Source organism: Zingiber officinale, chromosome 6A (genome assembly GCF_018446385.1).
Source record: "Zingiber officinale cultivar Zhangliang chromosome 6A, Zo_v1.1, whole genome shotgun sequence".
NCBI lineage: Eukaryota > Viridiplantae > Streptophyta > Magnoliopsida > Zingiberales > Zingiberaceae > Zingiber > Zingiber officinale.
In genome coordinates this window covers 146,553,455-146,624,292 of record NC_055997.1, presented here as the reverse complement: position 1 = coordinate 146,624,292, position 70,838 = coordinate 146,553,455, and the positions used below count along the sequence as shown (strand labels likewise).

General features: G+C 39.2%; 6 protein-coding genes across 11 annotated transcripts; 2 read left to right on the top strand and 4 right to left on the bottom strand.

The window, feature by feature from the left end:
* Window positions 1-29,778: 29,778 nt before the first annotated feature.
* Window positions 29,779-31,340, top strand: LOC121998561 (UDP-glycosyltransferase 71K2-like). Its single transcript, XM_042553538.1, has one exon. The coding sequence runs from the start codon at window positions 29,802-29,804 to the stop codon at window positions 31,209-31,211; it is 1,410 nt and encodes a 469-aa protein (XP_042409472.1). The 5' UTR covers window positions 29,779-29,801; the 3' UTR covers window positions 31,212-31,340.
* LOC121998562 (autophagy-related protein 8C-like) lies at window positions 31,320-33,182 on the bottom strand. Its single transcript, XM_042553539.1, has 6 exons — window positions 32,999-33,182; window positions 32,860-32,907; window positions 32,199-32,254; window positions 32,060-32,112; window positions 31,700-31,818; window positions 31,320-31,619 (listed from the first exon to the last, which is right to left on the bottom strand). Exons 2-6 carry the CDS (start codon window positions 32,894-32,896, stop codon window positions 31,525-31,527), a joined length of 360 nt encoding a protein of 119 aa, XP_042409473.1. The 5' UTR covers window positions 32,897-32,907; window positions 32,999-33,182; the 3' UTR covers window positions 31,320-31,524.
* Window positions 33,183-33,417: 235 nt separating this feature from the next.
* On the top strand, window positions 33,418-51,714 carry LOC121998560 (protein RRP6-like 3). 5 transcript variants are annotated; one of them, XM_042553535.1, is made up of 13 exons: window positions 33,418-33,749; window positions 34,281-34,522; window positions 34,600-34,698; window positions 36,738-36,821; window positions 37,770-37,856; window positions 38,815-38,935; window positions 39,942-40,129; window positions 40,225-40,263; window positions 41,181-41,301; window positions 41,392-41,692; window positions 41,774-42,272; window positions 50,235-50,842; window positions 51,419-51,714. In XM_042553535.1, the coding sequence occupies exons 1-13, from the start codon at window positions 33,518-33,520 to the stop codon at window positions 51,495-51,497; spliced, it is 2,700 nt and encodes an 899-aa protein (XP_042409469.1). In that variant the 5' UTR covers window positions 33,418-33,517; the 3' UTR covers window positions 51,498-51,714. The 5 variants fall into 5 exon arrangements, with proteins under 5 accessions (XP_042409469.1, XP_042409470.1, XP_042409468.1 ...); XM_042553536.1 differs by having other exon boundaries at window positions 41,181-41,692; window positions 41,774-41,865; window positions 42,040-42,272; XM_042553534.1 differs by having other exon boundaries at window positions 39,951-40,129; window positions 41,181-41,692.
* Window positions 51,715-52,245: 531 nt separating this feature from the next.
* On the bottom strand, window positions 52,246-53,080 carry LOC121998559. The gene has a single exon (XM_042553532.1). The coding sequence runs from the start codon at window positions 52,945-52,947 to the stop codon at window positions 52,396-52,398; it is 552 nt and encodes a 183-aa protein (XP_042409466.1). The 5' UTR covers window positions 52,948-53,080; the 3' UTR covers window positions 52,246-52,395.
* A 3,177-nt stretch (window positions 53,081-56,257) lies between these two features.
* Window positions 56,258-60,917, bottom strand: LOC121998558. Its single transcript, XM_042553531.1, has 6 exons — window positions 60,515-60,917; window positions 58,949-59,074; window positions 56,964-58,812; window positions 56,819-56,863; window positions 56,639-56,724; window positions 56,258-56,518 (listed from the first exon to the last, which is right to left on the bottom strand). The coding sequence occupies exons 1-3, from the start codon at window positions 60,884-60,886 to the stop codon at window positions 57,307-57,309; spliced, it is 2,004 nt and encodes a 667-aa protein (XP_042409465.1). The 5' UTR covers window positions 60,887-60,917; the 3' UTR covers window positions 56,258-56,518; window positions 56,639-56,724; window positions 56,819-56,863; window positions 56,964-57,306.
* A 2,156-nt stretch (window positions 60,918-63,073) lies between these two features.
* Window positions 63,074-69,971, bottom strand: LOC121998557 (probable dolichyl-diphosphooligosaccharide--protein glycosyltransferase subunit 3). 2 transcript variants are annotated; one of them, XM_042553529.1, is made up of 3 exons: window positions 68,879-69,971; window positions 68,764-68,798; window positions 63,074-63,258 (listed from the first exon to the last, which is right to left on the bottom strand). In XM_042553529.1, exon 1 carries the CDS (start codon window positions 69,913-69,915, stop codon window positions 68,887-68,889), a length of 1,029 nt encoding a protein of 342 aa, XP_042409463.1. In that variant the 5' UTR covers window positions 69,916-69,971; the 3' UTR covers window positions 63,074-63,258; window positions 68,764-68,798; window positions 68,879-68,886. The 2 variants fall into 2 exon arrangements, with proteins under 2 accessions (XP_042409463.1, XP_042409464.1); XM_042553530.1 differs by lacking the exon at window positions 68,764-68,798.
* Between the last annotated feature and the right edge of the window lie 867 nt (window positions 69,972-70,838).

Genomic DNA, 70,838 nt, shown 5'->3' with positions numbered 1-70,838 from the left:
TTTTAATCTTAATGTTTTATCAGAAGGTTAATTAAACATTTTATTTCAATATTTTGGCTTCCAGGTCTCGGCGAGGCACTACGCCTTCTTGGTTATTGGAGCAATAACCACTTCCTTAGACAAAACCTCATAAAGAAACTCATTGTTTAATTTTCTCACTGAAAGCGCTAAATCTAACTAATGGTTCAAGTCAAACAAGACTTTGGAACCCAATATAGGTTCCAGCCTACTGGATTGATTAAAAATTTCTTAGGGGCATATCTTTTTGAAATGTTCCTAATTTGTCCCTTATGATATCTAAAATACCAATTTAAATTGTTAAATTTTCTAATATTGGTATTAGATGAGTATGCATGGTTTTTCAAGTTATTTACTTGTACTTTTAAATTATCATTTTCTAATTTAATTCTTTATTTTCTAATTTAATTCTGTCAAATTCTTCTATTGGGTATGATTTAGCTAATATTATTTTTAAATTATTAATTTCTTTTTCTAATTTATAGCAATCCTTAGTTAATAATTTAATAAACTTAAATAATTTATCGGGAGGAAGAGATCGTACCTGACTTACCTTGTCGATCTCGTTGTCCGTTTCTCCCCTTGAACTGCTGCTATCTTCTGGCGTCGCTCCCCCTTCATTGATGCTCATTTTGGAAGAGCTTGACTCGCAGTCGTCGTCTTCATGACTTGCCATTAGTGCAAGTCCGGAGAAGGCTTGGACTTCTGATTCGGACGACGTGTCGTCCCATGTCGCTTTTAATGCCTTGCATTTTTGAACAGACTTCTTACCTTTATCCTTGTCCTTGTTCTTTAGCTTGGGGCAGTTGTCCTTGACGTGCCTTTCTTCGTCGCAGTGGTAGCAGCGGATGTTCCTCTTTCTACCCTGCGGATGGTTAGTTTTTCTAGACTTACAAAGATTCTTGAATCGTCTTACCATCATTACCATTTCCTCATCGTCGAGAGAAGACTCCAACTCAGGTTCATCTCTCGATGCTTTGAGGGAGACGTTGTTCTTGGGCTCCTTCGTACCTGCACATCTTGATTCGAGTACTTCAAATATTGAGAATAATTATTCCAAAGTAATTTTTCTAAATCCTTAGAAATATAAAAGGCATCTACTAGTGATGCCCATTTCATATTTCTAGGAAAAGAGTTTAGTGCATATATGAGCGAATCTCGGTTACTTACCTTTTCTCCGAGATTCGAAAGTTCGGTGATGATTTCCTTAATTCTTGAGTGCAGATGCACAACTATTTCGTCTTCCCCAAGTCGCGACTGGTAAGCTGGTTGCGGAGTAAATCTCGTTTTGCGAGCTTGGCTTCGGACGTTCCTTCGTACAGCTCAAGGAACTTCTCCCAAAGTTCCTTCGCGGAGTCGTAGTTGCCGATCAGGTTGACTTCTTGTGGCGGAAGAACGGTTAGTAGATGGTACTCTGTTTTACCGTTTGCCACGTAGTCGGCCTGCTCCTTTTTCGTCCAGTGGTATTTCTCTTTGTCTTCCGGTGCTGTAAAATCAAATTCCATAATTAATATTAAGTTAAAATCGGTTTTAAAAAATACTTGCATTCGCTTTTTTTCAGCTAGCGAATTTCCTTTCAAACTTAGGCGGGTAGATACTCGGTCTGGCCATTATTTTATTGCTTCGTTCGGCGGTTAGTCCTCCTGAAACGTCTTGGCTCTGATACCACATGTTGGATCGCGGCGGTCGGCTAGAAAGGGAGTTGAATAACCTGAAAAATAATAAAACGAAAACCCTTCTCGACTTTTCTTAAACTAACACTTGCAAAATAGAAAAGCGATAACCTAAAACAGAAAGTAGAGGCACACAGGGATTTACTTGGTTACAACCGGGGAGGTTGTTAATCCAAGGAAGATGTTGCACTAGTATCTCCTTCAGGCGGAGAAGTCTCTTACAACGATAAAGCGCAAAAAGAAAGAAGCTAACTAAACTGAAGTGTATAAGTGTTGGAAAATGAATTGCTTGGAATGAATGAAAGCTTCTGGACCAAGACTATATTTATAGCCTTGGTCGGGGCACCCCAAAGGTTCCAAGCGCCTTAGGAGGGATAAAATTTTATCCCCTACGCATGGATCGCAGTTTGACCATGATCTGGATAAAGTCCAACTCCGTGTGCCCGGAATGGTTTCGAGCGCCTGGACGGTCCGAGCGCCCGGACGGTCCGGGCACCCGGACCACTAAGTCAACCAAGTTGACTTTCTGATCCAGGCCCTTTGCTCTGGTGCTGCTTGCCTCAGTCCGGGTCTTCTACTCCAGCTTCGCTTTCTTGGGTGATTTCAGCCATCTGGAATAGGGCTCAGCCAAACCCAACTTTTGATCTTCTCGAGCAAGCTTCCAATCTGGCCTCTCGTCCCTCGGAATCATCGTGTGCTTCCTTCTCGTCCGCTAGCGTACTCATCCGCAGTCTTCGTCCCTCGATCGCACCCCATGCTGACCTTCTCGCTAGCTGCGTCTCTTGCTCCCCGAGCAGTCTTTTGCTCCGGCTTCTCGTTCCTCGGAACCACCGCACGCTTCCTTCTCATCCGTCGGCGTACTCTTCCGCAGCTCCTCATCCCTCGGACGCATCGCGTGCTGTCCTTCTCGCTAGCTGCGTCTTCCGCTCAACTACCTGTGCTCCTAAGCTCTTGCACATTTAGACACAAGGTTAAAAACACACAGGACCTAACTTAACTTGTTGATCACACTAAAACAATCTTGGGTTCCAACAGTTAGTGCCAGTAAAGGGGGTGTGCGGCGTGGCGCCTCGGTACAAGTGCCAATCATGGGAACCATAGAAGGGATGGATGGCATCAGCGAGGGGCAAGGGGATTATGGTAACTATTGGATCGTCCTAAAATGTCGTACATAGGTTGTCTTGTCTAGAAAATGTGGATCAAAGGGCCACGTGGTGGCAAGGGAATGGAAGCCTTTATGACATGGGGAACAGGAGATGCTACAACAACCCTCACCCGGACAAGTGGGGTGGCTCTGGAATCACTATAGCTCATGACCGAGTGAGCGGTTGACATTGACACAGGGGAACTTGCTCGTAAAAATAGAGTAACCGATATTCATAATAAGTCACGTCCAGGGGGAACGATCCTCTCCTACAATGATACCTGTCTGGGTAGATAGATTGGCCAGGCATCCACCAATTGGTCAGGCACTTAGCCTATCACTTTGTTGTAAAAGAGGAAATGTCAAAAAGTCCTAGATAAGCCTAATGGATATCCAAGTTACACAGCTCACTGACAGCATATCCACTCACACAACATTCACAATAACCATAGTTCCAAAGTTCAAAAGAGGGTTTAAGACATTACATCGTTGTTTAAACAAGAGGAGATAGTTACAAGATGCTCCAAGCTACTCAAAAACAGGAAAAGCTTCTTCGGGGAGCTCATTAAGCAGGCGGGTATAATCCAAAAAGTCTTTGGGAGGGATTGATAGTAGCAGGCCCTTTTCTTGTAGCTGTACCAGAGCCTCTTCACCGCCATAGCAGAGCATCTAGTCGATGAGATGACCTACCTTAACACCAAAGTCCTTGGAAGCTAAGAAGGAAGTCTTGTGAGCTGTAAGGCGAGAGTCTTCCCTCGCCAGATACTCCTTCAGCTCTTCCTGGACCTTGTACAGATCAGATCGTGCCCAAGTTAGCTCCTAGCATGTGGTCGTTGCCTCAGTCTTTGCCGTTGAAAGCCCGCCCACAAAGACTTAATGGTGGCCTGAGCCACATCCATTTATTTCTGAAGGACAGCTTCCCGATTGGCGTCGGCAGATAGTTCATTCATTTTAGTAGCCAGGTCTACCCGTAGGGAGGCATGAGCCACTTGGAGGTACTATAGTTATGAGGAGAGGTTCACAACCTATGTGCCCTTTACCTCCAACTCGGCCAGGATTTTAACGCGCCTTAGGCCCTCAGACTTGAGTTTAGTCGTGTTTGTTTGTAAGGTGGCCTCCAGTGACTTCACCTTGTCAGACTTGACACGGGCCAGGTCCTGGGTGGTTCGAGTTTGTTCTTCCGCCGTTTGTAGGTGAGACTGTAGTAAACTATCTGGGGTGGTTAGATAAAAAATTCGACCCGTAGTAGCAGGAGACGCCCATTCCTAAATATAAGCCCTCAAAGACTCATTTTCCTTGTGTAGACCGACCTCAAACTGGGAGATGCCCAGCTCCATGACACAGGTCTGCAGAAAAGACATGATTATCAACGGTCTGAGGATATAAAGAGGGAATAGCTAAGACTTACTGATACCATCTGTTGGACAAGTCCAACTGAGGGCATTCCAATATATGGGTGGTCGTGTTCTTCCACAAGTCGGCCAGGGGGCCATGCAGCTGTATCTAAACGCAGTTGGAGGAAGAACTGGAAGAAGGGGTCGGGCCCAACACTTGGAGGGGCAGTAGTAGAAAAGAAGAAGTGAATGCATACCGCCCCTTGGAGCGATCAAGAGTGTGAAGAGGGAGCAGGAGACTCTGAAGGTGGCTGTGCAGAAGACGTGGGAGGCAGAGATGGTGTAGAACTCGCGAGTTGGTCCCTCGATCGAGAGGGTGTCTGTTCCTTGGCCTGGAGGAGGGGAGGAGAGGAGGCCACAACCTCTGAGGAAGCTGGAGTGCTCACCCGGGAAGGAGTCTTTGCCTGGGCAAGCACCCGCATCAAAGGTGGTCTCTTGGGGGAAGATTAGACAGAAGGAGTAACACGTCGCCTCTTGTGCTGAAGTTGTAATGGGCACTCAGAGGTTGGAGAAAAAGTCTTCTCACTAACAACAGCAGCAGCGGGAGGTTCCACCATAGGGCGAGATTCATTTTCGAGGGTCTCAGGTTCTCCCGTCTGATGGGAGGAGGCTCCTGCCGAGGTGCTAGCTTGAGGAACCTCCTGGCCATACATAATTTCTTGCGTACGCTTCTGTAAAATGTCACTGGACATCGTGGAAGAGTCATAGACGAAAGCTCTAAACATGATGACTTCTGCAAGTAAAAGAAGATACCTCAGTTAGTGAAGATATGAGAGAAGAGTTGTTTGATCTTACCAAAAAGTGTAGCCAGGGACGTTCGGATAGGACTCAGCCCAAAGGTATATAGCACGCTCTCCCGTAGCAAGGAAGGAAGTTGGAGCTGCAGTAAAGCAATCGGGGGCATGTTGATGGTCGCTTAACTCAGAGGAGGAGGGAAGACCTGAGCGCCACTCAGTGGGCCAAGCTACACACTCGGGGAGCTATACATAGAAAAAGTGGGGCTTCCAGCATTTGTTAGAGGAGGGCATGCTCGTAAAGAATGTACACCTGGGTCAAGACTGCACAATGAAAACACTGGACTCCTATTATTTGAGGGAGAAAAAGTGATGAAAAAGATGAGAGGTTAAAGGAATGTCGTACAGGCGACATAGAACAACCATCCCGCACATAGCACAGAAGGTATTGGGAGCAAACTGAGACAAGAGGATATAAAAATATTGACCCAACTCGGAAAAGACAAGAGGGATGGGGAATCGCGGGCCACCAAAAAGTTGGTCTTTGAAGAAAGTAACATGACAAGGATGGTTGGCAGGCCTAGGAATGTGAAGGCTGAGGCATCCAAGAACTTCAAGCTAGATTGTACTAACTTAAGGTCATTCCTATTGAAATCAGAATAGAAGAAGACATTTTAGGGGACTAGAGTTTCTTGGGCCATAATAGAAAAATGCATGAGCAAGTGAAAAAGGAAAATGAACACTTACAAAGGAAGCGCACGAAGGTTAACACAAATAAGCAAAAAAAAAAAAAGGAGAAGGAAGTCTGGAGAAGGAGAAGCATCGATGAACAGCCGCTCGATGCCTTTAGGATTTTTAATCTAAAACCACCAAATGACATAGGGAAGTGAGCAGGACAATTAAAATGGCACTGTGAAAGATAGTCGTTGGATCGGAAGAAAGGGAGCACTATCGAGTCTCATACAGAAAGCATGCGTCAATCATCGTATTAAAAGGAGTCAGTTAAACACGTGTCAACTTCCTATGAAATGACATTTATGATAGAAGAGACAAGGAAATCATGAGATTGATATGTGATTATGGGCACCATACCTCGAGGACCGACAATTCCATGTGACTGCATTGGGAAAAGGAGTAGGTGGCGGCAAAAAAAGTTAGTCAGGATATGGCGCCTCATCCCAGCATCGAAACAAGAGTGAGATTCAAATTTAGCCAAAAGCTCGTTAGGCGGTGGAAATCATGCTCATCTGATTCCCTAAGGGTCACAGAGGTCGGGTCTATGGGCATGTTTTCTTTGAGCAGAACGACCTCTCGGTCGGGCTTCAGACTCTCGCCCTGGTGCGAATTATAAGTGAGCACATCTCTCACGACTAACGACCTCTCGGTCGGGCTCCAGACTCTCGCCCTAGTGCGAGTTATAAGCCAGCACGGCTCTTGCAACCAACGACCTCTTGGTTGGGCTCCAGACTCTCGCCCCAGTGCGAGTTATAAGCGAGTATAGCTCTTGCGACCAACGACTTTTCTGTCGGGCTCCATACTCTCGCCCCAGCGCGTGTTATAACCGAGCACGACTCTCGTAACTACTTGTTAATAAACTGAGTTCTTTCCCTGATGCGATACCCTCCTCAATCAACACCTCGCTCTACCCATACCTCACTCTTCAACATAGCTGGCGTTTGTTTTGCTCCCATATTCTCAAACATCGTCGGTGTCACATGGCTAATAACAGTACAGGAGCAGCGATACGAGGAGAGCTCAGCAAGCCATTTCTGTACTCAAGGAGGATTCAGCCTTTGCAAAGAGAGTCAGTCATACCCCTATCCCTTGTATGCAGGCCGAGTCATAAGCAGCCCAAGGTCTAGTCAGTCGGACTTGAGCCTCCTTCGACTAGACTTGGAGGGAAGGTTTGTGATACAGTGCGTAAATGAGGGGCTCAATAAGGCTAGAAAGTCAATAGTCGAGAGCACGTGATAGTTAATAGTCAAGAGAACGTGGTAGTTAATGGTTAAGAGGACGTGACAGTTAATAGTCAAGGGAAAACGGGAGTTAGGCCTCCTCACGTCACCATTTGTATAATTCTCGATTGGTCACAGGTAGGGCGGGTCCTCGGGTATAAGCCCTAGGACGAGGTTTGGACTAGTTCCTAGCCTGCTCCTTATGTTAGCTAGAGCCCTAGAGATAATCATTTGATGATTGTATTTTGGACTTGTTGTAGCATATTCTATATAAATAAAGGCATTTGGTTTTTTGTTATTATACTTACTTGTATTGGTGCCAAATAAACTAAGTATAATAATGTCCTTGAGTAGAAGGTTCTTACCTATATCAATCGATTGGTTGAATCGATAGTGAGATGATATAGGGAACACTACTCTTAATCATTTCTAGTCGAGTATTAACATTCAGGGACAATGTTAATGCAATAAGACTAGCATGTAGGTCAACTCGATGACTTGATCTCACAAGTCATGGATATAAAGATATCAAGTTGACACATGGGTATGCATTAGAGAATGTATACTGAATGACCCGCCATGAGAAAGTTTCATGGATCGTTATATGAGTGTCATATACTTTCTCATGTGGCTATTAGTATGACTACTAGTCCTTAGACCTGAAGTCACCAAGGTTCCCTACATAAGGAGTTATGTACTTTGGTTTCGTCAAACGTCACCCGTAACTGGGTGGACTATAAAGGCGATTACTGGGTATGTAACAAATTATGCGGAGGGATGTGAGTGATGTAGATGGGATCTATCCCTCCTATATGACCGGAGAGACATCGGTATTCTTGATAGAGTGAGACCACGAAGTGTATGGTCATGCCCAAATGAGTCAATATGAGATATTGAGCTCATTTGATTTAGTGAGTCTACTTGGAGTTCAGGATTTAGATTGATCAGAGGATGACACGGTCTATGCCTCATATTGATCAATCTAGATGTCTAGGATAGAAGGACACTTGTCATATATTGTGAGGAGTCATAATTAGTAGTCACAAGGTGATGTTGGATCTCAATATTCTTGTAACTTGGGTAGTAATGATGTGTTGCTAGATACCGCTCATTACTTATGCTCCAAAATGGGTTTAGGGGCATTGCCAACGTTACAAGAACCTATAAGGTCACACACTAAGGACAATTAGATGGAGATTAGGTTCATATGATGAACCAAGAGGATTAGATTCATTTGATGAATCAAATTGGATTAAGAGTAATCCTAATTGGGCTAATTGAGTTGGACTCAAGTTGATTCATGTGTTCAATGAGTCTAATTTAGATTATGACTCATTGAATCAATTTAATTAAATGAATTAGATTCATTATATTAAATTGGCTTGAATTAAATGGTTGGATTAGATCAATCATGAGAGAGATTAAGTCAAGTTTGACTTGACTTGAGAGGAAGATGAAGAGTCAAGTTTGACTTGACTTTATGCCACCTCATTGGTGAGTTGGTATTAAGTGGCCAATGATGAGGTGCCACATCATCATGTTTAGCATATGTGTGTGTCACCTCATGGAGGTTACAAATCTCTTAATGGCCACACTTAATGCAAAAATGGGGGTTACACTTTGGGAAAGTGGTCGACCACTTTTGTTGTGATTGAGAATTCATTTTCTCATTCAAGGCAATTCACTTCATCCTCTTCCTCAAGCTCTCCCTCTCCCTCTCCTCCTCTACCATTGCCGAGACCCTTAGGAGTGCTAGCACACTCTAAGGCTCTCTCTCCATTGAGTTGTTTGTGTGGATACGTATAGAGAGTTGTCTACGTTGACAACTTCGAGATCCGACACCATTTGGACGAGCGGGAACGCGAAGGGCTTCGCTTCAAAGGTATAACCTTTTTCACTTGTAGATCTAAGTGTAGATCTAGGTAAACTCGTACTCGTAGTTTTTCGAAAAAAAAAAATTTTCTTTGCACGGATCCGTTGGCTAGGAGCTTTCGGGGTTTCCGCGACGCGAAAAAGTGGTTTTCGCGGCCCGAAAAACCCAACACCTTACTGATCGGATCTCCCTAACCTAGGCTTTAAATATGGCCCTGGCACCTTTACCAGACAACCCCCGACTGGCTCTTCAACAGTCAAGTCATGAAGGTTGGGTCCTTGGTCACAGTCTCAGATGAGCCTTGGCTGATTTGGCATAGTTTATCCTCTTCATTAAGGCTCAGTCCTTACAGCACATCTGAGCAATCATCTCGAGTTGTCTATAGTTGAACCAGGGCAGGACGGATAACGCTAAGCGATAACAGTGTCAGAGAATCATAACCTCTTGTCAGAGAATAACTGTCATGTTCTGCCACACACTGAGAGTGGAACCTTCCTCCTACCAATGGGAGGCCGCCGGACATCCTCTCTCACCTGACACGCTTTGACACCCGACATTTTCAGGCAGCGTTCAGGCTCAAAAGGCAGGCAGAGTTGTATAAAAAGGGAGGTCCTCTTCATTGGTCAGGTATGCGCATATACACACACAACTTCAACAGTTCTTGTTTCCTTCCTTTATACACTGCTTTATTGGGGGGAAAAGACTTGACTTGAGCGTCGGAGGACCTGCGTCGGTGACATTTTCCTTGGTTTCTGGTCTCTAACGCTATGTGTGCTTCTCTGAGTGTGTGCAGGATTCAAGTACCACTGATTCCGTTACTGCAGATCTTTGGTTCCATGTGAGGGTTTAAGTTTCCGACGTACAAATATAGTGTGTGTCAAATTTATCTCTCCGTCAACATCGATGACACTTTCATTGATTTTCATCTTATTCAGATTTCAGACAGGATCATATACACAATTTGCTCTTATTATTTTCATCCTAATAAATGATGACAATCTGTTCATCATCCTAATAATTAGAAAACTGTAGGAATACAAACATAGAGAATCCAGTTCAACATATATAGAGATTCAAGATAACTACACAACTGTAGGAATACAAACAAAAAGAACGTAAAAAAACGAAGAAAAAAATAGATGAATTGGATTACAAATATAAGATATCGCAAATATATCTGTCTCAGATATTGTCGACGACAAGAACACGTACTCTTTTTCAGTCCGTCAGATCAGCCTCTAGAATAAAAGTCAACTTGTCGATCCCTTCTCATGTATGGAAGAAACTCCTTTATGAGGATCAACAAGATACGCTATATAATTCCGAATCATGATTTCTCCAAATCTGACAAATGTCCTATTTTAACTAAACGCAACACCAAGTGTCAGTCAATATAATCTTATAATATTCCATGAGTCACCTAAATCCCAATTTCTCCAAATCTGACTCGAGTACATCACCCCCTCTAGCGAATCAGATGCATGAGAGCGTGGGCATGTTACGTGCTCATACGAGCCAACAACACCCACCTTCTGACAAGACCAATCCAGATCAATCAGTCTTAACTTATTTTCAGAGTTGTAGTTATTTATTTTTGGACTCATAGTTGTTTTATTAGTTGACTTACAGTTTACTTTATTTGGTTTAAACTTTTTGACTTAGATTTGACTTATACTAGGTATTTGAATTCTCTTTTACAATTGACTTATCTCTTTGCAAATTATTTCTGCTTGATATATTTACTTAACCTTGCATTCTTAATCTTGACTATATGCCTTGACTTAAGCTTTTATGTCGTCTTTACATATTAACCTATTTTAATGTATATAAACATGGGAGAGATAAAAATAAGGGTTAAAGTCAAGAAAATTTAAATTGAAAAATTTATCTTTAACTTCCCAATTTAAACAAGTCCTATATGATTAGAGGGGAAAGTTATATGTCAAATTAATATATTCATGTAGGACCATTATATTTATTTTATACATTGAATATAAAATTCTGAACTTATCTTTTGATTATTATTTACTAATTTTAATTTAATTTTCGTACTCTTAAAAAAAAGGATAAATTATTAGTACTAGAAACATAGCATTTAATCCAATGTTTTGAACTATAACTAAGGTTAAAATTATGTTTGTTGTGATCAAACGAGTTATGTCAAGTGTGAAAGAGTAGCTTATTTGACAAATGGTAAAATCCTAGTTAGAAACCAAGCAACAATAAAGTCCTAGTGAAGCTAGGTAAGGTGAAGTCCTAGTTGGGAACCAATCAGTGACTAAATCCTAATAGAACTAGGTAATGGAAGACTGATTGGGAATCAAATATAAGCTAAGTCTTAGTTGAAATTAAGGAAGAAAATCCTAGCTAGGAATTAGATGAATCAAGTCCAAGTGAAGCCAGTTGAGAGCTGAAGGCTTGACAAATAAGTTCAACTGTAGTAAGTTGAGAGCTGAAGATTTGGTAGATAAGTCCAAGTGGAATCAATTGGGAGTTATAGCTTGACACCTAGACCAAAAGTAAGTGTGAGTAATTTTACATTTTCTATCATTCTCATTACATATAACAATTGTAGAGAAGCCAATTTCGGTAGTTCAAGGCTTCCAGAGGGAGTCTAGGTAACTGACTAGTGATAACTCTTGATGAGGGAAATCGAAGAGTCCAACCAACCATTTCTGAGTCGGGGTGACTGGAGCATACAGGTGACCAAAGCAACTTCTAAGCGACCAGGAAATAATGTTATCTAGTGATTCGAGTGAGCTGGGTCAAGATCAGATTGACCCCTCTCTAGGCGACTAGAGGGAAATCGGGTCACTAGAGAATACGGTTAACATTATCTATCGGACATATGTTGCATCCATGTCAGCTGTTGGTGCGGGAAGCATCCGACGATCGACCGTTGTTTTGATAATGGCAAAGGAATTCAAAGTTAAGTTGTTTTGTGATCTAATGCACTTGATTGAGTGTTGCAGGAAAGTGCTAGCTGTGGTTAGGAAGGTAGAAAACCCTAGGGGGTGATAACCCTAGGTCATAGGGGGTGGTAATCCTATACGGAAAGTCTTGGCGGGTCGGTAGCTTCAGGCAAAAGTCCTAGGGGGTAACCCTAGGTGGAAAGTCATGATGTCGCAAACCAGGTGAAAGACTGGACCAGCCAGGAAGCGGAAGTCCAGTAGAAAGTCCGGAAGCTTCGAACGCTGAGCAAAAGTCCAGTAGATCTGGAGGATTGCACTGGCAACAGGTAAATCTCCTGAGTGGAGTAGGTGAGGACATGTTCCCCGTAGAGGGAACAGTAGGCGTCGGGTTGACCTAAGGTTTCCGGTAGGAAATCCGAAGTCAGACCCGGACAGTCCGTTGACTGTCGATATTTTAATTTAGTATACATATTCTGTGCTAACTTTGTTTTTAGGGTTTGTGTTTGGGACTAACACAATTTGCAGGAACAAAGGAGCAACTTAGACCTCGGATGAACAGTGTCCGAGGTGCCTCCATGGAGCTTGGAGGTGCCTCGGGTACAAAGCTGAGTTGGCTACGAAGCAAGCTTGGAGGCGCCTTGAAAGAGTCCCAAGGCGCCTTGGACTGGGCTGAAGGCACCTTGGAGAGCAGTGAAGGCGCCTTGAAGCAGATAAGGTGCGACCTGGCTCGAGGTGATCCACGCGGCTGACTCGGCTCATTTAAGGCGCCTTGGATGGGCTTTAAGGCGCCTTAAGCACTGTTTAAAAGGGAGTCTCGAGCAGTAGCTTACTTCAACATTTCCAAGCCTTCTTTCTTCAACGTGCTGCTCCAAATAACGTCCGGAAGAGCTGCTACAAGATCCCGACGACCCGAAGCTCCGAAATATCGTCGGTATAATTAGTCTTATTGTTGCTTTCACTTCAATTGTACTTCAAAGCTGTAATTCTTCTTGCGATACTATAGTTGTTGCCCACCGAAAGCGGTCAATGACCACAGGCCTTCGAGTAAGAGTCGAGATAGGCTCCGAACGAAGTAACTTCTCGTGTCTTCTGTGTGTTTGTGCATTTTACTATTTCCGTTGCGTTTATTTACTCGATTGTTTTACGATTCCGAAATCGACTGTGAAAACCATGAGCGCTATTCACCCCCCCTTCTCTAGCGCTTTCGATCCAACAATTGGTATCAGAGCGAGATCACGTTGATCTGGTGCAACCACCAATCACGCAATTTTTTTTTCTTCGTGGTATTTTTCAGTTTTTCGAAGTCAATTAAAATTAGCTTAATAGCTATATTCTAATTAATTTTGTCGAATCGGTTTTTGCTCGAGACTGGTGCAACACTACTCGAGTTCGCAAATTCTTAACTTTATTTCCCGCACTACTAATCCAAGACCTAGTCTTGGGACATTTCCATTTTCTTTTGTTGTTGCATATCGCAAATGGCCCAACAAGAAGGTTTCAGCACCGTTCGCCCCCCACTTTTCTCCGAAGAAGACTTCGGATATTGGAAGGGGCGAATGGAAACCTTTCTCAAGACACAGTTCGACACGTGGATGATTATCAAGACTGGACTACAACTGCCATCCGCCGAAGACGGCAAGCCGACACCTTGTGAAAAATGGGAACCGACCCTAATCAAGAAGGTGAAAGTTGATGCCGGAGCGACCTGCACCCTCCAGTGCGGACTGACCAAGGAGGAACTCAACAGAGTTGGACCCTTCTCCAGCGTAAAAGAACTTTAGGAGAAGCTGATCGAACTCCACGAGGGCACCTCCGACACTAAGGTAAGCAAGAGAGATCTCTTGTTCAATAAATTATATAATTTGAAAATGCAAGAAGATGAGATGGTCAGCCAACTTCACGCTCATATACAAGACATCCTAAACTCCCTCCACGCTATCGGGCAAAAGGTCGAGAACAGGGACATTATAAGGTACACACTTAATGCTTTTTCGAGGAGCACATTGTGGGCATCAATGGTAGATGCCTACAAAGTCTCTAAGGATTTGTCTTCCATTAGACTAGATGAATTGTTCTCAGAATTTGAACTTCATGAGCAAACTAATACACAGCCACCTGAGAAAGGTATAACTTTGCTTGCAGGTATGAATAGAACACGCGAACCAAGATCGCGACGAAGAACCGAGCCAGAATCGGAACCAAAACCAGACTCAGACGATGAAGATGACGAATTGACCTCCGAACTTGTGAATCTTGTGAAGAAGCTATACAAGAAGAAGAAGGGTTCAACAAGAAAGACCTGAAGAAAGTCGTACAATCAAAGGAGGCTCAACCCAGCTCAAAAGTCAAGTTTGAGGTAATCTGTTATGGGTGCAACCAGAAGGGGCATATCAAGGCCAACTGCCCCAATCAGAAAGATGCAAAGAAGCAAAGAAAGAAGAAGGTACTAAAAGCAACCTTTGAAGAATCGTCAGAAGAGGATACCGACGACGAGCTCGAACAGACGAGTCTTCTTGCCCTGATGGTCCAAGACCAGATCGATGTGTCCGAGAGCAAGAGTGAGTCGGAAGCAGAATCGGAAAGAAGCCACGGATCCATATCCGTTTCCGAAGGGTACGATCCCTCTGTAAGTATCCCTCGACTAAACAATCTAATTAATTACTTGCTACGAAAATTAGCTAAGTCTAATCTTAGAATTAAGTCACTTCTTAAGGAAGTAGCTGTCCTTAAAGAAGTGATTAACTCTGAATCTTTGACTGAACCAGTTCAGATTGGAAACTCGACTCAAGTCCAAAAACTTGAGGAAGAAAATTCTAGCCTGAAAACTCAGGTCAAGGATCTGGAGAAAATATTAGAACAATTCTCTTTGGGTTCCAAGAACCTTGACCTACTTCTTGGAATACAAAGGGCAATCTACAATAGAACTGGACTAGGATTCAAATCGAAAAAGAAATATAAATCATATTTATCACTTATACAAAGAACAAATAGGAAAATGATCCAAGCATGGGTCCTCAAGTCCAACCTGATCAATCAAGTTGGACTTGGACAATATTGGGTCCATAAGGATCAAATACATTACCTCGATAAACCATATCGAGGCTATGATCTAGGGGGGCTAGAAGAAAAATAATAAAAATAAAATAAAATTCAAATTAAAATTAAATAAAATTAAAATAAAATAAAATAAAATAAAAATTAAATTCAAATAAAATTAAATTAAATTCAAACTAAATCAAAATCCAAAGGAAGGCTCAAGAATAGCTGGCACCTCCGAAATTAATCCACCCAATAAGGGTAAAGAAGAGTAGACTACCCGGTAGGGTAATTAAGGTTAGATTAAAATGGGCTAGGTTTAACTTGACCCACGGTACTGGTGAAGTATTGGATGATAGTACGGTAGGGAAACTTAGTCATCGCATGTCTAGGAAGATATGACTTCGACCTGCTGCATTTGGCTAAGTGGAACTAACCGAAGCTACCCTTTATGGATTCTAACCAGTTAGACCAACGTTTTGTACTAAGTTCAATGGGTATGACTATTTTGGAAAACCTCGAAGGCATGGTTACTTTAATGATGTCCTTGTGACTCACCATAGTCCAGAAGTTTATCCAAAGAATGTCTACTTGTTGAACCCAAAGCTAAACCTGAATCTAACACAAAGTTAAACTAAACCCTAAAATTGAACCATAATTCATCTCATAAATATTATAGGATTCTCTTATTGGAAATTTAGATCAGGTGATATAACTAAGGAATAGAAATTAATTAATTCAAATTCACAATTAAAATTTCAAATTAAATTCGTAATTAAAACTATATCTTTTCAAAATTAATTAACTTAAATTATTTTTCAAAATTTATTAACTTAAATTACTTTTCAAAATTTATTAACGTAAATTACTTTTCAAAATTTATTATTTATTAACTTAAATTATTTTTCAAAATTTATTAACTTAAATTATTTTTCAAAATTTATTAACTTAAATTATTTTTCAAAATTTATTAACTTAAATTATTTTTCAAAAGTTAACTTAAATTACTTTCAAAATTAATTAACTTAAATTATTTCTCAAAATTAATTAACTTAAAAATATTTTTCAAAATTAATTAACTTAAAATATTTTTAAAAATTAATTAACTTAAAATTATTTCTCAAAATTAAATTAACTTTAAATTATTCTTCAAAATTAAATTAACTTTAAAATATTTTTCAAAATTAAATTAACTTTAAAATCATTTTTCAAAATTAATTAACATAAAATATTTTTCAAAATTAATTAACTTAAAATCATTATTCGAAATAAATTAACGTAAAATATTTTTCAAAATTAATTAACTTAAAATTATTTCTCAAAATAAATTAAAGTAAAACATTTCTCAAAATTTGCTTAACATAAATTATTTCTCAAAATTAAATTTTTTCTAAAAACCTAATTAATAGAAATTAATAACCTCTCAAAACTTAATCATAAACTTCTTTAACAAATTAATTAAAAAAAATAGGAAACATCGCATTGTTGATCCTACACCGACTAGGGCTCCTTCTTGTTGGGATCGAATATGTAGCTAGAGGGGGGTGAATAGCTCGGTGCGCTCGTCGTGCTCTTCGTTGCTTGTTTCTTCAAGATATGCAGCGGAAAATACAAAGAAACAAAATACACAACGCTAATAAGAGGATTTACTTGGTATCCACCTCACAAGAGGTGACTAATCCAAGGATCCACACACTCACGCACCCTCCACTATGAAAAACCCTCCTTTATGGTAACTACTAAAGGCGGAGAATCCCTACAAGTTCACTCTACAAGAAGAAAGGGAAAGGGAACAAAATACAAGCAAAAGCTTACAAGTTTGCACAAGAAAATCCTAACCCTAGCTTTCTTCTTCTCGTTGTAGATCCGCCTCTTGACTTGGAAAAACCTCCAAGAACCTTCAAGATCTGGCGTAAGAACTGTGGAGAAATGACTGGAGTCGCTGTAAGGATCGAAGATGAAAGCCGTGGAAGTACTGCCGAAGGAATCGAACGCCTACAGCTAAATACGATGCCAACGATCGGATCCCGATCGATTGGATTGCTCCCAATCGATCGAGGAGGCTTTGGATCGATCAGACGATCGATCCAGAGCGCCTCGTGCTCCCAGGAATTGCTTGGATCGATCGGCTGATCGATCCAAGGCTTATCTTGCGAAGATCGCACTTCCCAATCGATCCACTGATCGATTGGGGACTCTGGATCGATCGTCTGATCGATCCAGCGCTGTTCTGTGTGATCACGCACTCGTCCCAATCGATCCACTGATCGATTGGAAAGAGGCTTGTCGCGAAGACTTGCCCAATCGATCGGTCGATCGATTGGGCAAGAGCCAATCGATTGGCTGATCGATCCAGCTCATGATTTTCTCCCAAAATCAAGTCTAAAGCCTCCTAAACCAACATCTGGTCAACTATGACCTATTGGTTCATCATGCCTAGCATCCGGTCACCCTTGACCTGCTAGAACTCGCTCACCAAGTGTCCGGTCAATCCCTTTGACCCACTTGGACTTTTCTTCATGCCAAATATCCGGTCAATCCCTTTAACCCACTTGGACTTTTCCTCCTTGTGCCAAGTATCCAGTCAATCCCTTTGACCTACTTGGTCTTTCCAACACCAGATGTCCGATCAGCCTTGATCCATCTGGATTTCCTCGTGCCTAGCTTCACTCACCAGGACTTTCCCAATTGCTTGGCTTCACTCACCAGGACTTCCTTCTGCCTAGCTTCACTCACTAGGTCTTTCACTTGGCTTCACTCACCAGGATTTCCAACTGCCTAGCTTCACTCACTAGGTCTTTCACCTGGCTTCACTCACCAGGATTTCCATCTGCCTAGCTTCACTCACTAGGTCTTTCACCTGGCTTCACTCACTAGGATTTTCAGTCAAGTATCCAGTCACCCTTGACCTACTTAACTCTCCCTCACATCTCAATTGGCCAACCTTGACCAAACGGGAAATGTATCAACACTCTTCCCAAATGAACAACTGCACCTACATTTTTCATATCATCTAAACCCAATATATTGTCAAACATCGAAACCCAAACCAAGACTCAAGCTTGGTCAACTAGGTTAACCTTGACCTAAGGGATATTGCACCAACACTTCTGCGGACCCTAGATTCCCCTCGGAACATCATAGGATAGATTTTGCTATGTTTGTTGGGGTTGCAAGGTTGCAAACATAGTCCCATATTGGAAACACATAGGAAAGATCATGGGTTTATAAGAGAAAAGATATCTCCATTGGAATGAGGCCTTGTGGGTAGAGCCCAAGAGCAAAACCATGAGGGCTTAGGCCCAAAGTGGACAATATCATGCTATTGTGGAGATATCTAAATTCTTTTGGATCCTACAATGTTTACCTTTGAGTCCATCAAACCTAGGTATGTAGGAAGGGCATTTTTTGCCCAATATTGTCTCCCCGCAGTCCAAATGATAGACTACTATCATCTAAGCAAACTGGTTGACTGCAATACCACAGTGAACCAAGACTTGTGTATCTAGTTCTATCACAATCTTGAAAAGGTTGATGATAGCACTTATTCCACCAGAGTTGGTGGAACTGACATTCAGTTCACTCCCTCCCTGCTTCGCACTAGCCTAGAGCTTAGGGAGTCTTCGTGTACATTTTTATGTTACCCAGGTAGGGATCTACCATTCGGTGATCCCTATTCCCATATTACCTTAGATGACATCTATATGTACTTTTTTGGGGAGGAGAGACCTCTTGGACTGACTGAGTTCAGGTCGACCCTTCTTAGAGTTCAGGACTATGTTATATACAGAGTTCTGACAGCTTGCATTATGCCCATCTCATCTCGAGACGTCTCGAAGATGCAACCATCCCACTCTTTCTTCTTGTACGCTCTTAGCCAGCGTCGGGATATAGACATTACACTGCATATGTTTCATAACATCAGTCATGCATCTAGTACAGTCACGTCTGGAGTGATCCATATGCCCTACTGCCACATCTTGACCCAAATTTTTTCCACTTCTAGGATACACACTACTAGAGGGGCACTAATCCCGCTTACCATATATGATGAGTTAGGTCAGTGTAGTCTTAGATTAGCTAGTGTAGAGGTCACTGCCGAGGGAATTCTGGCCTGGAAGGGTTGGCCACCACCAGTCGCTGCCCCTGTTGCTCCAGAGGCCGAGGATGTACCAGGCGATGGAGAGGAGTGGCCCGACTTCTTAGCAGAGGACTTTTTCGGAGATCCTCCACCTTCCACCTCTGCCGGGCCCTCTACATCAGCCGGACCCTCAACTTCGGCTCCACTCTCCGTCGAGGATAGGCTAGCTTGGCTCGAGCTCCAGTCCATTCAGACCATCGATCTCTTCGGTTCCTCCGGTCCGAGATAGCTGCCGGATTCGCCTCCCTCCGGGACGAGATACGTCGGCTGTGACAGTCGACACCCGAGCAGCCCCCTGCACCACCTCCAGCTGACGACCCTCCAGCTGATGATCCTGCTGTCTGGCACTATTTGGATATCACATAGACACCTCTTGTTTTTGGTCTGACTGTACTACTACTCTACTTATCAGTCGTTGGATATCATTATTCTTGGTATGTGTTGGGTAGATTAGTTTTTGTCTCTTCTAATTAAGGTTTCTACCTTTTACTCTTAAAATGCTTTTCAATATTTTCTTAATTATTTTTCAAAAATTAGGCTAAATTGTTTTCAAAATTTCAACTTTACTAGATCTTCAAAATATGGAATTAGCTTAGGCTCTACCCTATAAAACATGTTCCCCTATAATTCATCCAGAGTATCTCACAAACACCTAGGTTTACCTTGCTTGTATTTGAAAAACATACAATGACGTGAGATGCATAGGGTACAGACTGGACTCAAGAATGTTTATATATGTGCATCAATATGAGTCTGGGCGTTAAACACCTAGATAACATTAATCAAGTCAAGTCTTCCAGCACTAGTGAAATCTAACTAGAACTATTGACTTGACTTGACTAACCAAGTGAAAGTTGTTACCCTCTAGGTAATCAGCTAGTAGCTAAATGGTTAGACATGTGGTCGCAAACCTATGTGTTTGATTTTTAAACCTTTTGAGTTCAGTCAGGCATGAACATTAAGGATCTAATACCTTACTTAAAGAGAAATTAGCTAAATTACAATCAATCTAACTTAACTCATGCTTAGACATTAAAGATTGAAGCTCCTCCCTTGCCCTCAAAAGCTTTATATTCATTATTTGACTAAAAGAAAAACTCTTTCAAATTTAGCTAAGTTTTCAAAACTTTAAAACTTTCAAAAGTCTTTTTTGCTGTACTTTTTAAAGACTAAGCTTTCAAAATTCTGGTCATTCTAAAAACTAAGTATTTTAAAAATTTAACTAAGTATTTTTCAAAGTCAAACTTTTTGAAAAAAGACCTTGGTTTCACTTAGCTAAGAATATTAATTGTAAAAATCCAAGTGTTACTAATATTTTTTCTCTTTAAAAGCCTAAGGATTCAAAATTTTGACTAAGTTGTTTAAAACTAAAGTTGCTTTTGCTATGCTACAATAGAAAATTCTTTCTCTAGCAAAATCAATTGATAAAGTTTTTAGAAAAACTAACTTCGAGCTCAGACTATTTTACTTAGCGATTTGATTTACAAGAAATATCATCTATTTAAACAAAGTGTCGTAAAGTTTCTTTACTTAGTCGTTTTTTCTCTTACCTTTGTCCTGACTTTTTTATAAAAAGTAAAGATTTTCAAACTGTTAATTCTTTTTGATAAATGACAAAGGGGGAGAGTAGAGAAATTCAGATTCAGAAAGTAAAAATTTATAAAGAAAATATTTAAGAATGCCTTTATTAAGGGGGAGCTTGACAAAGTTTAAGTTTTTGCTTAACCATACGTGCATTTAAAATATATTAAGCTTGCTTACTTAAACTTTATATATCTATTGTACTTAGCTTTGAATTTCAGTTGTCGTAATCAAAAAGGGGGAGATTATAGGTGCGGGAAGCATCCGACGATCGACCGTTGTTTTGATAATGACAAAGGAATTCAAAGTTAAGTTATTTTGTGATCTAATGCACTTGATTGAGTGTTGCAGGAAAATTCTAGCTGCGGTTAGATAGGTAGAAAACCCTAGGGGGTGGTAACTCTAGGTCATAGGGGGTGGTAACCCTATGCGGAAAGTCTTGGCAGGTCGGTAGCTTCAGGTAAAAGTCCTAGGGGGGTAACCCTAGGTGGAAAGTCCTGGTGTCGTGAACCAGGTGAAAGACTGGACCAGCCGGGAAGCGGAAGTCGAGCAGAAAGTCCGGAAGCTTTGAACGCTGAGCAAAAGTCCAGTAGATCTGGAGGATCTCACTGGCAACAGGTAAATCTCCTGAGTGGAGTAGGTGAGGACGCGTTCCTCGTAGAGAGAACAGTAGGCGTTGGGCCGACCTAGGGTTTCCGGTAGGAAATCCGAAGTCAGACCCAGACAGTCCGTTGACTGTCGATATTTTGATTTAGTATACCTATTCTGTGCTAACTTTGTTTTACAGGGTTTGTGTTTGGGACTAACACAATTTGCAGGAACAAAGGAGCAACTTAGACCTTGGATGAACAATGTCCGAGGCGCCTCCATGGAGCTTGGGGGCGCCTCGAGTACAAAGCTGAGTTGGCCACGAAGCAAGCTTGGAGGCGCCTTGAAAGAGTCCCAAGGCGCCTTGGACTGGGCTGAAGGCGCCTTAGAGAGTAGTGAAGGCGCCTTGAAGCAGATAAGGTGCGACCTGGCTTGAGGTGATCCACGCGGCTGACTCGGCTCATTTAAGGCGCCTTGGATGGGCTTTAAGGCGCCTTAAGCACTGTTTAAAAGGAGGTCTCGAGCAGCAGCTTACTTCAACATTTCCAAGCCTTCTTTCTTCGACGTGCTGCTCCAAAAGACGCCCGGAAGTGTTGCTACAAGATCCCGACGAGCCGAAGCTCCGAAATACTGTTCTTATCGTCGGTATAATTAGTCTTATTGTTGCTTTCACTTCAATTGTACTTCAAAGTTGTAATTCTTCTTGCGATACTATAGTTGTTGCCCACCGAAAACGGTCAACGACCGCGGGCCTTTGAGTAGGAGTCGAGATAGGCTCCGAATGAAGTAACTTCTCGGGTCTTCTATGTGTTTGTGCATTTTACTATTTCCGCTGTGTTTAGTTACTCGATTGTTTTACGATTCCGAAATCGACTGTGAAAGCTGTTGGAACCCCAAGGTTGTTTTGGTGTGATCAACAAGTTAAGTTAGGTCCTGTTTGTTTCTAACCTTGTGTCTAAGTGTGCAGGAGCTTAGGAACACAGGTCGTCGAGAGAAGATTCTGATTCAGGTTCGTCTCTCGAAGCTTTGAGGGTGACGTTGTTCTTTGGCTCCTTCATTCCTGCACATCTTGACTCATGCACTTCAAATGTTGAAAAAAATTCTTCTAATGAAATTTTTTCTAAGTCCTTCGAAATGTAAAAAGCATCTACTAGTGATGCCCATTTTGAATTTCTAGGGAAGGAATTTAAAGCGTACCTGAGCGAATCTCGGTTACTTACCTCTTCTCCGAGATTCGAAAGTCCGATGATGAGCTCCTGTATCCTTGAGTGTAGATGTGCAATTGTTTCACCTTCTTCAAGACGGAGGTTGGTGAGCTGGTTGCGAAGTAAGCCCCGTCTCGCAAGCTTGGCTTCGGATGTTCCTTCGTGTAATTCAAGGAACTTCTCCCAAAGCTCCTTTGTCGAGTTGTAGGTGCCGACACGGTTGACTTCTTGTGGCGGAAGTACGGTTAGCAAATGGAATTCTGCTTTCTTGTTTGCCACGTACTCAGCCTGCTCTTTCTTTGTCCATTGATTTTTCGCTTTGCCCAACGGTCCTACAAGTGGTATCAGAGCCGAGACGCTTCAGGAGGACTAACCGCCGAACGAAGCAACGAGATGGCCGGATCTAACATCCACCCACCAAAATTCGAGGGGGACTTTGCAAGCTGGAAGAAGCACATGGAGGTATTTTTCGGCACCGATTTTGATTTACTACTAATAATGGAACTCGATTTTGAAGCTCCCGAGGGCAAAGCGAAAAATCAATGGACAAAGAAAGAGCAGGCCGAGTACGTGGCAAACAAGAAAGCAGAATTCCATTTGCTAACCGTACTTCCGTCACAAGAAGTCAACCGTGTCGGCACCTACAACTCGGCAAAGGAGCTTTGGGAGAAGTTCCTTGAATTACACGAAGGAACATCCGAAGCCGAGACGGAACTTACTTCGCAACCAGCTCACCAACCTCCGTCTTGAAGAAGGTGAAACAATTGCACATCTACACTCAAGGATACAGGAGCTCATCATCGGACTTTCGAATCTCGGAGAAGAGGTAAGTAACCGAGATTCGCTCAGGTACGCTTTAAATTCCTTCCCTAGAAATTCAAAATGGGCATCACTAGTAGATGTTTTTTACATTTCGAAGGACTTAGAAAAAATTTCATTAGAAGAATTTTTTTCAACATTTGAAGTGCATGAGTCAAGATGTGCAGGAATGAGGGAGCCAAAGAACAACGTCGCCCTCAAAGCTTCGAGAGACGAACCTGAATCGGAATCTTCTCTCGACGACGAAGAAATGGTAATGATGGTAAGACGATTTAAGAAGTTATACAATTCTAGAAAAACTAACCATTCACAGGGTAGAAAGAAAAGAACGATCCACTGCTACCATTGCAACGAAGAAGGGCATGTCAAGGACAACTGCCCCAAGCTGAAGAACAAAGACAAGGAAAAGGGTAAGAAGCCTATCCAAAAATGAAAGGCCCTGAAGGCGACGTGGGACGATACCTCGTCCGAATCGGAAGTCGAAGCATTCTCCGGACTCGCACTGATGGCGAGTCATCAAGACGACGACTGCGATTCAAGCTCTTCCGAAATGAGCATCGAGAGCATCGATGAAGGGGGAGACACGTCGGAAGAAAGCAGCAGCTCAGAGGGAGAAACGGACAACGAGATCGACAAGGTAAGTCAGGTACGATCTCTTCCTCCAGATAAAATGTTTAAGTTTGTTAAACTTTTAACAAAAGATTGCTGCAAATTAGAAAGTGAAAATAAAAATTTAAAAGTAATTCTAGCTAAGTCTTGTCCCTTAGAAGAATTAGATAAATTAAAACTAGCATATGAAAAATTGAAACTTGAAAATGATGATTTGAAAATTCAAGTAGATAACTTGAAAAACCATGCATGTTCATCTAAAACCAATGTTAGAAGATTTAATAATTTAAATTGGTACTTTAAATATCACCCTGGACAAATTAGGAACATTTCAAGAAAATATATTCCTAAAAACTTTTTAGTTAATCCAGTAGGTTAGAACCTATATTGGGTTCCTAAATCATGCTTAAATTAATTTTAAAATTAAAATTAGCGCTTTAAGTGAGAAAATTAAACAAAGAATTTCTTTATGAGGTTTTGTCTAAGGAAGTGGTTGTTGTTCCAATAACCAAGAAGGCCTAGTGCCTCGCCACGACCTGGAAGCCAAAATATTGAAATAAATGTTTAATTAACTTACTAATGAAGCATTAATACAAGAATTAATTAGTGCTTGAAAAAGGTTATTCAAAACATTTTATTTCAAATTAGAAATTTACTTGCTTAGAAATTTTTTTTGCCTCAGTCAATTTTAAAAAAAAATACTTAAAAATGTAAGTTAAGATTTTTTTAAAATTCAATTTTTTTTTGGATTTTTTTTATATACTTAGAAATATTCTCAAAAATTATTTTTTCCTAAGTTAAGAACTTTTTCTTGAAACTAGAAATCTCAGCTTAAATTATTTAGAAAAATTTTCTAAATCTCTTAAAAACTTAGGAATTTTTTTTAATACTTTTTCTAAGTCTTTAACCCTTAGATTGTTTTTCTTGGAACCCCATTTTTTTGTGATCAAAGGGGGAGAAGGGAAAGTATAAGTCTAGGGGGAGGTAGATAGATTTAATTTGATTTTATCTTTTCTATCTTTTTTGCACTTAAAATTAAGTTAATTTACTTAATGTTATTTAATGTCTATTTTAACCCTAGCTTAACTTGGGTTGATCACACCAAAAAGGGAGAGATTGTTGGAACCCCAAGGTTGTTTTGGTGTGATCAACAAGTTAAGTTAAGTCCTGTTTGTTTCTAACCTTGTGTCTAAGTGTGCAGGAGCTTAGGAACATAGGTAGTCGAGCGGAAGACGCAGCTAGCGAGAAGGACGGTAGTCCGAGGGACGAGGTGCTGCGGAAGAGTACACCTGCGGACGAGAAGGAAGCGCGCGGTGGTTCCGAGGGACGAAAACTGGAGCAGAAGATTGCTCGGGGAGCAAGAGACGCAGCTAGCGAGAAGGTCGACGACCGAGGGACGAAGACTGCGGATGAGTACGCTGGCGGATGAGAAGGAAACACGCGGCAATTCCAAGGGACGAGAAGCCGGAGGGAAGCCCGCTCGAGAAGACCGGAAGTTGGGTTCGGGTGAGCCCTTTTCCGGATGGCAGAGATCACCCAAGTGAGCGGATCCTGTTTGTTTTGGTGTGATCAACAAGTTAAGTTAGGTCTTGTTTGTTTCTAACCTTGTGTCTAAGTGTGCAGGAGTTTAGGAACACAGGTAGTCGAGCGGAAGACGTAGCTAGCGAGAAGGACGGCAGTCCGAGGGACGAGGTGCTGCGGAAGAGTACACCGGCGGACGAGAAGGAAGCGCGCGGTGGTTCCGAGGGACGAAAACCGGAGCGGAAGATTGCTCAGGGAGCAAGAGACGCAGCTAGCGAGAAGGTCGACGACCGAGGGACGAAGACTGCGGATGAGTACGCTGGCGGACGAGAAGGGCGATTCCGAGGGACGAAGCCGGAGGAAGCCCGCTCGAGAAGACCAGTTGGGTTCGGTGAGCCCTTTTTCGGATGGCAGAGATCACCCAAGTGGTCGACCGAGGAGAAGAACCGGACCGAGGCGGGGCTGAACGAGAAGTCCCGGATGAAAAGTCAGCATTTTTGACTTTGGGCTCGGGGCGCTCGGAACCCTTCCGGCGCCCGGACCGATTTTGACCAAGATCACGATTTACGATCTGAGCGTTGGGAATAAAATTTTATCCCCAGGGCGGGGTTCCCCGACCAAGGCTATAAATATAGCCTTGGTCCAGAAGCTTTTCATCAGTTCAGAAATTGTAACAACACTTGTGTGCTTCCATTGCTTTGATTAGCTTCTTTCTTTTTGTGCCTACACTGCTGTAAACGAGGCTTCTCCGCCTGAAGGAGTTCTTAGTGCAATCATCTTCCTTGGATTAACAATCTCCCCGGTTGTAACCAAGTTAAATCTGGTGCCTCATTTTTATGCTTTATTTTCTGCTTAATCTATTTTTCAAGTGTTAGCTTAATTGTTCGAGAAAGGGTTGTGTTTTATTCAGGGCTATTCAACCCCCCCTTCTAGCCGGCCCAACGGTCCTACAAAAGCCACGAGCGCTATTCACCCCCCCCTCTAGTGCTTTCGATCCAACATCAGCATCATTCAGACAACCAGGGAGCTTCCAATTGATCGAAGGATATCATGTCAACAACAGACATAGACTATATAAAAGGCCTCAAGGCAGAGCTTGAAGATCACCAATTCACTCAATCTCTTATTCATTCTCATTCTTTAGTGCTCTCTTGCTCTCCGTGCTACGATATGCTGCAACCTCGCACTTCAATTTTGATCAACAACACCTAGTGTAACTTTTCATTATTTCTTATGTTGCTATATATCTGTTTTTATTTGAGCTTAATTTTTAGATTTTATTTCTATAAGGTTTCTCTATCTTTCTAAAGGCTTTTTGGAAAGGAAAAATTAAGAAATAAAAATCACTTTATTTTAATTATCTTGCGTGTCTGATTTATGCTAGTTAACTGCTAAATCATTCTTGCATATTTGTATTAACTTGCCTTACTTGGTCAAATCTGTGTTAGTTAAATTATTTCCATTGTGCTACTCTATTTATTTGATTATTGATCAAGTTATTTAAGTTTGTAAAATTTGTAACGCTTTTCACCCCCTCTACCGTCAAGTTTTATCTTACAAATTGATATGACGGATATAGGAAACCATAGGTGGCGGGGCAAGGCAGAAGTCAGGTCAACTGGTCAAAAGTCAAGCAGAGGTAGCAGTCAAAGTTGTTCATTCGACTCCTTTGACTTGGTTCACCAGGCTTCTCTGATTCGATTCATCTGACTCCTCTGATTCAATCCATCAGACTTCTCCAGCTCGGATAACCGATTCTTTCAACTCGGTCCATCCGATTCCTCCAACCCAACTTGGTTCAAAGGATTTTTCTAACTTAGATAATTGATTCCTTCAACTTGGTTCATTCGACTCAATCCATCAGACTTCTCTAGCTCGGACAATTGATTCCTTTAGTTCTGTCATTCGACTTCGCCGACTCAGTTCATCGGACTTCTACAACTCAGATAACTGATTCCTTTAGCCTAGTCATTCGACCTCTTTGACTCAGTTCATTAGAGTCTTTCATATCAGCCACCCTCAGGGGAAATCTACATCCTACGTGGCTTAGCACAGTTTTCTATAAGAACGTGGGTATCATACCCTTTACTCGTATAAGATGTGGGCAACAGTCGTTACTCCCGTAAGACACAAGCAATGTAGTCGTTTCTCCTGGAGACGTGGGCAAACGCGTGGGTAATGTAAGTGCACAACTGTAAACCTATATAAAGTCACCCGCTCCTGTGAGCACAAATATGCGCACACCAAACCATCTAAAATCTTATCAGTCTACGTTTCCATTACTTTGGCACCCTTCTCTAGTTCCAATGTTAGCTTGAACGATGGAGTGGTAATGTTGAGTGCAACCTCAAATTCCATTTTAACCTTTTGTTGAGTATTTGGAGGAATTTCATGAATCCCCCTTGCCATCATATCATCTGCATCCTTCTCTGTGATAGTTACTCTTTACTGATTCATCAGACTGCAATTTCAGACTGAAACAATATTCATTCCACTTTGTCATGGAATAGAAATCATCATGAAATTAATTAAAAGAAATCAGAAAAAAATATATGAAAAAAAATGAAATATAAGAATAATCATTTGGCATAAAACAGCTGAGAAAATAAAGCATCAAATGAGACTTAGAGTGAAAAAAATGAAAAGGAATTGGAGTAAAAAAAAAATGAAAAAGTCGATGCAATGGGAAAAAAACCGTTATCATCATTTCAGAAATGCACAATGACTATTCGTCAATTGTCGTATGGAGTCTTTGCTGATCATTATAATGAGTACCTACGACTTGCTGAAACAATTGTCATCCAATGCTTATTCAACTTTCGTCGATGTGTTATTAAAGTGTTCAGGGTCTAATATTTAAAAAAATCTAATGTTGTTGATATCCAACATTTTCTTGAAATACATGAGCAAAGACATAGCTTCCCTGGCATGTTGGGTAGTGTTGTTTGTATGTAATAGCAGTGGAAAAATTGCTTTGTCGCTTAGAAAAGCAAGTTTACTTGGGGAGATCATAACATCCTAACAATTGTGCTTGAAACAATCGCATCTGCGGATTTATGGATATGGCACGCCCTCTTTGGGATTGCAGGGTCACGTAATGATATCAACGTGCTTAACGAATCACATTTATTCAACAATATCTTACAAGGAAATGCACCTGAGGTTAATTTTACAATTAACAATATACAATATACAAAAGAATACTATCTGACTGATGAGATATATTTAGATGGGCTACTTTCGTCAAGAGCTTTCCATACCCTAGGATCCCAAGAGAAAAATGGTTAAGGAATGACAAGAAACCGAGAGAAAGGATGTCAAGCGAGCATTTAGGGTGCTCTAATTTCGATAAGTAATGATCAAAGGTCCAGGACAATTTTGGTAGAAGGATAATTTAAAGGACATTATATATACATGCATTATTTTACACAACATGATTATTAAGAATAAATGAGATATAGTATAGTCAATTGATCAGATAATAAAGGAGATCCTATCACAAATATTTTAAGGCTCCACCCAAGAATTTAAAAAATACCTCTGGAGAAATTGAGAGCTACATGATAATCAACTATATCATCAACTTCGAGCCGACTTGGTTAAATATATCTAGACACGTTATGGTTGTGATCAATGAAAAAATAATTTATTAGGGAGAAATCTAAGGGAAAAATAATTGATCTATAGAAAATAATTTTAATTTTTTATTATTACCCCTACTTTTATTTTTTTAGTAGGGTAAAACTAATATTTTTATAATTTTATACACCTCTAGGGGTACTTATAAAAAATTGAGATTGGGGTACTTATTAAAAATTGAGGTGAGACAACTACCTCATAAAAGCTTTACGGTTATACTTAACCATCCATAAATTTGGTAAGGGTATGACACATATAATAGTGCAATATTAGGATGACAATCGAAAATTCCAGCAATAAACTATTATAATAAACTCTCTCTTATAACAAATTAATTTAATATTATACTTGATCTTAGCTAAAAAGTTAAAAAAAATGTTTTCTAATATTGCCAGCTTAAGATATTTTATAGAAATTTCTCTGCTCGTAGTGTTGTCAATTTTAAGATAAAAAAAAATTCTTAATAATAAGTCGCAGCTAAGTCTCAAATTCTAGATCCAGATTAATTACTAATAAATTTTAAAATTATTTTCATAATATTAACATAATTTTAGTTTAGACGCACGGAAATTAATTAGTAAATGATGTAACTTTTTAATAAAATAGTCAGATTACGACAGAACAAATATTTATATATTTTTAATAATTAATATAATTTTATATTAATAATATATAAATTTAAATTTTATAAAAAATAATTATATATAATATAAAATAGAAAGGAGATATAAAAAAATATACATCTCATAAAAAGTGTTCGGTTCATTTTCTTACCCCTTTAAAAATCGATATTTTATATAAAATATAGTTGGAGAATATTAAAAGGGTTATGCATATTTTTAGAAAAGATTAATTAAAATTTATATTAGCCCGAACTAAAAATAATTGTTAATTGCAAGTACGATTAAAATACTTGAGATAAGAAGAGTAGAATTTGCTATCAAATTTTCTGCAAGAACATGGCTCAAGCCAGAGTGGCGCTCCTTCCGATCCCCTCCGCCGGTCACATCAACTCCACGCTTGAGATGGCCAAACTCCTCCACCGCTACCACTTCTCCGTCACCGTCCTCGTCGTCCCTATCCCCAACTATCCCGTCGGCGACTATATCACCACCATCGCCGCCTCCGGCCTCGACATCGACTTCCGGCATATCCAGCCCGTCGATCCGCCCAAGGACGCCGACGGACCAGAGGATTTCATCACCGCCTACATAGAGAAGCAAAACCACCATATCAAAGACGCCCTCCATGACCTCTTGCGCTCCGGCGACGCCCCTTTGGCCGCTTTAATCGTTGACTTATTTGCCACCGGAGCGATCGACGTCGCGGCCGAACTCGGTGTTCCTTGCTATGTCTACTTCGCCTCCAACGCCGCCTGCCTCGCTCTTATGCTCTATCTCCCAACCCTCGAGGAGAAGTTCCCCGTGGAGTTCGAGGAGATGGAAGAAGAGGTGAGGGTACCGGGCGTGTGCCCCATCCCGCCGATCTCGATGCCGTCGCCCTTCATGAGGAAGAAGAGCGGGAGGTACACTTGCTTCGTCCATCATGGCCGGCGCTACTCCGAGCTTAAAGGCATCGTGGTCAACACATTCACGGATCTTGAGCCGGCGACGCTGCGGGCGCTGGAAGAGGGTCTCTGCGCGCCCGGCCGTCGGACCCCTCCGGTGTATCCAGTCGGCCCGCTGATCGCACGCGAGGAGGGCGAGAAAAGTCGACAGCACGAGTGCGTCGTGTGGCTCGACGGGCAGCCGGCACGCTCGGTGGTGTTCCTCTGCTTCGGTAGCAAAGGCTGCTTCAACGCGGCACAGGTGGGGGAGATAGCAGCGGGGCTGGAGCATAGCGGGTGCCGGTTCTTATGGGCGCTGCGGGTGGCGTCGGAAGAGGTGCTCGGGATGCGGAAGCCGGCGGATGCGAAGCTGGAGGAGGTGCTGCCGGAGGGATTTCTGGAGAGGACGAAGGCGAGGGGGATGGTATGGCCGTCGTGGGCGCCGCAAGTGGAGATACTAGCTCACCGGGCGGTGGGGGGATTCGTGACGCACTGCGGGTGGAACTCGTGCCTGGAGAGCCTGCAGTGCGGGGTCCCTCTGCTTGGCTGGCCGCTGTATGCGGAGCAGCATTCGAACGCCGTGGTGATGGAGGAGGAGATGGGGGTGGCGCTGCAGCTGAAGGTGGAGAGGGCGAATGGCAACTTTGTGAAAGCGGAGGAGTTGGAGAGGGGAGTGAGGGCGTTAATGGGGGAGAGCGAGGAAGGAAGGAGAGTGAGGGCGAAGGCCGAGGTGGTGATGGCGGCGGCTAAGAAGGCATGGGAAGATGGTGGATCTTCCTTTGTAAACATGGAAGCCCTGGTGCAGGCGCTGCTCGCCAAATGAAATGAGATGAGATTGAAGCTGCAAGAAGGGTTGTTGTTCCCTTAGACTCTTAAGACCCAATAACCGCATATATGCATTGATAATGTATGTTTTCGAAATGTCCTCAAATAAAAAAGTGATGATCCATATCATTGAAGCAAATTAAACTAGAACAAATGTCGCCATTGTTACAGGGTTACATGTGACCGACTTTCCAACTTGAGTTCATCTTTATGGAACAGAAACTTACACCAATATCAGAAATATATACACAATATGCTCTTATTATTTTCATCCTAATGAATGATGGCAGTCTGTTCGTCTTCCTTCGATCTCAGTAGCCACCGAATGTGTTCTCGCCACTGTATGTCATGTAAAGAAAGCCATCCTCATCTTTGTGTTCCTCGTAGATGGCAGACATCATTGCAGCTGCAATGGAAGATTTATCCAATGAGCATAATGGAAAGTAGTAAACCTATACAAGTTGAAGAAGGAATAGATTGTTTGACCTGTGGGAGGTAGTGTGTTCTTCACAAAAATGAAGATGGCCTTTTCTGGACTGAGCTTGATCCTCTTCCGAACAACATAAACGAATTGCCCAGCAGTCAAGTCAGCAGGAACCAGGTACCTACATTGTCATGACAATAATCAAACACCCTAGCGAATGGAACTTCAATATCATCAATGCACAGAGCAGTGAAATGAGCTGAAAGGAGAATAAAAGGAACTATAATGAACTAGAAGGAGAAGAAAAGGAACTACATCGCCTAATCATCACAAATTTCAAATAGATGTAACACTTTTTTCTAAGGTTGAAGCTTTGAATAATGAAAGAACAATCACAGGTCTCGAAGTGAAATGAAAATTACTTCTTCTTATCAATGTCTGGTATATCAGTCCTTTCGGCCTTCTCGACAATTACCTACATGAGATAACAATGCCTATGAGAGAGGTAGTACATACAGACTATATGATTCCAAATCTATAAAAAAGTAAAGTTTTTTTTACAGGAATTCTGTCAGGGTATTTCTCTCTGATGCGAGAAGCTTCAGCCTGCCTCCTTTCTGAAATTTGCATGAAGAATCCAGTTCAACATCGAGATTCAACAAAAAAAAGAAGTAGAAAAAATTGAAGTGCTAAATTGAAGTGGATTACAGATATAAGATATCGCAAATATATCAGTCTCAGATATTGTCGACAACGATAACACATACTTTCTCAGTCCGTTAGTTAGATCAGCCTCTAGCACAAAAGTCAACTTGTCGATCCCTTCTCATATATGGAAGAAACTCCTTTATAAGGATCAACAAGATACGCTATACAATTTAGAATCATGATTTATCCAAATCTGACAAATGCCCTATTTTAACTAAACGCAACACTAAGTATCAATCAATATAATCTTAATATTCAATGAGTCACCAAATATCCCAATTCTCCAGCAAACGAAACCCCTAGAAATCATGATCTACAACAAACCCCCAAATATTTCTCTCCTTGTTTTTTTTTTAATTTCAAAAAAGAAAAGAACAAATTTCCAAATCGATATACACAAGAAACCCTAGAATCTTAATCTTCAGGCCAAAAATCGCCAAACATGTAAAAAAAAAAAAAAAAAAAAAATCTTTCCCTTGCATGTACTAAAAAAGGGGAACGGAAAAGCACAAACCGAGGGGGTGCTCGAGCTTGAAGGAACTCTTCGCCATTGGGATTCCTCCTGCAATTGAGGAGGACAATCCAGATCACAACAATCAAAAAGGGCAGGCGAGAAAGCAAACGGAAGGAAGGAAGTAAACGGTATTAGATACCGATCGATCGAAGACGGAAGACGCGATTGGGACGCCGGGAGCCTTCAGGAACTGGATCAAGAGAAATTAAATAAAAACTGACGTAGGGATTTGGAAGGATATAAATAAAGGAATCAAATTGGATCGGATAACGATGGGCTTGGGGAACAAGCAATCAGATACCTCACGGCTCACGCCTTGAAGCCAAGCCTTCCAATTAAATAAGCGCATATTTTTATTATTCAAATTTTCTTAAAAATTATTATTATTATTTCTAAAATTTTAAAGATAAGACACGACATTTGCCATACCGCTTGTTTTTCTATATTTTAAAAATTAAAAAATAAATATTAGTATTATTTAAAATATTTAAATTGATCGGCCCGGCCCGGCCCGGCCTGGTCCGATTTATATCTAATCCTATTTGAGAGTGAGGCGACTAACCAAATTCGGCGAACTAAACCGATTCTTGGGCGAGTTTGACCGGTCCAATAAGACCGCCGTCGCCTCGCAGCTGCCGAGACGAAGCAGCCCTCGCGAATGGAGGCGGCGATCGGCGTCGAGACGCTTAATGCGTTTCTTGCCATCGCATTCCTTGCTGTTTTATTCATGTTTTCCTCCTCGATCCGCCGCCATCGGCGACGGAAGATGGCCGACGGCTGCAACTGCTACCCCGAGCTCGAGGACAAACCGCAGAACCGATTTAAGCGCGTTCTTGCTGACAACTCTTACTCCCCCTTCAAGCATTTTAAGCGGGAGGGCAAAGAGAAAGGTCGTTGCTTTTCGGAGCAGTGCCACTCTCACCTCTGTAGGGTATTTTTGTAGTATATTGGGTTCTTTAGGATCGTCTCATTATTCTTCTATAATTTATAAATATGCTATAGCAAGTTGTGGATTTTATAGAACCTCGAAGGTTACGGTAAAAATCCTGCTCCCCTCCTCCTCCCTTTCTGTTTATATGTGAACATTGGCCACTGGCTGAACTCCAAAGGAAATTGATAGAAATACAGATACAGCTCACCATCTTTCTTCAAAAGATAAAAAAAAAAATTATGCTCATTTTTGCTAAATTTAGTTATGATTACAGCCTCTAAATCCAACTCTAGTATACAGATTAAAGAAGAATAATATCATCTGTTGACTTTCAAATTACCAACAAGACTAAGAAAACACTTTCCAGCTCAGGAAACAACTCAGTTGCTGGTTAACTTGTTACATTATCTGAGCTGTGAATTAAGCATCTGGGCGTATATACAACAGACAATTACTGTCCTAGCTTTCTGACATCTTAATTACCATGCAGAAATTTCTTTAAGGATTCACCCCTTTGCAAGAGAAATTGATTACTTGTTGAAGCATCCGCCTGATCTTAAAACATTCATCACAAGTCACAGAAATCCAAACTCGAGTTGTCATTTTGTTTGGATAGATACTGAAGATCAGTTAGAGGCACTTGCAAACATATTAAACGAAGAGGAAATCTTTGCTGTTGATACTGAACAACATAGTATTCGGTCATTCCTTGGTTTTACTTCCCTTATACAGGTAATGTTAATCATTCTATAATGCAGTTATTGTCGTGGTTTCCATATGAATAATCTATACACCTGAGATATTGGCAGATTTCTACTTGGAAGGAAGATTACTTAATAGATACAATTGCTCTGCATGATATGATGGCCACTCTACGACCTGCTTTTGCTAATCCTGCAATTATCAAGGTATAGTTGTACGACTATTATTTTTTAAGGTCTTTATTTTTGTTTTTATGTCCTGGATAATGATAAGCCCCAAGGTTAACTATTTAATGCATTTTTATTGAACTCTGCTGATCACTGTTTGAAGCATCAGCTTTGTGGCAAAGCTGCATCTAATAATTGTCTAATCCTGCTTCTATGTCTAATTTGATTTGTGATATGATCCTAATTATTGGAATGTGATGGTTCTTTGCTAGGATTTTGAAATGTTGAGATACCTATATGCAAGGATCTACTGGAGTACATTTTCTTCAATGATAGCTAATATTAGCAGCCTTATTTTGCACATAATATTTAATCCTTCTTTGTTCTTCTTGGTTTAACTATTTTAGTCTTCTTATAAGACTAAGAATTTGAAGCATAGGGACTACCCAAGTCACAATATTTGTAGGTTCATTGCAACATGATAAAAACCTTGCCCTCCGGTCTCCAAACATTTTATTCTTGTTGGTTTCTCAAATGCACTAAAGTCATTGTAAATATGGATTATTTTATTTGGTTATGAAGAGGCAAAACTTGGGAGAATCATAAGTCTGATTAAAATATTAAATTAATTTATTATTTTCTTTAATTTGAAAACTTTGTTTGTATTAGGGGATGAATGATTATGTATATTATTTGCTAGTTGATCTAACAGTGAAATTGCAATATTTAGCTTTATACAGTCAGATTTATTGTTCACATTAACTGATTAATTAATGTGTAAAATACTTGTTGGTATGTGGCTAATAGGACTTGTGCTAGAATTTGATAAAAAGGTGACATGGACCATTCCAATTCACCAAGATTGATTAATTAATGTGTAAAATACTTGTTGGTATGTGGCTAATAGGACTTGTGCTAGAATTTGATAAAAAGGTGACATGGACCATTCCAATTCACCAAGATTGGTTTGGAACTATTATTACTCAATCTTTTTGTTGAGTAATTTTGCCACTATTTTGGTTGTTACTTTAAATATTTCAGTATGTGTGCATGTACAATTAGATAGCCATTATTTATTTTTTTTCCACATCAAAGATGCAAGAAATCAATGAGACTTATGGTTTCTATGTTTTTGGTTGATGCAAATATGACTGGGCGCCAGAGTTCTCTTCTACTTCACAGCCCTTGTCACAACAATGTGTCTTCCCTAAAAATGAAGCACTATGAATCTCCTTAGAAATAGTGTAATAGAGCAAACACTAACAAATTTGTCCAATAGAGAACTTGAGCACTTACAGGTCCCTAAAACCCTAGGAACCTACCATACTTCAATTAATCACCAAAAGCAATCCAAATTGGGCACTAGAATGTAATTGAGTATTTATGTAGGTTATGGTTAGTCAAATGTTTGATTTTCTTTATCTAGATGCCCAATTTAGATTTCCCTATACCAATTAAGTGAGATGATATGGCAGGTGAACCAAGCACATAGATAATGTAGTTATTACACTAATGTAAGCACAGACATGCTTTTCAATTTTCTAGTGTTTGGACTCTATTGTATACCTGCTATATACCCGGTTAAGTTTGATTGATTTTTACATATTTGAGAATCTTTAAGCTACTAGTAGCTTTTATTACTTTGTCATATGAACATCTTTCTTGGAGTTCTACCCTTGCCTTTTGCTGTCAAAGTTGACTTCTTTGATCTTAGGTTCAATTATATTTAAGTAGATAAAAATTTTCAAGGTTAATGGATTGATGACTCATTCCTAATGAAACGCCATGAGTCAGTATTTCTCAATCCTTTTTTCCAAGAGAAAAATGGACATAAGCATCATTATGGAATACTGTATCTCTTTGTTCTGTTCCACTGCTTCTTTGTAGTTCTTAAGGCATTTAAAATATATGAATATATGCTAAAATGCCTTAAATAAATTATCACATTAATGGCACTGGTCTTTCAAGGAGCTGACAAGATTTCTTTGTTTAATTACACTGCTGTTTAGGGGGTTACAAAAGATAAATCTGTTGTCAGTGTAATATGCCTTCAAGATATTGTTATGTTAATCTTGCAGGTTTTTCATGGAGCTGATAATGATGTTCTTTGGCTTCAACGAGACTTCCATATATATGTTGTGAACATGTTTGATACTGCAAAGGTGCTATTACTGCACTATATTGTTCATGCACATTTAATTCTTCCATGATTCAGCTCTTTGATGGAGCAGATAATGATGCATTTGCCTTTATTTGGTAGCAGAGAACACTTCATGATTCAAAACAAAAAGAAAGATTATGCTTCATGATTTTTTAAATACTATTAAAAATTTCTAAGTTGTTGAGCTGGTGCTGTTACTGCACTATATCCTTCATGCACATTTTGTTATTCCTTCCATGATTGAGCTCTTTCTCTTTCATGGAGCAGATAATGATGCCTTTATTCTCCTTCATGCACATTTTTCTTATTCCTCAATAGATTGCTGAACACTCACATAAACATGTTGCATGAACAAATGTACCGCACTTGAACAATATTATCATTACATGATTGGGCTATGCACATTAATTTTAAGATGCCAACTATGCATGTAACCAACAAACCAAATGGAGTATCAACCAAAGTGTTTAGGTGTGGAAACAAGCTTGATAAGAAAATTTTAAAATCTAGGTTTGTTTGCCTGCTTGGAAACTCAAAGCTGACTTGCAATTTGCTATTATACATGACTCAACAAATCAATAGATTCATGAATACTGACATAAACATGTTACATGAACAAATATTCGACAGTTGAGGAATCAATCAGATAAGTGTACTGTACCATAAACCAACTGTAATCCAGACTTATATTGCATCTCTTCTTATCCAAAGATTCATATCATAGTGAAACATAAAAGCTGGAAATGTTATGCTATACAATTGTTGTCCCACTTGAATGTAATTTTACTAATTTGGAAATTCTCTTCAGAATGTCTTATGCTCTGTGGTGATATTATTTTTATACTAATATAAAGTGACTAGGTCAGTAGCACCTATAGTTTTTTTACACATTGATATCTCAAGTGCTGCTAAAGGTCTTATTATGTTCTTTTTGGTTTCTGTGTTACAGGCATGTGAAATTTTGTCAAAGCCACAAAAATCATTAGCATATCTTCTGGAGACTTATTGTGGAGTATATACTGACAAAACTTTACAGGTTTAAATATGCTTTTTTCATGGAATTATGATATTGTATTAATCAATCAAGTCTTCTAGACTTGTGCCTATGTCTTTTCTTTATGCCCTTGACCTGCTTCACTTGCATAACACATTCATAAGTTTGTGGAAACCACAAACCCATATTGAAGTAATGATGAGTTTGCTTAAAGTTTAATTTAAAAATGTGCTCACTCTCCATTATGATTCTTCAGATTTTGCTCCTGTTGTCATTTAGTTAGTTTCTTTAATTCTTTGGTTCTCAGCTGACTATCAGTATACAGTATACTGCAACTATACAGTTCTTTTAAAAACATCTAATATTGCTACTAGTGTGAAGGGAGCTTTGGCGCAACGTTTAAGTTGTTTTCCTATGACCTTGAGGTCATGGTTCGAGTCACAGAAATAGTCTATTGCAAAATGTAAGGTGACTATCAGTATACAGTATACTGCAACTATACAGTTCTTTTAAAAACATCTAATATTGCTAGTAGTGTGAAGGGAGCTTTGGCGCAACGTTTTAGTTGTTTCCCTATGACCTTGAGGTCACGATTCGAGTCACAGAAATAGTCTATTGCAAAATGCAAGGTGAGCCTGCGTACAATAGATTCAATGTAGTCCAATCCTTCATCGGGACCCGCATTGGCAGGAGCTTCGTGCATCAGGCTATCCTTTTTTATTACTATCGGTGACATAATAGTTTCTAAAAGACAACAACACTGAAACAGAACTTCCTCTTGCATCTAAAGCACTAGTATCAATTATATAGAAATTTGAGAAGGAATTAAACAATATAATTATTACTTTAGATTATTGGTGTAGATAGGAGTTGTTCCTTTAAATCTTGTTTGGTTACATCATTGATCTTCAAGTTATAAATATATATTGTTGAATCATTTCTGCCCCTACTGTTTTAGCTGGATGGTTTTACTTGATGTTTTATTTGTGTTGTAATTCAGCGTGAAGATTGGAGATTACGACCTCTTTCAGATGAAATGACTGAATATGCTCGTAATGATGCGCACTATTTGTTGTACATTGCTGGATGTTTGGCTTCAGAGTTGGAAAGTAAAACCTCTGGTATGAATTCAAACTTTTCATTCTGGATTTATGTTTAAATGACTTTTTCTTCACCAATTTTGTGTTTCGAACAATGGCTTTTATTGATTAGTGAACTTGGAGCAAATAGTAAGCAGCCTTGATAGGCTAATACTAAATTAGTGTGATCATTCGGTACTTTGTTACCCTAATATTGTTGAATTTTCTGAGCATTATAACAAATTCAAGTGCCTCTTTAAGCTTTAATGGCATGCAATGATGCAAATGCTATGGTCTATGCATATTTTGTTACTACTTTTTTATCCTAGATCCTTACAGTTGTAAGATTCTATATTCTACATATAATTTTGATTGAGAAATATGTTTATTATGTTTTTTTTACAAACTATAATGAGGGAAAAGTTGTTGTTATGTGATCAAAAGGTCACGGGTTCGAATCCTGGAATCCTTCCCCGGAACTTCACATAACGGGAGCTTCGTGCACCAAGCTCCCCTTTATAATGAGGGAAAAGGCCATTGATGCTTAGTGCAGTTTTCATGCAAATGAAGAACATACCATTTTGTGCATTGTGGAGGGGATTTCTACTAGATTGATACTCAAATTTTCTTTTTGCCAAAATCTCGATGTCATACCAACATCTCTTCTCATATATTGCTTATTTCATTTTTGTGGGTCATGATTATGCTACAGCCCATCATAATTTCATTTCCATGATTGAAGTTTTTTCGTGTGAAAATGATGAAAGAAACCCAAGACCTAAATATAGGGGATTGTGCAAATTCTACCTGTGTTCACAAGGTATCTGTGAGTGAAAGCAGGTTACAGTTTCCTTTATAGCAGGAAAAAAGATAGTCAAAAATCAACCTACCATATTGTGAGCTATGAAGTCTGGGGTGTTTGGTCCAACTATATGATCCTACAAACTTAAGTACTGTGAGTGTCTTCCTCATGAGCTATTAGTTGCTCTGACCATTACAAGTTGAGAATATCTAGAAAAATTTTTATCAACAATTATAATTTAAGTAGATATTTCAGCCTCTCCCAGCGACGAGTTGAATTTTTTCTTGGAGACCAGTCGCCGGTCAAACACAGTCTGTTTGCAGCTTTATGCGAAAGAAGTTGAATCTACTCCTGGAGCTTCAGCTGCATCATCTATATTATCACGGAATATGAACATTGTGGGACTCACATCATCAAAGAATTTGGAAACAAAGGTATTCCTCCGTTCACCAAAATTCATGATGGGCATATTTATTAATAAACTTTTATTTGCTTTTCTAGATGTTCTTACTCCTTTCTCTAATTTCAGGATCTTATCTGGATTTTATGTGCCTGGAGAGATCTGATTGTAAGTAAAGAAATCTAATCGTACACAATTTTATGATTTTAGCTTTATGAACTTGAATTCCATTCAAGTGAAATATTTGTAAACGTTAAATAAGTAATTCATATGCCAAATATGGCTGAAGTATAGTTTGTCAATATTGACAAATATAAAAATAGTATATGACAGCTATGTACATGATGGCATAGCGCGCCTTGTGGCGTGGGCACCCAAGCAAGAGAAAACAAAATGTTTCCTAACATGTGATGTTGATCAGGTGCCAACAGCACGAGTGTCGCTCATTGTAAAAAATTTCCTCACATGTGGCGGTGGTCACATCCAATAGAACTAGTATCGCACACCATATCATGTGTGTTAACGTTATTTTCTCCTTTATAATGCTAATAATTAGGGATGTGTGCATCATTTGTGATGACTTGGCAAATATTAGACTATAGACTCCATGAAATAGATCAGTGATTGATATGTTTATTCTATAACATGTTCTAGATAACTCATCCGATGATGAAAGGTAAACTTTATACATTTATTACATTTTGAGTATTTATTCAACAGCAATCCTTCTCAATTTATTGTTGCCAATCCTTCAATTAGTGACACATCTATTCATGTATGAAGTCTATAACATTATACTAACTTGATCATCAAGCAAGAAGATCTGCAGAATTCTTTTACATGTATTGATTGCTTTCCTTGTAGATTTCTCATGGTTGTTCATCTGATCGGATCAGTTTTCACTTTTCTGGAATCGCATTATGGAATGCAATTGTCAATAAAACACGCACTGGTGTTTTTGCCAGTTAACATTTTTATAATATTTTCTTGCATTGGTTCATATTTTCTTTTGTTTCTTTTTATCATGTTCTGAAGTATTTTTGTGATGAAGCTTATTGTTCATATTCTTTGACTGCTATCCACAGGCTCGAATTCATGATGAGAGCTTGCGATATGTTCTGTCAGATCAAGCTATTGCAGCTCTTGCTGTAATAGCTCCCAAAAATCCATCAGAAATATATAATGTTATATTGCAAGCTGACACGAGTAATGTTTCTTCAAATGCTTATCCCACCCTTCCATCACCATCACCTATTATTAAGAATCATATGGATGACCTTTGCTTTCTTCTACTAGAAGTTGATGCTAATGTGGATGATGTCATTCAAACATATTGGCAGAAGCACCTAAATGGTGCTCAGTGTTGTCCACTGTCACCTTACAATTATGCTCTTTTGTCTCAATTCAATCTGAAACATTCTGGTATGTCATTTTCGAAGTCAAGTGTTGAAAAGTTTAATTCAACAGTAAGCAAAAAAGCCTCCCGTGAACTCTTTATTCAGAAATTTTCATGCAAGTCACCAGTGTATCATAATTGTAGAATTTATGCAACTGATGGAAGAATGCTCTGTTATTGTGATCGCAAGAAACTCGAATGGTTAGTGGACATCAAACTTCTTGCACCTTTTGCATTCATTTTGTGCTTTCTTTTGATGTGCCTTCCGTCTTTGCACTATAGGTATATGCGGAGAGGTTTGGCAAAAATGGTAGAAGAGGATCCTCCAGCAATTATGCTTCTTTTTGAAACAAAAGGTCGTCCAGAAGATGAAGGTAATGAGTTCTATATTCAAAGCAAGAAAAACATGTGTGTTGGATGTGGGGAGAAGAGTCACTATATACGCTATAGAATAATACCATCTTGCTACAGAATGCACTTTCCTGAGCATTTGAAGAGTCATCGTTCTCATGACATTGTTTTGCTATGTGTGGACTGCCATGAAATAGCTCATTCTGCTGCTGAGAAGTATAAGAAGCAGGTGGCACAAGAATTTGGAATACCTCTTTTTGTGCAAAAAATTGTTAATTCTGGTGAAAGTACAGCTGCAACTGTGGCTTCAACATTAATGAGTGCAGATGAGGAGACAGGTGTCTCTCCTTTGCAGTTACGAACTGCTGCTATGGCTCTTCTACGTCATGGATCCAACATGCCATCAGGAAGGCTGGAGGAACTGATGCAGGTAAAAAATATTTCTAACATGATAAAATTGGAAAAACAAGTGCTGTAACATCTATAGTGGATAATATTAAGAATCTTACGGACCAAATTGATAGAATTGGTTATATATAATACCTTTACTGTAATATCTACTCATCCACATTTCTCCTCTAAAAAATTCCTGTAATGACTAGTTTAGTTGCTATATCCATCCCGTGTCCTGTGTTAGAAATCAGGGTTTTCAATAGCGGTGAATAGCGCGCTATCGCGCGTTACGATCAGTGAACGCTGCAGAGCGTTCGCTGATTAGCGATTGTCCGAATAGCCCGCGCTATTCGGGACAAAAGCGTCGATAGCACACATAGCGTGCGCTATCGTGACCTAGCGGTCCATAGTGGGCGTTATAATTGCTTACAAAATAGCTAGGGCAAAGGTAAGGAGGCAAAGGCGAGTGGAATTGTGACCGTCGAAAAGGCAGGGCAGAGGCGACTAGCGATCGGCGAGTTGCGAGCGGTGACTTGTGAGCGACGAGCGGTAACCAGTGAGCGGCGACGAGGGACAGCGATTGGAGGTCAGTTTTCTCCTTCCTTTTGTTTTCTTCGTTTAGTTTTTCCTTTTCGTTTCTTGTTGTAGGTCCCTTTGGAGGCCGGCAAGAGGGGAGGGTGAATTGCCCTACAAAATAAAACCAAAAACCCTTCTCGGATATTCAACTAACTTAAAAGAACTTGTAATTAAAAAGGCAGAGACTAATTAAAACAGAAAAATAGACACAGAGGAATTACTTGGTTTGCAATCAGAGGATTGCTAATCCAAGGCAAAGAAGGCGCACTAATTGATTCTCCTCTGGGCGGAGTAGCCTCTTACAGCGTTGAAAGCACAGAAGGAAATAACACAAATGAAAGCACTGAATTACAAGTAGTTACTTTTAATGTACAGATCAGTACTTTATTTATAGTACTGGTCCGGGCGCCTGAAAGTGGTTCCTGGCACCCCCGGGGGGATAAACTTTATCCCCCAACGGTCAGATTGCGAAAATAGCGATTCTGGTCAAAATCATGCTCCGGGCGCCCCGGAGCAAAAAGTCAACTGCGGTTGACTTTTTGTCCGGGATGACTTCTCCGTTAAGTCCCAGTTTCGGTCCGGGTCTATTCGCTCCGGCTCCGGCTCCGCTAGCTTGGGTGATCTCGGCCTTCCGGAATAGGGCTCACCCGAACCCATGTTCCGGCCTTCTCCTCGAGCAGCCTTCCTTCCCGGTTTCTCGTCCCTCGAGCGCCGCGCACGCTCTTCTCGTCCACCGGTGTACTCTTCCGCAGACACCTCGTCCCTCAGACGCATCGAGCCCGTCGGCTCTCTCCCGTGCCGTCCTTCTCGCTAGCCGCGTCTTCCGCTCGACTTCTTGTGTTCCTAAGCTCCTGCACACTTAGACACAAGGGTTAAACAAACGCAGGACCTAACTTAGCTTGTTTGATCACATCAAAACACCTTGGGGTTCCAACAATCTCCCCCTTTTTGATGTGAGCAACCCAAGTTAAGTTAGGGTAACCATATGCAATAAAAACAATTTATATTAAAATAAGTCCAAATATTTTTCAATTGAAAAATTATAGTACCTCCCCCTAGACTTAATATACTTCTCCCCCTTTGATCACATAAAAATTGGGGTTATAAACAAGTCTAAGGTAAATTCAGACAAGAACTTTTGAGTGTAAAATATTTAGTAAAGACACTCTTCAGAATTTTTCGTTTGAAAAAAAATATTTTTCAGATAAGAACAGTCATAAGTGTAAAAAAAATTTAAGTTTAATACTTATCTCAGCATTCCCAAAAAAAATTTTCTAATTTTTTTTTTTAAATGATAAGGCAAAAAAAATCTAAGTTAACTTTACAAAAAAATTCTAAGTCAATTTTCATGAAAATTTCTAAGATAATAAAGAATTTCTAAGTTAAGTTAGAAAGTTTTTAAATATTTTCTAACACAAATTGAATAACTCTTTTAAAGCATTAAGGAATTTAAATTAATGCTTTTTCAGTTAGTCAATTAAACTTTTCATTTCGATAGTTGGCTTCCAGGTCGTGGCGAGGCATTAGGCCTTCTTGGTTATTGGAGCAACAACCACTTCCTTAGACAAAGCCTCATAAAGAAATTAGTTGTTTAATTTCCTTGCTGAAAATGCTAAGTCTGACTTTAATTTTAAGTTAAACAGGTTTTCGGAATCCAGTAAAGGTTCCTACCTACAGGATTAATCAAGTATTTCCTGGGTATATAGATTTTTGATATATTTCTAATTTGACTTTGATGAAATCTATAATACCAATTTAAATTTTTAAAAGTAGGAATATTTGAACCATTAGATTTTTTCAATCTTTCTATTTCTTCTTTTAGTTTTTCATTTTCAATTTTCAATTTTTCAAAATCCTCTATAAGACATGATTTTGCCAAAATTCTCTTTGTTTCTAAAATTTCATTTTCTAATTTGACATTTTTATTTTCTAATTTATACATGGATTTAGTCATAGCTTTGATACCAGAGTAAAGCTGATCAGGGGGTAAGAGGCATACCTCACTTACCATGTCGGACTTGAAGCCTGAATCTCCCCCTGCTTCACTGCTTTCATCCGAGGTCGCTCCCCCTTCATCGATGCTAGGTTCTGATATACTTTGTCTATCGTAGCTTGCCATTAGTGTTATCCCGGCATATTCTTGAGCTTCTGATTCGGATGAAGAAGTGTCGTCCCAAGTTGCTTTTAGGTTGTGTTTCTTGGGAGACTTCCTTTTGGCCTTTTGAGTTCGGGCTCTTCTCTTAGGTGTCCCTCCTTCCGACACTGGTAGCACCGCACCTTTCCACCTTTTGATTCCTTTTATTCTGCATTTTAAATTTATTAGATCTAAAAACTTTTAAAATTTCTTACCATGTATGCTTCTTGATCGTCTTGGAGTCCGACTCGAGTTCATCCTTCCGGGTTGCGTTCAGCGCCATAGTCCGGGTTGTATCCTTTGTCGTTCCTGCATACCCGGTTTCATGCGATTCTAGAGTAGAAAACAACTCTTCTAAAGTGCTTACCTCCAGGTCTTTTGAGATGTAGTAGGCGTCGACGATTGATGTCCATTCAGGAGTTCTTGGAACGCGTTGAGCGTAGCGTATAGTGTCGGTTTATTCTTGTTTCACCGAGGTTTTGAGACCAGTAACTAGTTCTTTTACCTTTGCATGTAAACCAGCTACTTTCTCACCTTTCTCCAGACGGATGTTCATCAGTTTGTTGCGGAGGATGTCCCTTCTAGCGAGCTTTGCTTCGGACGTGCCTTCGTGGAGTTCCAAGAACTTCTCCCAAAGTTCTTTAGCAGATAAATAGTTTCCAATGCGGTTGACCTCTTGAGGCGGTAACACGCTCAGCAGGTGATGTTTCGCTCCTTCTTTGTCCAATCACTCTCTTCTTTTTCTTTTCCATCTTTATCTATTGGAGCTACAAAACCGTATTTCATAATAAATCGAATTTCAAAATCTGTTTTTAGGAATACCTCCATACGACGCTTCCAGTCTGCGAAGTTCCCCTCGAATTTTGGTGGAACGATGCTTGGTCCGGCCATCTTGTTGCTTCGATCGGCGGTTAGTCCTCCTGAAGCGCCTGGCTCTGATACCACTTGTAGGTCCCTTTGGAGGCCGGCAAGAGGGGAGGGGTGAATTGCCCTACAAAATAAAACCAAAAACCCTTCTCGGATATTCAACTAACTTAAAAGAACTTGTAATTAAAAAGGCAGAGACTAATTAAAACAGAAAAATAGACACAGAGGAATTACTTGGTTTGCAATCAGAGGATTGCTAATCCAAGGCAAAGAAGGCGCACTAATTGATTCTCCTCTGGGCGGAGTAGCCTCTTACAGCGTTGAAAGCACAGAAGGAAATAACACAAATGAAAGCACTGAATTACAAGTAGTTACTTTTAATGTACAGATCAGTACTTTATTTATAGTACTGGTCCGGGCGCCTGAAAGTGGTTCCGGGCGCCCCCGGGGGGATAAACTTTATCCCCCAACGGTCAGATTACGAAAATCGCGATTCTGGTCAAAATCATGCTCCGGGCGCCCGGAATGGTTCCGGGCGCCCCGGAGCAAAAAGTCAACTGCGGTTGACTTTTTGTCCGGGATGACTTCTCCGTTAAGTCCCAGTCTCGGTCCGGGTCTGTTCGCTCCGGCTCCGCTAGCTTGGGTGATCTCGGCCTTCCGGAATAGGGCTCACCCGAACCCATGTTCCGGCCTTCTCCTCGAGCAGCCTTCCTTCCCGGTTTCTCGTCCCTCGAGCGCCGCGCACGTTCTTCTCGTCCACCGGTGTACTCTTCCGCGGACACCTCGTCCCTCAGACGTACCGAGCCCGTCGGCTCTCTCCCGTGCCGTCCTTCTCGCTAGCCGCGTCTTCCGCTCGACTTCTTGTGTTCCTAAGCTCCTGCACACTTAGACACAAGGGTTAAACAAACGCAGGACCTAACTTAGCTTGTTTGATCACATCAAAACACCTTGGGGTTCCAACACTTGTTTCTCGAATGAGCAAAAGCGATTTCGCGATTTCCATAAGTCGGGCATCTGGATCGATCTAGACCCTGGATCAATCGATCCAGATGCCCCTGGATTGATTCTCATTTTTTTTACTGATTTGTTTCTAATTAATTAATTAATTATTTGTTCTGATTTTTTTCTTTTATTTTTCTAGGATATTGATTGTCTAGTTAGAATTTGCAATGTCTACAAATTTGTCAAAAAAAGATAAAAAAAGATATTGGTTGGAAGTATTGTTATCAAAATAAGGGGGAAAAATCTGTTCGGTGCAAATTTTGTCATCATATATCGAATGGAGGGATTACTCGCTTGAAGGAACATTTAGCTCAAACTCATAAAGGGGTTGCACCTTGTGTTAGTGTTCCGAATGATATTAAGAAAGAAATTAGAGAATCACTTGACAAAATTAGAGCATCTAAAAGCAAACAAGCCAAATTGTTATGAGAGATTGGTAAGGTCCCAGAGTATTGAGTACGCAATCATCAAAAGTTGGAAGTGTAGGTGGAAATTCAATTGGATGTTCTGGTAGTGATGAATCAAAAGGTAAAGGTACTCTTCATGGGTTTGTTAGTTCCAAACCTAGACAAACAACCCTAAATTCGGCATACAAAAAAGATTTGCTGATTGATGTGAAGCGTAGAGTTGGTCGTTTTATTTACTCTGTCGCACTTCCGTTTAATGTTGTGAATGATCCTTATTGGTTGCCTATGATTCAGGGTATTGCGGAATATGGAAGATGGTTCAAGCCTCCTTCAATGCATGAGTTAAGAACTTGGATTCTTAAAGTTGAGGTTGATGGCATCAACCTAATATACGAGGAGCATAAAAAGGCATGGAAAAAATATGGATGTACTATTATGTTCGATGGTTGGACGGATGGAAAGAATAGAAGTTTGATCAATTTTTTGGTAAATAGTCCCGTCGGCACTTTCTTTTTGAAATCTATTGATGCATCAACTTCTATTAAAAATGGGGAATTGATTTTTAAATATCTTGATGATGTTGTTGATGAGGTGGGAGAGGAAAATGTGATTCAAATTGTCATGGATAATGCTTCGAATTGCATTAAGGTGGGGAAAAAAATTATGGAGACTAGACATAGAATTTGGTGGACTCCTTGTGAGGCACATTGCATTGATCTAATGTTAGAGGATATTGCAAAGTTAAAGATTTTTTCTGACACAATTGAGCATGCTAAGATGGTTGTGAAGTTCCTTTATGGTCATGAGACTATACTTTTTTTTATGAGAAAGTACACAAACAGTAAAGAAATTCTCCGTCCCGTTGTTACTCGCTTTTCTACTTCATTTCTCACTCTCCAGAGTATGTATAAGGTTAAAAGACCACTTGAACAAATGTTTGCTTCCGAAGATTGAGTTAGTTCACCACTATCTCAAACAACTCAAGGGAAGGTCGTGAAGAGAATTATTGTTAATGATCCTAACTTTTGGCCACATGTTGCATTTTGTGTTAAGAGTGTTGTTCCTTTTGTAAGTGTGTTAAGGGAAGTTGATTCGAAGGAGAGATCGGCCATGAGATATATTTATGAACTTATGGATAAGGCAAAAAAGACAATAAAATTTAATTGTGAGGGAGTTGACAGAAAATATAAACCCATTTAGAAAAAAAAAAAATTGATTCATGATGGACTCCACAACTTCATCATCCTCTACACGCGGCCGGGTACTATTTGAACCCGCAATTACATTATGAAGAAAGATTTTCTGATTGTTATGAAGTTAGAGATGTATTGTATACTTGCATGGATAGGATGTCGTCTTCTGATGATCGTCTTAATGCGACATCCAATTGGACTTGTATAACAAAGTTGAAGGAGAATTTGGAACTTCAATAGAAAAACGAACAAGAATGCTGTGAACTCCGGGTAAAATTTTCTTCGTGTAACCGTTCTTGTAAAATTATACTAGCATTCGTATTTTAAAATTATATACATTCTTGTAATTTTTTTTTATGTTATTACTTATTAGTCTCGTGGTGGGAACGTTTTGGAAGTAAGACACCCGAGCTTACTACATTTGCAAATTCTAGTGCTTGGTCTCACTTGTAGTGCTTTAGGATGTGAAAGAAATTGGAGCACTTTTGGATTGGTGAGTATTCTAAGTTTTCTAACTCTACTTGAATTTTAATTATTTTATAATTTACATATTATTGTTTAATTTTTTATATATGTTTTCTTCTTTGTAATATTAGATTCATACAAAAAAAAAAAAAATAGGCTTAAACATGCAAAGTTGAATGCGTTGGTGTTTGTGAAATATAACTTCAAGCTTAGGAAGAGAAGCATTAGGAGGAGAGACAAGATTGTTCCCATTGTAGTTGATGAAATTAATTCGGATGATGAATGGATAACTGAGAAAGAAGGTCCAGTCTTCTCGTAACTACTAAATGACTTGAAGATGATGAATTATTTGAAAGTGATCCTATTATGAGTGTGTCGTCGGCTACCTTTGAAAGTCTTTTCGACTCAGATAAACGAGTCGAAGATGTTGAGGATATAGTAGAAGTTCCTCCTACAAATTCAAAAAAAAGAGTTGTTGAAAATTTAAGTAAGCACTAAGCACTAAGCATATGCAAATTATTTATTTATATCTACTTCACCTATAATTGATTCTTAAATGTCGTATCTCTTATATAATAGGTGGAAGCAAAGACAAACAAGCAAGGTTGAGTCTTGTTGATGTGGAAGATAATCGTCTTGATGCTGAAAATTATGGAGTAATTCTAACAACTTTTGATAGTGGAAATTTTCCAACCAGAGACACTATTGATGATGATAGTGATATAAAGTTGGATGATACTGATTATTTTTAGGTTATGTTGTTTTAATTATAAGACTTTTTAAATTGTTGTTATGGGATATTTTGACATATAATGAATTATTATGATTAATTTTAGGTTATGTTATTTTTATTTTACTTATATAAGTATATTTTGTTTCTTTAAATCTAAACATTGACGTGCACGAAAAGCTTACGCTATGCGCTTCGCTATTTATGCTACGCGATGATAAGACAAAAACGCTATAAACTAACGCTACGCGATTTAAAACATGGTTAGAAACTTGGAAAAACTAACATTTAGTTTGTTGTTTCTGAGTGATTATGAGTTTTCCTTTTAATTATTAAGATATTTATTGTCCCAATTATTTGTGATAAACAATGATGGTTTTATAACCAGAGATGTTGGTACATGTTGGTACTTGGGACGAACTTGAGAGCATTTTTGAGGTTTCCCTACTGGGTTTGTATGTTAATCATGCCTAGTGCATTGCATTTAATTTTCTGTGCTTCTATCTATTTAGCCATGCAAGATAAATTACCGTAATGTGTGATTTTCTATGTTTACTTCTATCTATTTAGTCATGCAAGATAAATTACCATAATGTGTGAGTATATTGTCTTGTTTTCCATGCAGATTGTGAGGACATACTTTGGTAGACAGGAGGTTTCTGTTGAAGATCTGGAAGCTGCATTACTTGTTGGTATGAGTCCACATGAGAGAAGACGGTTCGAGAAGAAAAGAGGTTTATCATTTAGACATACCGAGCAGAATGTTGTATATAAAAATCATGTATCTAGTTCTTCACAGATCAATAATCATAACAAAGAGAAGGATAAGGAAAGTATAAATGATCAGAGAATCCATTCAAATTTGTCTCCTGTTGATACGAATGGGAATTTGTTACTCGAGACTTTTGGTTCTAGTAGCATCCAGATTTTGAACAGGGAAGTAGAAATTGAACAAGGAAACGCTTCCTATCTGAAAATGGATATTGAAAATGAGGACCAATTAGATGATTCTAGTGTGAATTTACTGCTCATGCCTGATGAGATCACCTCCTCAGAAACTGCAAAAAAGATGTCACTGTTAGGACATGGGCCACATGGGAAACAAGTGGTGGAGCATTTATTAAGAAGGTACAGAGAGGAAGGAGTCCGCCAATTTTGTCAAAGGTGGAGAAAAGTGTTTGTTGATGCCATTCATCCTCGTTTCTTGCCATTGGGTTGGGATATAATGCACAGGTAATTCAGCTATTGTTTATGAAATATCAGAAAAGATGTTATTTTCTTTTGTCTTTGTTCTCGTATCCAAGAGATTCTACTAGTGTATATGTTTACCCACATCGTCATGGTTTGTTTTCTTAGAGATATCATGGATATCTGCCAAATTAAGCTTTTGGCATCAATTGCAGCCCACTCCAGACCAAGCTAGAAACCCGAATCCCTCCTAAATCATCACGAATCACTTTGGTTCGGTCTGTAAATCTTGATTCGACAATCAATTGTTCTATTGCCCTTTCAGAATCACAGAATGGATCTTACTGGTGTTGAATTTGAATTATTCTAGTCAAGCACTCCTCAGACTGGATTATGGGGTGAACATTAGTTTTGGTTTTGCATCTAGAACTATTACTGAATTGTTTGTTCCAGGCTGTTCCAATTTGTTTTTGTTTTCCCTCAGTGAGTTAACTAATTTTAAGGATTCTCACTATCAGGTGTTGACAAGCACATCAATAACTAGACGAGCTCAATGCTTCAAGTGAATTAGATGCCTGAGCATATGTTTGTTGATATACTTTTTTTTATCTTTTCTTGCAGCGGACGCAGGGATTTCGGTGACTATAGTGTTTATAATCCCGCCAAGAAGGCTCTCCCAGAAACCAACATGGTAGACTAGAAGTCTACGCATAGCATTGGTAACATTCCTTGGCATATGAATTTCCTCAAACCAGTAGAGAGCTGCATTTGTTGGTTCGTTCTTGATTCAGAGAGAGAAAAAATGACCTCTTTGTTGTTGTAATCGAAATCTAAACTGATTTATTATGTGTAATCTTGTTGTTTCTTTGGGTAAACGATAAAGTAATGGTATGCATTTGTTCCAACCTAAGAATTCATCCCTATCGAGTTTTCCAAGTCTTGTCACACTTATCACCACCGTGGGGCACGGTTGAGAAATGCACTCAAGACATGAGTGGGGTACAAACGAGAGCATCTGGGTTAATTCTAAAAAAAAAAAATCTATGTGCGAGTGTATGGTCGACCAATTGTTGTTTTCCGGATTTATCTTGTGTTGGTGGAATTATTTTGATGATCGGCGAAATTTTCTTTGATCACCTCCTAAATTCATTGATTAGTTAACGTCTAGATTAAAAAAATAAAAAAAAAATCAAGAGATAAGATCAGTGGGGTAAAGGTCGACGTCACTTTCTGCAAAAAGGCGTAGGGACGACCTGTGTCTCTTATTTCCCCATCAATTTGCGACCCAAATCCCCATCAGAAATGGGGTCCTCTTCTCTGGTCCAACCAACCTCAATTATTGCACCACCCCCCGACTTTATTCCCCCACACTCACAGGCACTAGTACTGGTAGAGGTAGTGTGCCACTTTGCCTACCCTTTTTGTGATTTCTTTAATGTTGCAATTTGTTGTCTACTAATTTCTTCAATTTTTGTTGAAAAGACTCTTCTACAGCATTTGATTGAGCTCATTGGCAAGCACACGGCGAATCGGCGATCAAACCAAATCACAGCTATTACACAGACACAAAGCGCATCCGACAAGTGAGCCTCTCCGGTTCAACCGAAGAAGCCGGTCTGGCTCCAGACCGCGTCGCGAACCCGGCTCATGTCGCGGCCTTTGAGCGTCCGCCCGGCGCCTTCCAAGACCGAGGACGTCGCGGCGCTCCGCCCGTGCTCCCGCGCCAGGTACTCGTGCGGGGGGAGCCACTCCGTCTCCGACGAGTCCTCCTCCACCTCCGGATCCGGAGGCGGACCGCCTGATCCGGCCCGGAGATGCCGCGGCCAGGCAGGAACGTCGACCGGCGCAGATGCCGCCGCCGGGATCCGCTTCTCCCGCCGCGGCGGGGCGGCCGTCCCGCGGTAGGCTTCCTCGAAGGCGAGGGAAAGCCCGCCGACGTGCCGATCGGCCCACCGACCATCGCCGCCGCGGTCCGTCCGCGGCCAGCGATGGTAGTCGTCGTCGATTTCCGCCGATGAGTGATCGTCGGAGAAGGCGGGCCAGACGTCGTCCTCGGAGAGGTCTGGAAGATCGGCGCCGCCGCCGCCGTCGCCGAATTCCGCCGGCGACGCAAGGAGCCGCTCCGCACTGTAGCATCGCCTCTTGTCCATGGCCGCCGAGCCTCCGAAGCGCAAGCACGGAGCGTTATGGATCGTCGGACGGCCGAGGGCGGCGAAAGCACAAGGTCGCGGGAGGCGGTGCCGCTGAATTTATACCGCCGAGACCTTCTGCTTCATTTGGATCTCGTTTCGTTTCATTTCATCTCCCTAAGTATCGCGACGCTGACGCCGGGCCCCATCCCATGGTATCCTCCCAAAGTGGAGGGGTCCGCTCCCACGTGGGTGCGGATTGGGTAGAATTTGCTATTGGTCCGCCCGTGCATCGTCCCCATTTCAGGTAACCGATTTCTCATACCCATGTTTCTTTCTACCAAAATTAACCTCCTACTTTCTGTTCCAAAAATCATTAAATACAAAAACACTACCAAATCTCTGAAATTTATTTTAGATTTCCTTTAGATTTACCTACTTTAAACAGTTCGAATTTTGTCCGAATTCGACCAGTTATTTCAGAAAAGCTTAAACTCTGCATGCATTTAATTTTAAATTTATTTGAATTCCATCACACAATTAATTACTTACTACTTGTATCAAAAAATTATTTATCTAATTTTGAGTTTAAGTAGAAGTAGACAAAAATGAATCATTAACAAAGATGAAAATATATTTGTCAACTCTACAGGGCCTAGCCACAATTTATCAGTTAAATCATACAACATGGGTCCTACAATAATTGGCTGCCTCTAAATTGTGAATTTAATAATCGAATTCCATTTTTTTTTTCAAAAAACGAATAAATATGAAAAATACGCAATTGGGTTAATTATCCCTTCCTGCATGGCGACATGGCAAGCTTGTGACCAATGGCGACAAGAATCTACATGACCCAGTGCTTTGAGGTGGGGCAATGGAGTCATGTCTCTCATTTGTCAATTGAGATCAAGAACATGACAGCGTTCAACTTGTTCATTGTGAAGTATTTAAGAGGTTCATTTTTGGGACCATGATGGGCTTGTGATGTGGTCTCTTAAAGGTTTGGCTTGAGGAATGAAAATGAGTTGTATTTCAATTCGATCAATTAAATGAAATTTATATTTACTGATAAAAAAAACTACTCAACCAGCCCCTTTCACTTCAGTTGAATTGCACTACTTCAACTCCTCTTAATAGTTCAATTTAATTTAATGTAATTCTCCAACCTTTTCAAGCAAACTTCGAGCACTTAAGGCAAATCATACTTATCGATCCAATTCAATCAGCTAAATCCCTTTGAAGTACTAGAGTGAAAAAAAAAATTATCTTTTTCACATTTTTTTTTTGTGAAATAACCAAGTCGAGATGCTGGTTACTTGTGACCAACAATGATGTGTTGTCTCATTATACAAGACAATTCCTAATGTACAATTCTCACCATATATAAGTGAGAATAGAGGACATAAGTTTGGCACATACGTATGTTTGTCTCTAACAAGTAGAACAGTCCCTTTTGAGTGAGTGCGACTTCTCATATATTTCTTGTATTCTTGCATGGACCATGCATAACCCTAATGGTTTAATTAAATCATAATTACATGTAATGATCATGAAATAGAACAACATTCAAAGTATTCAACAGCCTAGACAGAGTCATGTGGACCCTAATAACTGTCTTTTTTTATCTTTATTATTTTACTCTTCTTTGGTGTCCTTAGTTCCATTGGTTAAACTGATATTATTAACTTTTGGAGAATGAAATAAAAAAGGCATTAATAATTTGTTTTATATTGTTGCTGGTTAGCATCTATATAATTGAGCAATACGATTGGTTTGGCTGAAGTATGTTAAAAATAAATGTAATTATTTTCCTGTCACGCTCATAAAAGGTATAGAATTAAATAAATGCAATTATAATAAGATAAACTGATTATATGCCGAATCTCATGTCACTTTCCTGTTCCTTTATCTTTACTAATTTTAAAAAAGTATTTTGAAGAACTATTTATGTGATAATTGAGTTGAATTTATTTTTACATTATTTGCTAATACAATTGATTGAGCTTACTCTTCCAATTATCATGACTCAGTGACATTATTTTCACTAATTATCTCTAATTCAAAATGAAAATTTATCAAATCACACAACTAAAATTTCCAAATATCCATCATAGACCCTATATTTTAGTTAGTAAATCAAGTACTAATTTTCTAAAATATTCCTCTACCCCTTTACATTACATAACCAAACTGACCGACCGGTGATCGACCAACTAGTCGAGCGGCTACTTGACGGACAAGCTAATCATGAAATCGCAACCAGGCGCTCACTCGATTAGGTGACCGACTGTTAGACTAGACGGTCATGATTTTGCCGCCACCTGATCAAGTGGCCATTTGGCGGTCGAGCTGGCCATGAAATCAAGACATCATGACCAAGCAACCATGAATTGTAACAGCCTAGTCGAGTAGGCGCCAGTTGATTTGGTTCAAGAAAGGCAACATGAAAGACATAAGGGTATTTCGAAAAATAAATGTACTACTAGGGCTGTAAATGAACCAAGCGTTCGTGAACAAGCTTGGTGTTCAGCTTGGTAAGAGCTTGTTTATGTTCGTTCAATATACATAAGATTAATTAAACAAACAAGCTTGAACAGCTCGTTAAGCTAAACAAACAAGTTTGAACACATATGTGTTCAGCTCGTTAACGTTCGTGAACAACGTTCATGAACAATGTTCGTGAACAACGTTCATGAACAATGTTCACGAACCATATTTATTAATAAAACTCTTTCAATATGCTAAATAAATAATAAAATAAAATAAATAAATTTAAATTATTAATCTTAATAACTAATCAAACAATTAAAAGTTTCAAACAATCAAACAAACTTGAATTGAGAGCTTGATAACATCTAAACGAACCAAGCTCAAACCAAGCTCAAGCCAAGCTCGAACCAAGCCCAAGCCAATCTCAAGCCAAGCTTGAATTGAGAGCTTGATAACATCTAAACGAACCAAGCTCAAGTCAAGCTTCAAACAAGCTCAAGCTCATACGGCTCGATTATCTTATCAAACAAGCTTGAACACCCCAAAGCTCAGCTCGGCTCGACTCGTTTACAGCCCTATGTACTACCACAAATGGCAGCAGTGATTGAGAATGTTTAGCCCTACAACACACGTGTGTAGGCAAAGGCATGAGAGACCACTGTGCAGGTTAAAGATCCAAGTCATTGAGTTGGGATCCATCAACTTCGAAAGGCACATTTACAATTAGCCATTCTTGAAGTGGTCCTCATGGCTCCAACCTAATGTACTTATGGCACAGCATGTGGAGGAAAGCTGATGGGTCATCTATTCCCTAATTAACATGAGATTAACTATTGTGTTTAGGGATCCTAATGTCATCAGCAGCACATATATATGTTTAGTTATTAAGTACAGTGATGAATAGTGGGGACAGGGAAGACATGCAATGTAATTGCAGTTCTCGACAGCACTCAACTGATGCAATAATTGCAACCATGCAAACCAAAATTGTTTTACCTTGTTTTGCAGGAAGGAGACCAATCATGAAATTTTTTTGTTGGTTAGTAATAATCTTGGACATTCATGAAGCATTGCAGTGGTTCAGTTTTGATGTACCTAGCTGCAAACCAGGAAACTTTATATGCACAGTTTGTCCTTGTCATGGATTACGGCCTAAAGATCAATATTCTAAAATGAAAGATGCAACAGTTTATCACAGAAAGAACTATTTGCCACTGACCTCTGTGATGGGATCCGAGCTACTAACCCAAAAAGGCTCAAGTAGATCCATGAACCAGAGATACCGAAGGGTCGTCTCCCTCTTACCTTCAAGTAGGAAAAAAAAATTTAAATGGAAAAGCAATGGGTATAATCCTTTTAACTTTCAGAAATAAATTGGATGAGAATCAAGGGAGATGACCTGCTATTTTTCTGAGGACAACACAGTAGTCCCTTCTTTATAAACCTGTACAGAGAAAAAAAAGTTCTGACAAATTCTACATGTTGCCAAGTCAAAAGCTGATACATGTACTCCAGACTATAAATTCCAAGAAAACATTACATACAAATGCACAAAGAGTTCTTCGCTCTATGCTTTGGATTCTTACAAATGCCTGAAGGAGGAATCAAGATATATATTTTTCAGTACCATCAGCGTAAGCATTAAACCATCTGTGTTCCAACAACAGTGTTTGGACAACGATGCAGAAAATGAACCAACTCAACAATAGTTCCCTCAAACCATCAGCAAGCCAGCTGACATCTGCCTGGTGTGCCAGTAGTCATACAATTACTATACACACGATCATGGTTGGAACTGGTCAACACTGCTACCTTTAAGCCAAAAATCAGCTAGCTTTCGTTCTATAGCATACTAATTGGGTAAAGAAATATCAAGTATTCGTACTACTAACATTTGTTTTTACTAGCATGGCACAGCTGCTGAGCCATCTGGTTCTCCATTCTCGCCTCCAGAAGCTTAGTCTTCAAATTTTTTGCCTTTGTACCCCTCCGCCATTCAACACATCCTTTTATTCCTCTGCTGACATGAGGATTTATAACAACAGACGCCCCTAAATTAAGTGTGGTTGAACCCACTTCGTCTGAATTCACTCCTGGAGATACAGTGACATTGACATTCCTACCATTAACCTTACCATTTGGCAATTCTACCAAAACATTCTTCTTATTACGAGAGGACCTCCAAAACTTGCCTATATAAGGTGCTTTTTTCTTAGATTGTCTAGGTGCGATTGAACATATTTCACAAGTTTCGCTATCTACATTACAATTTTGTCTCTGCACATGCCAATCAGTTATGCTGACCGATGCATGGTTTTTTTCATCGAAGCTGTTGACAGATGGATCATTTCTTTCCAGATAGTTGCATGAACCACAGCCCTCTATGTGGCTCATGTTCACCACACCATTGTCATATTGTATATCCTCATATTTGTCAACTAACCCATTTGCATATGCATTGATGGGATTTTCCAGAAAGATATCAGTCTCAGGGCTCACTGCCTGGATATTTGAGGGATGACTTTCACAGGCATATTCATGGTATCGATCAATCTCCTTTTGATTAGCTTCTTCTCTTGGTTGGAGTTCATTGAAGATGGAGAAAATGCCCCCTGAAGCAGGAGGCTGGTAATAAAACTGAATGTCCTCAAGTTTCACAGAATTGACAGATTCTCTAAGCATAACAGCTTCTTTCAGTACTGAGACTCTCATATTAGTTGTGGAATGTGTTATAATAAAAACATCTAAATCTTCTTGAAGCCTCATCAAGTCTGCATATTTCTCCTTAAGCATCAAGTTTGCATCCACCAGCTTCATCTGAACTCTTTCTTCACGCCAAAGCTCTGCAAGATGTAACATTTTTCTGTCAGCATCTAATTCCTCTTGGACCTTCACTGATTTTCTTTTCAAAGTTAGTACTTCAGCTTTGTCGTCTCCAATTTCCTTTGCAAACTCATTGCATGCATGCTCAACAAACTCACGTGCCTTCCTCTCCTTCTCATAGTCTTGCATATACTGCTTTGCTGATAGTTTGACCTGAGCAAGCTCATTTACCAGCTTGGAATGCACCGCCTCAGCCCTCTTTCGGCTTTTCCTCTCTCTGTTTAGATCATTCTTCATGGTGTTCAAAATATTTTGAACTTTCTCATGCTCTCCTCTCTGCCATAAAGCTTTTTCCTCCAAAAGCTTTCTAAGGAAATGAATGAGCTTCTTGTTCGCAGGCTCTCTCCCATTTCTAAGTTCATTAATGAGAGAATGTGCTTGCACTAACTTTGCCTGGAGAACAGGAATAACAGAAGCATTGTAAAGCTGATATTTGTGAAGCTTGGTGTGATTAATAGGATAACACATCTCATCCAAAGACTTTAAGCACCGAGACTCCCATTTTGTTGCCTGTGTCATCACAAAGAAGGGATTCGCAGCAGAAGCTTTAAGCTTCTTATAGATAAAATCAAACAAAAGATGCCATATGAAACCGAACTGCATTGGCTTATATCAACTAGCCTATTGACCACAAACGTAGGATTACCTTTTGTGTACTAGCATTCAAGCTGCAAGGGGAAATAAGACTACCAAGTTCATTACCCTTGCTATTGTGGAGGATTCTTCCATCTTGATCGCAAACATTTGGACATTGGAGGTGCGTTGCGTTTGGCTGCAAATTTGAAAAATTACTTGTATAATCTAATTTAGGATAATTTTTAATGTTATAACTTGAAATTAGAATTTCTAATTAAATTCAAATCTTGGAGCATAAATGCCTAAAAATATTACTATTTTTAGTTAATTTTGAAATTTATATCAATTATAGAATATAGATTTAATACAATTTAATACTTACCTAATGGAAAACCTAACATTTCTATTTAAAACATTATTGTAAATAAGACTCATTCTTTTCCCTCTCCCAAAACCCATGTTCATCTTTGTGGGTTGAGGAAGAGTAGTGAATTTCAAACTTGAGGTAGACTCCTCCTCATCGTCCCTAACAGCGCATATTTTTTTGGAACTTTATATTTTGACCTTGCAAACCTTTTCTGATACTTGATAGTATAATTTTAGATTTGAAGTTTATGTTGGAATTAGTAGATAGTATACTAGATCCAACAATTTGTTGATTTATTATACTTGTTTATGCAGCGTATTAATTCAAGAAATTGGATTAACAACTTTAATGGAGTTATTGTTGTTGCTCAAATAATAAAGATATGCTTATGTTGATTCATTATTATTGCACTTTCTCCTATTTGATGATTTCTAAGTTAAATTTGTATCTATATGTGCACTGCCATATTATTGAGACAGCCTATTTTTCTCATGCATTGTTTTTCTATATTTTATGATTCGATCTCATAATTTTTATGTCATATGCTCGATCTTACCTTATTCTGGGGGAACACCTACTTAACAATTTTGCAATGAGGGATTGAGTTGAGTGAGATTTCTATAGCAATAGATGATTGTGGCCAGCAGTTCATTTGATGCACAAGAAAAATGTATGTACTTTTAACAATTACAGTAATACTACAAGCAAGAAGTATGAAGGCAGCATAAATGCAAACATGGTTTCCAGCATGACAACAAGCAACAGCCAAGGAACAATTGATTCACTAATTATGCGCAAGTAAAATTTCCATCTAGGACCACAAAAAAGGACCACAACAAACCACCTGATCTGAAATAATACTGAAGTGAAATGTTACTCATAAGATTACATGGATATAGCATTTTGAAAATAATGCCTTAATGCTTTTCTATCACGGTCTTGATTAATTCTCTGAACAACTGTGAGTGGTTTATTCCAATTCTTTTAGTGATCTAACTTAATTCTTTTTCTTCCTGAAAGTGCACATCTGTACACTTCCAAATTTCTCAACATAGAAGAGGAGAAAGAGGATTTTTTTAGAGTAAAAATGCAATCCATGCGCAAAGGGTCAAGAAGAAGATCAGATCCTCACTTAAAAATAAATTTAATTCCATAACTTTGAGGTGCTATTCTTCGCAAATCAGTGTCTGGGCAAAGGGAGTTGCATAAGATTCACGAGTAAAGGGACAAATTTTAGGTTGTCAAAGAAAGCACGCAACAATATCTTACCTCCAACCCTAGCCGAGCGACTCTACCTTGTCTCTCGCTCCCTATAAATCCCACCGCCGGTAAATGCCACAGCGCCGTCGCCAGTTTCCTCGCCGAGAAGGCCGCCAGAGGATCTCCGGAAGAAGACCACCCCACTCCTCGCGTCGACGTCTTCTCCTTCCGGACGGCTCCATGGAGCTTCCGAGTCACAAGGGCAGTGACAGGGCCACTCTGTCTACTGCCCGAAAAAGACTGGTTCCTGATAGGACGGCGGAGGCGGCAACCCCGTTTTAGATGCAAATTGGAGGCGGGAGGGAGACGGGAGTTCCGGTGGCAGCCGATCGCCGGATATGCCTTTTCCGTTAATTCCTCCCGCTCAGCGGATCGGGCCATTGAGCTTACTCATAACTTCTAAAAAAACAGACACATTAAGTTTTGTACACGGAGATTTTTTTTTTTAATTTACCTCGAAATTTTCAAAATGTCCCTACAATTTTAAAGTTAACAAATTACACCTTGAAATTGTCAAACATTTCCATTTCACTTCCTAATAAATATTTTTTTCTGTTATTTTTATATAATGAAAAGTACAAACACCCACCAAACCCCTCCTATCATTTTTTATTAAATAATTTAACAATATAATGATTAAAAGTAAAACAAGGAGTGTTAAAGAAAATTACAATGGTGCTTTTATAAAAAAAAAAAAAAAGTGACTTCGCTGGTCTTAAGTGTTCCTCGTCACGATGAAAGAAGATAAATTAGGATATCAAATGACCTTCGGAATGGGAGGAATTTTATTGTATGTTTTTAATATCATCACTTGGACTATAGTAATTGTACCGGTAAAATAATGACATTTTACTTAATCCCGTGAGGAAATTTTAGTATTACCCATGGTGCGTACTTAATTTTCATAATTCTAAAATTAGATATCATATTTTTATTTTTTTGATTTTCAAATTTGTATTCTTCCCATTTAAAAATTCACTATTTTTTATTTACGCTATCAAATTTAAATAAGAGAACATAGATATATTACGTAAACTTGTAAGAGAACACTAGATTTTGGTTTAAAATAATTTAAAATTTTTAAAATTCATCGGATAATTTTAAATTTTGAAATCCTCTTTAATATATTTGTGCTCTCGTATCTTAATTTGATAATGTAAATTAAAAATAATAAAATTTTAAACTTTAAAGACTTTATAAAATCTGTCATAAACTTATTATAAAATCTAAAACAATAATACTCATTACCTAACATCATCAATAAGTTCCTATTTAAAAAATATCACACTTCTAAATTTTCACATCAATCAACTTTATTTAGGAATGACAATAAATCAAATTCATGTCACATTTCATATCCTCTGTTCTCATAGCCATTGGATATAAAATATTCATTCTCATATTTATACCATTGAAAGATTAAATATCTTCTATACTAATAAATTTTTTTCCATCTAACTATCATCATTCAACAAAAATATATTAGAATTAATATTATGTGTGTATATATACATAATTAAAAAATAAATTAAATATCTATATAACATACTCTAACATCAAGAATTATATATATATATAATCTAATCATATATTCAAATATTATTGATAGTCCTTCTATATTTTACTCCATTTAGGTCGAATCTTTTATCAGATTCAAAAGAAATTATCTCTAGCTTTAAACCTAAAATTTTTTAAATTACTTTAAATCAAAATTAATATAGTCATGCAAACTTTAACGCATGTTCTACTATCTAAATTCAATAGTGTATATAGAGAATAGTGGTTTTTTTTTAACATGTTCAGAAAACTTTAAATGTGAAAAGCAAAACAAGAGGTATAACGGGAATGTAACATGTATTTTTTGAAATTATAAAATTGAACACGTGAAACGAATAACATTCCTAACCCGATTTAGTAAAATAAACAAAACAGAAGAAGGAATATATGAGAGCTTAGCATGTATTCAAGTGTGCATGTGACTTTTACTTGGATCTTTCCCAACAACAATTATATATATACATATCTATACAATTAAAATTCATATTCAAGAATGAAAGTCAATACTTGCATATGTAATATATATATACACATGATTGTATGCATTCATGGGAATGGTGATAGACTTTGACCATGCACAGGGCAGTTGGCATGAGATCGATGTAATGGAGTTGTTAAAGTTTTACATGCGGTCAACGATGATTGGCATGACTGAGAAGGAACTTTGGATCTCAGAGTTTGTTTATACATTGCTGCAGCTTGAGGAAAGGGAAGGGAAGGTGTTGACTTTGAGGCAGCAAGGAGATGAGTGTTGGGAGGGTTGAAAGACTGAATTCATAAGAGATAAGGTGTTGACTTTTGCCTTCGCACAGTTGAGAAGCTAACTGGAATTTTTCATATAGACGATGTGGGCTTTAAAATATCAGGATCTATTCATGCTTAACCTGAGATTTTAACTGAAACTAGTGATGGATCTGAACAGAAAGATAGTCGATACGCCAATTGGGGAATTTGAAAGGGAGGGGCCAATAATTCAGAGTTTCTGGTGCATATAAACTTCGACCCATAAGCTAAGTTAAAAGTTTCACATGATAAACTTGCTCAGTAATCAACAAAAATACAAGCTCAGTATTTGACAAAACAAGTTTGATAGAATTGAAAAGAAAGTTTAAATTCCATTTCAATAATAAAACTAAAACTCTCAACAAATCTAGGATTTTCTCATCAAGTCGATAACAACTGAGGCAGCCAAAATCCTGCAGAACACAAGATGTAAAGTTTCAAAGAAATGGTACTTAGGAAAAATAAATAGTTAATAAATGTTCAAGCTGAGACATTTAACGGTTCCAGAATTTTGTAAACGGCTGAGAGATTGTTGTGAAATAAGCCAAATGACTCGTTTGCAATTCATATATTTGCTCATTTCAATATGTATTTGCTTCAAAAGTAAGGTATTTGTTTGTTGGTAGAACAGAATGAGAATATAACAATAATAAATCATGCCAATGTCAACTATAGGAATATTGTCTGCTCATGTTCTCTGAAATGAAAGGTTTCTAGTTTAATTAATATCAACTTTCTAAGATTATTTTTATCAATCATCTTTGATTTCGCTTCATTGAACATATTCATGTCTACAACTATGTTTACCATCTATCATACACCAAGACTATATCAAAATATAGAAACACAATGGGCAAAAACAAAACGAACAGAAGAACATGTAAATAGGAAAATATTTACAGTAACACAGAACCTGAAAGAAGAATCATCATGAATCGGCTAAATCAAGAATGATTTGCACAATCTTGCTTGATGTGCACAATTTAGGTTGAATTCAATATACAACATTTCCATTTCCTTTAACATAAACCTTCATTTCTTTTATAGTGTTTTTATATCTCATACCAATTGAGTGCAGCATGTTTTTATCTCTGTTATCCATTCATATTGCCTATCTAGATCTTTTTTGTTCTCTCAAGGAATAAAAGACTGCCATCTGGTTTCATTCTCAATGTGATTCATTCAATCCTATTTTTCTATTGGATAGCATGTTCCTTAAACGTTGTTATTTGTTCCTAGAGCAGAGAAAACAATAACCTAAACTACATTTATTCCTCGAAAAAAAAATCCACCGACAATGTCAATCTATACAAGTATGTTCACTTAGTTGATACAGATAACAGTGAACTCTTGTTACCAAATCAGTGTCTACCAAAGCCACACACATGGGAAAAGATGATATAATATGTTCTCATGATAACCTATTGCATCCAGATGAAAATTTAGAAAATAGTCAAGCTGACAATATGAATCTTGGCACTGAAGTCTCAAATGTGATTGTTTTAATTTAGAGCAACATTAAATTGTATAAGCTACCAGTACGTTTTGCCAAAAAGGAAAATATTATTACCTATTAAAAGAGTAGTACTTTGCCAAGATAATAGTTATATAACCATGATTCCACATTTACCAATTTGGCATAATTTCTTACTATTTCATCTCTGAATAGGTATATCATAGTAAAAAATATTACAGCCAAGAAAAATGAATATCAGAAAGGACAATTGATGTAATAGGCAATTTCTTGCCAGGAAGTTGCATCTATAAATCAATCTCTTCCATTTTACAATTGTCAAATTTTATTACTTTAGTAACTTATTTTCACATAGAACATAAATCAACAGGAATTAAGGCTTCTATGAGAATTCAATCAGATTCGATGTCCCTTATCTTCTTTCATGTTGCATTGTAGCCATTCTTTAAACCAAAGATTGCAGACAAGAAAACATTTTGACTTATGATTTGAACATCTAAAGCTCAAAAGCTTAAATCTAATCCAGAAACACAAATAGCGCCACATTGTTTTACAAAACACATTGGCTACATATGTAGGTAAGTTCATTAATATCCAAATTTATTAGTTTACACCATTTATATGAATGATTGGTCTCATGTGGGGAGAAAGATACAGTAAACAACACAAAATAATCGGATGATCTGGTTCTACATACACCATACATCGTTGCCTTGCATATTCATATGGTTCATGTAGTCAAATTCTATGTGATATATAATATATGCATTTCCTTGTGATCTCACCAAAATTTGTTCAAATATTCAGTTAGCAATCTATATCATATAGGTTTACTAGATTCAATCAATCATACTCTGTTAAGCAATAAATTACAGTAAAGTTAATTAGTTAACCACTTATCATGTTAGGAAAGAGTTTAATTTATAATTATATTTATATAATGGACCACTGCACTTGTCTATTTGGGAGGAACAAACACTGACCCTTCTAAGTTCAACACGCCTCCTCACAGTCATAATGTATGTACAATGTTTTTTAAAAAAGGATTTAATCCAGACCTAAATAGCAAAGTTGATTGTTAACCACATTGCTCAAAAGCTCAAATTTTTAATTTATATTTATATAATGGATCACCGTGCTAGTGTCTAGCCTCAACAGATTGCACTTGAACCAAATTCACTATTTGGAATCTCTTAGCTTCAACAGATTTGCAAACGAACTAAATTCACCATCTAGTTTAAATTGAATTCTATCCGGTATAAAGCATCAAAGTGATCAAGAATGAGATTGCTTATCTTAAAAAATGCTAACAATGTAATGAAATGGTTAATGATGGCTCCAAACAACAAGAAGATGTTGGAGCATGTGGGGATTGGGATGCTTTGTGAAATTCAATGGTAGTTGTTATAGTGATGGCATTATATTAATTCTCTTTCTTATACTTATCTAATAACCTTAAATGTCATTCATTGAAGTTTTTTACGCCTCTCATGTTTTATCAATTGATAAATTTTTTATACATTGATAAACGCTAATCTCCAATGAATAAATATGCTTCTGCAAATAACAATGTTTCCAAGTCATTAGGCCAACTTGGTGCGGGACGATGGTCAATTCGCTATGTGTACTCAACTAGTTACATGTACAACACAAAATTACATGACATAGAATACATGGAAGTTGCATAAATTTAACACTTGAGATCATCTATAGCAGTAATAATTTAAAGAAAATTGAACCACAGAATCAAAGTTTCTAATATTATAGAGTTCACCAAAAAATATAGCGCAAAAATCAAAAGTGCACCCCTAATTAAGAGAAATATTAGATGAGCACCCCTTTTTCCAAAAAAAAAATCAAATAGGCGCCCCTCCCATAGTTTTATCCTGGAATTACCCTTTGACCCAGCGTTGTTGTAGAAGCTACCGGGTAGTTGCTACAAAGTGTAGAAGCTACCCGGTAGCTGCTGCAACGTGTAGAAGCTACCCGGTAGCAGCTACAACGTGTTTAGTGTAAGTTTAGGATTTAGGATTTATATTGTGTAGAAGCTACTCGATAGTTGCTACAACGTATTTAATGTGAGTTTAGGATTTACAATTTAGGATTTAGGATATTTGAGCACTATTATATCAAAATACTATTTACTAATTTGGTCAAAATTATTTAAACCATCAAACTAACTTTCAAACAGTTGTAAAAGCTATTTTTAAATAATAGTTTTCAAATATCCTAACCCTAAATCTTAAATTCTAAACTCACTAAACACACGTTGTAGTAGCTTTTACATGTTATAGCAGTTGCTAGATAGCTTCTACATGGTATAAATTCTAAATTCTAAACTTTGTTGGACCCCGTGGTTGTTTTGATGTGATCAACCAAGTTGGTTAGGTCATGCTTTGTGTTTGATCCTGTGTCTGAGTGTGCAGGAGCTTAGGAGCGCAGGAAGTCGAGCGGAAGACGCAGCTAACGAGAAGGACAGCACGGGAAGGGAGCCGACGGGCTCGGTGCGTCTGAAGGACGAGAGAGCTGCGGAAGAGTACACCGGTGGGCGAGAAGAACGTGTGCGGCGTTAAAGGGACGTAAGCCAGGGAGGAAGGCTGCTCGAGGAGAAGGCCGGAAATTGGGTTCGGGTGAGCCCTATTTCGGTTGGCCGGAATCACCCAAAAGAACGGAGCTTCGGAAGTTGAAGCAAAGAAGTAACTGAGCTAGAAAATCTGCTCAAGACGCCTTCATCATGGCTTGAAGGCGCCTTCACCTTGAAGGCGCCTTCAAGGCTTGATGAAGGCGCCTTCAACTGGTCAAAAGTGATCGTTTGTGCGCGGATAGAGTTTTATCCGCTGACTCAGTTGGAGGCGTCTTGAACCTATGTTGGAGGCGCCTTGGACCTCCGAGATGGACTTTCCAGGGGCTATAAAAAGGCCCCTGAAGCTAGGAATTAAAAATGAATCAAGCATTCAACTCTGTAATCAATTCCTAGCAGCTTGTGAGCTTTCTCAGTGTGTAAAAAGGCTTCTCCGCCTACAGTAAAGGAGACTTTCTTAGTGCGCGCTTTTCATAGCCCTGGATTAACAACCTTCTTAGTTGTAACCAGGTTAACTCCCGAGTCTCTAGTTTATTTCTGTTTCCTTTGTTTTATTCTTATTATAGTTGCTTTTATTTTGAGTTGAAAATTCCGAGGAGGGTATACTTTATTTTTTCAGGCAATTCACCCCCCTTTTGCCGGCCTCCGCTACACCAACAAACTCATCCTAAATATGTTGTAACAACTACTCGTAGCTTCTACACGTTGTAGCAACTATTGAGTAGCTTCTACACGGTATAAATCATAAATCCTAAACTCGCCCTAGATACGTTGTACTATCTTCTACACATTGTAGAAGCTACCCGGTAGCTTCTACAACAACGATGGGTCAAGGGGTAATTTCGGGATAAAATTATGGGAGGGGCGCCTATTTATTTTTTTTAAAAAAAAAGGGACAACCTTTTGATGATTTGTAAAATATGGGGCGCCCTTTTGATTTTTGCCTAAAATAATATCATAACTCAGTAGTATTAATTTCACCGCAACTATTATCCAATAAAGTAACTTAAAACTATCTAAAGGCCGCAATCATCATCTTGGTCAACCAAAAGATTAGTCTCATAAGGTCCAGGTTTCAATTATCTCTTCTCTCTTACAGTGAAACAGTGAATCACAGAGGAAACCTAAAGGCATACATGATTGTCAAAAACATGTATATAGAAGATCAAACTGACAGATATAGGAAAACAACACTTAGAGAGTGAAGCTCCGCGCCTGGGAAGTCCATTTGTATTCGTAGCATATAAGTGATCTTATTGATGACTTATATAGGCTTTTCAAAATCCTGTTTAATTGCTTAGTCATGCTACCATCATAAGAGTACTCTCATCCCAAAAGTGGCTATATAAAAAGTAAAATTTGATTATTAATCAATTCTCCTCACCAAATAACACTTGTGTCAAATATAAGAACACAAAAACAAAAGATTATGATTTTATTACATATCCTGTGCTCATCTTCCTGTCCTTATCAAAAAGTAAATAGGCTATGAACCCCTTTAGGAGGCAATTTTAATCTACTTTATGGTATCACATTATCACTTCAGTTCTCAGAAACCAGAGCAACAAGGCCTCTCTTAAATTTCCTTGTGGTGTTCCCATTTACTCTACTTACATGAGACTAGACCAGCAGGTTTCTATGTTTCTCAAATAGTTACCCAGAAATGCCAGCGCAAACCTCTCTTACACTGATGTGTGATTATTTTTATTTAATTTAATCGTAGCTAACTCAAATTGCACCCTATGTTTCTTACATAGCTATCCTAAGAGGAATTTCTCTACATGGAGGAAGCACATAATCTGAGATGTGCCAAGATAATGTTAAGAAACTGAAGAGCAGATTAGAAAGAATAAATTATCATGCCTGTAAGAGTCACCAAGATGATATATTTTCTTTTCCTGCACAAGAGCAAAAAAAGAACAAAAAAAATTGATACCCATGTATAGGAAATAAAAATCGCTAAAAGAAAATCACTGACCTAATCCCTCATCCCCTCCAACTCTTCGGCCAGAAAGCATGGATGCTATACCCAGTCTTCCAATTATCTAAATATATCACCTTGCTCACAGCCCAGTAAGCCAGCAGCATCCCGACCAGCATGAATCCTCTCTGAACGGAGATGTTCTGAAATCTGACCAGCAAATGAGTTACGAAGGCCAGAACAAGACCAACGACCATGTATAGGGATCCAATGGCGAAGCCTTCCGCCCCCAGCTGCATCCCAGATCCCTGGTAGAAGAAGATGAGGCGATCGGGGTTGCTGCGGTCGGGTAGCACCATGGGCATGTTACGGATGATATTGTGCATCGTGCCCGAGACTCCAAAGAAGTAAACGAAAAGAGCGAGGGACATCCAGACCCGTCGGTCGTGAAAGAAGGTGTCGCCCTCAAGTATGCGGCGTATTAGGAATGGGGCGGAGATGAGGACGGCAGCAAGAAGGAAGAGGACCTGGCGGAGGGAGATAAGGGGTGGGCGTAGGATGGGACCACCGAGGGAGATTTTGGTCTTGGCCTCAACGAAGTCGGCCATGGAGTCGGCACCCCGGGAGATGTCGGACTGGTCCATGGAGACGGAGTCTCGAAGGGAACGAGTTGATGGAGTTACGAGGCGGGCATGGGGAAGGCTGGAGACGCCAAAGAGGCCAAAGGACTGTTGGGACTCCCCAAACTCGATGTCGCAGAAGAAAAGGCGAGAAGACGAGACGTCGTCTTCTTTGTGGTGGGCAGCGAAGGAGGCGGAGAGGAGGGAGAACTCAGAATGGAGGTGGGGGAGATGAAGCTCGGCCTTGGAGCGGAGTTGGTTGGCATCGAAGAAGATGAGGAGGGAATAGGGACGAGGCGTGTCGACGGAGGTAAGGAAGCGGGAGACGAGGCGGTCGTTGAGGCGGATCACACCGGAGGGTGACTGATCTCGGAGAGTCTGAAGCTCCGCTACCAGATCATCCCCCGAAGGAACGGCGGCGGAGGTGGCGGCGGCGAGGAGGATGAGGGTAGCGATCGGGATTAGGGAAGCCATCTCTTCACCCTGCAGGTCTGCGCTCCCGATTTACCAAGGAAATTTCAGTTTAACCCTAAATATCAATTAATAGTTTCGCTTTAGATCTACAACATATTTAAAATTTAAGCAAAACCCCTATAGAGCGTACTGAAAGTTGAATATTTTCCGATTAACGCCCCCAACTTTAAACTTTTCCGCACTTCCTCTCATTTTTCTTTAAATACTTCGGTAATTTACCAAATATGGTACGCTAAATACTAAATTTATCAAAAAGAGCACTATAATTTTTATACTTACCTAAGGACGCAATCAAATATGATTTTCTTATTCTACCCCCTCTCACCAACCTTCTCTTTTGTATCCCATTTTTCAAGGTATTTGAACCATATTTTTATTTGAAAATATTATTGAGGTTCGATTTTTCTCCCCCTCTCTCAACACATGCAGGCCTAATATATTTTCTTAACTCTCCGATTTCAAAAATATGACGCTATGTTTTAGTGGCGAGATCATCCCCCACCGAAAGCTTATGCAACTATCTTCATGTGTTTCTCAGACGGTGTCAAGTGTTTCCGATGAAATATATAGTGATCGCCTCTTTATAGTGAAGGGTTTAGGGTTTCTATCAAAACTCTCCTTTTAGAATAGTGCAAGGAAGTTTGACGAATGTTTTAGGCTTTGTTGTTCAATTATCCGTAAGGGTATCGATCCTGGACATGCTCATCTTAGAAACTCATAGGACATGACTTGGTCAAACAACACTGTTGCTAGATATATTCAAAAATAATGTGCATCTTGATTTGGAAAAGCTCAACTAGTTCGGATTTGGTTGTTAATAATTTTAATTTTTAAAATTTGTAGGTTTCAGTTGATATTGGGCACAAATTACACTGGAGCAGTGTGTTATGTCACTTTAATAGTTTTTTTCGAGCATCCACAAT

Excerpts from the sequence above, each read along its gene's own strand:
- LOC121998562 (XM_042553539.1), bottom strand. The coding sequence starts at position 32,896 with ATGGCGAAGAGTTCCTTCAAGCTCGAGCACCCCCTCG. Across the intron at positions 32,255-32,859 it reads CAAGCTCGAGCACCCCCTCG|AAAGGAGGCAGGCTGAAGCT; the intron begins GTTTGTGCTTTT and ends TGCAAATTTCAG. Across the intron at positions 32,113-32,198 it reads AATACCCTGACAGAATTCCT|GTAATTGTCGAGAAGGCCGA; the intron begins GTAAAAAAAACT and ends TATCTCATGTAG.
- LOC121998558 (XM_042553531.1), bottom strand. The coding sequence starts at position 60,886 with ATGGCCCGATCCGCTGAGCGGGAGGAATTAACGGAAAAGGCATATCCG. Across the intron at positions 59,075-60,514 it reads TCGCTCGGCTAGGGTTGGAG|CCAAACGCAACGCACCTCCA; the intron begins GTAAGATATTGT and ends TCAAATTTGCAG. Across the intron at positions 58,813-58,948 it reads TGAATGCTAGTACACAAAAG|GCAACAAAATGGGAGTCTCG; the intron begins GTAATCCTACGT and ends GTGATGACACAG.
- LOC121998561 (XM_042553538.1), top strand. The coding sequence starts at position 29,802 with ATGGCTCAAGCCAGAGTGGCGCTCCTTCCGATCCCCTCCGCCGGTCAC.
- LOC121998560 (XM_042553533.1), top strand. The coding sequence starts at position 33,518 with ATGGAGGCGGCGATCGGCGTCGAGACGCTTAATGCGTTTCTTGCCATC. Across the intron at positions 38,936-39,941 it reads GTTGGAAAGTAAAACCTCTG|ATATTTCAGCCTCTCCCAGC; the intron begins GTATGAATTCAA and ends TAATTTAAGTAG. Across the intron at positions 50,843-51,418 it reads GGTTGGGATATAATGCACAG|CGGACGCAGGGATTTCGGTG; the intron begins GTAATTCAGCTA and ends CTTTTCTTGCAG.
- LOC121998559 (XM_042553532.1), bottom strand. The coding sequence starts at position 52,947 with ATGGACAAGAGGCGATGCTACAGTGCGGAGCGGCTCCTTGCGTCGCCG.
- LOC121998557 (XM_042553529.1), bottom strand. The coding sequence starts at position 69,915 with ATGGCTTCCCTAATCCCGATCGCTACCCTCATCCTCCTCGCCGCCGCC.